Below are 71542 nucleotides of genomic sequence, written 5' to 3' on the forward strand. Positions count from 1 at the left end.
GGATGCTGCTAATAATGAAGAAGAGGGGTATAAGAGAGGAAGGCTCCTCTCCTCTCCTGCTTTGCTCCTTTAAAGAAGCAGGCTCTCTGTCCCTCTCTCCTCACCACTCAGCGGCTCTTCTCCTGCTTTCCTGTTTCAAAGCGAGCCACGGAGGAGGGAAGGAAGGGGAACCATGGATCCTCTGCTCACGACTGCAGCAGATCCCCCCCCCCGCCACCCGTAGGCATTTACTCCATAACATGCACAGACATTTCCCCTTACTTTCTAGGAGGAAAAAAGTGAGTGTTATGGTGCAAAAAATACGGTATTTTAAAAATAATAATCCTCACCATTCTTCTCATTAGCTCATCAAAGAAAGAAAGGAAGAAATAGACAGAAAGCAAGTTTGTTCATTTTTCAAATATATATATATATTTCCATGACATTAGCTGTAGTTTTAATACTCTTAGGGCAAATAGAACTCCATTTACTTCAGTTGGAGCTTCTTACAGATACACATATATGTGAAGAGGAGGAGGGTTCGTTAAAATACAAAACTCATTTTACAAACAATTCCCCCCAAACCACTACCATATGCAGAAATCATAAGGGTTACGTAACACTTAGTCATGCATCTGCCTTAAACTAACATCTTCTTTACTTGGTGGTACAGGAGAAAACTTTACAGACTGTTGTGACGAGGCCAAATGATCCTGTTTTGGATAATGGGAAGGTATAGAAAGCGAACAGGACACAGGCATATGAAATACTGTGCTAATTCTAAAACAGGTTATTGTCAAATACAAGTTTCAGGGTTATAACCAACCATCCTGGTATCTGTGAACGAGATAGCCAGTTGTGTGGAGAAACCCTTTGAACAAGAGGTACTCGTATTTTGCTAGAGTTTATAGTTCTTCACTTTCCAGTCCTGGAAACCACTTGAACGGCCTTGATCCATTCTGTACGTTCTGTGGAGGTGGCTGCTTGCAAGACGTAGTGGACCTCATTTGCAGTAATGATTTCAAACAGGTTGCCCCCGACATCATTTTTCTTGCCTAATTGTGAGAGAAAGAAGACTTGGAGCAAAGGAGTCTGGGAGCTGTTTCAGTTCTTCTGGCTCAATGGTCTCTTCCATTTTCACACAACTCTCGCAAACACAATTGAAATTCTTCCAATTTCCATGTAGAAAATCAACTCTACATAAATATATAAGCCTGTATTTCATTTGAAATTGGGAGTCATATCTGCCAGCATCATGGTTAGCCATGCCAGTGACCTAGTATTGTTGGGCCTGAGCCAGCACTAATGGTCAGAAATGGTGATCGTTGTTCCCACCCCTTTTTTAAACCTCTCTCATGCTCTGTTTAGGCAGTGTATGGATATTGAATACTGATACTGAAAAGACAGAATAAATCACAAGAAAATTCCAGCCAACGCTGGTTTTACCTGCAGACAGATTTAAGCATAAATGAACAGATCAAAATGCCTTCGTGACAAGGAAATAGGGATGGGGAAAGACATTCAATTCATCTCACATTCAAAGATAATTCTATCTAATTGACATATTAAGAGGGAGATGCTGATTTTTTTTTCATGTGACTGCCCCAGTTTGGGTATCAACAAAACTGAGTGTTTGAGCCATTTGCTTGCAGGCCTCGAATATGTTAAGAAGCAGGGATCACCAACCTTTTTAGAGCACCAGAGACATTTTGAATTTTGAAAGCATGCTGGGGCTGCCCATCACAAAATGGCTGCCATGGAGGGGATGTGGCATAACACAAAACTAGAGTGGCAACCAGCCCTTGACCAGGGCCATCTTAAGCATATGTGGTGCCGGGGTTAAAGGATCTGTGGGTGGGCTCTTCCCCGGACTCCAACTCTAGGGCCCCGGACTCTTGGCCTGGTGCCCCTGAGAGCCTGGGTGCCCCGCATCCCTGGTGCCTATGGTTAAGACGGCCCTGCCCTTGACAATCTTATGCATGGTGTTATGTACTGAAGTTCTCACCCTGGGCCAGCAGGTGGATACTGTAGATAGTTTTCACTCAGGTCTGCAAATAAGGCATTGAAAGCGACGTTGAGTGATTGGATAGTGACAGAAAGTTGCTACTGTTGTTTTGTAGTTGAGCTCTATATAAGCAGGTTGGCTGAACCCTTCAGTTCAGTTCTGTTCTGGCCTGAGAATAAACAAGAGCTGTCTGAAGAATCGCTGTGTCGTCTGATATGTTCACCCACAACTTAACACATATGATGAAAAGTCAGCTATACACTGCTATTCCTGTCTAAAACCAAGAGATAGCATTCCTCAGTACCAGGAGAAATCTACAAGGCAGCCATACCACTCTTGTTTCACAGAAATCTCTTAGAAGATATTGGCACATTTTGCTTCACAACTTTCTTTCTGAGAAGACTGGAGACTGGAGGACTGGAGACTTACTTCTTACTTGAAAGAAAGAAGGAAGGAAGGAAGGAAGGAAGGAAGGAAGGAAGGAAGGAAGGAAGGAAATGTCTGAGGCACCCGCCCAGGGGCACCATCAGAAGTGTTACAAAGACTTCTTAGAATGAGGCATGAACATGCATGGCACGAGGGACGGTCTCCATGTGCTCCTGCTTACCATCTGGTGCGTCTTCAACCGCTGTCACCACACAACCCCTCAAGTGAATGGCTCCAAGTGGCTCTTCCCCCTGAAATGATTCAAAATCAAACGATCGTTAGCTTGGCTAAAAACTCATTCTGGAAACCCTTTTCGCTTCCAGCTGAAACCAACATGACAGAAATTATTACAGCCATCAGTGTGTGGGTTTATGCAGGCTATGGTATAATCTAGGAGGAAATCATGAAGAACTTGAGTCTCTTATCTTGGTTAAAAACTCATTTTTGGAATGAGATGGACATGGCTATCGCTCTCTCTCTCTCTCTCTCTCTCTCTCTCTGTGTGTGTGTGTGTGTGTGTGTGTGTGTGTTGGCACAGGCTATAGGCAATCAAGGAGTTAAACCAGAAAATTGGGGTTCTTCAGTGTAGAAGAAAGGTGAAGGAAAGTAGGTTTCACAAGGAGTTATTGACATTATGAACCATGTGGAAATAATGAAAAGGTTTTTCCCCCTCTCTCTCAGACACATAACGTTAGAACTCAGTGTATTGGCAGGAGGGGCAGAACAGATGGAAGAAAAACTGTGCTAGAACAACAGAACAAGCCGCAAAAGTTGGGGAATGGGAGCCACTTTGCTGACTGAAGCTCATTTGACAAAGCCTTTCTGAAATAGGTGCATTTTGTACTCACTGCACACACCCCAAAAATTGGGATACTTCCCCTTTATTTAGGTATTTATTAAATGTGACTAAACTAGAGAGCTGTTTTAGAACATACAGCTTTTTTGGCTGCATAAATCTATTCGGTTATTTTATTCACTTATTTTAACTTCGGGCTGCCATATGTCCGGAATTTCTTGGACATGTCCAGGAATCAGCCAGCAGAATGGCGTCCAGGTGGATTTTTGCCGAATTTGCAAAATGTCTGGGAAACCCAGACATATGGTGGGGAGGGGTGTCATTTTTCAAAAAATAATCCCTTAAAAATTCCAAAAAAGCCCCCAAACATCTTCCTTTTTGTGTGGAGATGTGCCTAAAAAGAACTCAACAACTTTGACCTACCCCCCCCCCAAAAAAAAACCACCTCAACAACTTTGTCTGGATTTTAACTTTTGGAATATGGCAACCCTATTTTAACTAGCCCATGTTTTAAAAAACGATTGTACTGCTGCCATTTCACTTTGCATTGTATTGCGTTTTTATTACACATAAACATCCTTGCGTGGGGTTATGCCCTGAAAGGCGGCCTATAAATAAGTTGAGAAAATATATTAGAATATACAGCCCTGAAGATACAGCAGCAAGAATTCTAATAGCCAGAAATTGGAAAAGCGAAATTATCCCTTCAAAGATTGAGTGGCAAGCCAAACTGATAGAGTATTTACAATTAGCAAGGAGAACAGGAACGGTGAGAGGAAACTCAATACAAGAAGTTAATAAGGAATAGTAATTAAGGAATATCTCAAAGGGTATTGTGACAATGAAAACTTCCTGGCAGATATTGAATGAGCCATGTAATATAAAGTAATTGTTGGAAAACGTCAGATTTAAGATGAAGAGAAACAACTTTAGGAAACTGTGTAAATAATAGCTTAAAGGTAAAATAGTACAATGAGTTTAGTTGGAAGTTTCTTTTCCTTTGCTGATGTGTACTTCAGATAAAAGTATAGCCTTTTTCTACTTATACTTTTATTTCTTTTAATTCCTTTTTTCTTTTTCTTCTTTTCTCTCCCCCCCCCTTTCTATTTCAATTCTTTATAATCTTTATAATTTATGGAATGTATGTCGGTATGGAATGTATTTTAAGGTTTTTCTTGTTCAATAAAATAAATAAATATTTTTTTAAAAAGAAGATGCTTTTTTTTTCATCAAGAGGAGAGGTCCCAGCAACTGAACACAATTCACATAAACAATCCTGCCACTCAAACCCATGATTCTGAAGGCGGGTTTCATATCAAATGTCCAGCAAAACCACAGAAAATGGGCTTACCCCTGCAGGATCATAGTAATGCATGTAGGCAGGGTCTTCTCTCAGGACAAACTTTCGAACTTTCCAGTTTTTCCTCCGGTGCCCCTAAATAAATGTAATGAATGTATGACTTTCATTTTCTGCACTGCAAGAACAAATCCCCAAAACAGAACTGAAGAACACTGTGGTAGCTAAGCGAGAATGTTGTGATAGCTGCACCCAGTGCTTTTTTCTGGGGGGGGGGAAAGTTGGGAAAACTCACCAAGAAATAAGTTTGGGGTTTTTTGTTTATTGCAGATCCACTCACATTGCAACACCTGCCCCCCCCCCCCCGGGCAGTGGCTAAATGTAAGATATTATTAATAAACTCAAGCAGACAGGGATCTGGATTAGAAATGGCCACAACTTTATTGATTACAGATATAGGTGGATTTTTGGCTCAGGCATTGGGTGTATATCTGTTCCAGCTCCCCTCTCCCCTGGCCAAAAAAATAATTAAAAAGGTAAAGGTAAAGAGACCCCTGACCATTAGGTCCAGTCGTGGCCGACTCTGGGGTTGCGGTGCTCATCTCACTTTATTGGGCGAGGGAGCTGGCGTACAGCTTCCGGGTCATGTGGCCAGCAGGACTAAGCTGCTTCTGGCAAACCAGAGCAGCGCACGGAAACGCCGTTTACCTTCCCGCCGCAGCGGTACCTATTTATCTACTTGCACTTTGATGTACTTTCAAACTGCTAGGTTGGCAGGAGCAGGGACCGAAAAACGGGAGCTTACTTCGAACCGCCAAGGCTCTGTGGTTTAACACACAAATTTAATTTTAAAAAGGTACGTTTCTGCTCAAAAAATCCCCTTGCTGCATCCTGGGAATGTCAGAAGCAGAGTATCCATGGCTTTTGCTGGAGTTCTGCTGTTTTTGCTGCCTCAGCACAGTCAAGACCCTAAAAGTTATTTCATTTTATTTTATTTTAGGGATGTATATGTCACCCTTCTATAGAATTCCCAATGCAATTATAATTGACCTCTAAAACCAATTGCCACATACAGTATCTTCATTTTCAGAAGGCTGCTGGTTCTTTCTTGGGTGGGAAATAGCCATTACAGTTTGGCAACGACTGCTCTAAACTATTTTTCCTATGAACCATTTGAAAATTGCTAATCACCACTTAATGATTCTTTCTGCTTGTTTTAGCAATTGCAATGCGATGTGCTAGATGCTGTATGATTTCTTACTGTTTTCATTGCTTCCTTTATTTCTTACATTTTATTTGCCTTCCATAGAATTCAATTTGCAATCCAATAAAGTACAATATAAGAAATTAAAGAAGCAATAAAAAACCCAATATGTCAGTTTAATGTGAACATGCTGTGGACCACCTGAATAAAGCTCACAGACTACTGGTGGTCTATAGACCACAGATTGAGACCCCCTGGTCTAGAGCACAGACTATAATGAGAATTATTCCCAAGAAGGAATGAAGATCTGTGGCAACAGCTTTTACAGGTCAGTTGTAGACCTTAGGCAATATATTGTTCAGCCTCAAACTAGCTATAATGCAAGCTTTTCTTGCCCCAATGCTTACATCCAAAAAACCTCTTAAAAGTGTTCGCTTGGGTAACTCCAAATACACACCCTTTTAAAAAGTGGTACTTTTTCTTTCTTATAAAACTCAGTATCTCTTGAAATAATTCAGACTGAAGAATGTCTCTAAAGTACTAGAAAGAAAATACAACATTTAGAATTCATTTCCCCTTCACATTTTGGATACTGTGCCACTTATATTCCTGAAAGTGCCTCAAAATTGATGACCAACATTCTACCGTGGATTCAGTCTGTGATCATTTCCTCTCAGTGCTGCAATTTCTTCTTAGGATTGCATGGAGCAAGTGACAAGCTCAGTGAGTCACATGGTTATAAAATCTTCATATGCCCCGTGCGTGACGGCAGTGTTGCAATTCTGTTGGAATTGGGCAAAACCAGATTGATTGTGACATCCCCCCGAAGGATTTGAAGGATACCCTGTTTCACCAGCTGATTACCACTGAGCAACACAACACAGCACAGCTATGAGAATCAAGAGAGATTTCAGCACAGGCAGTTTTCCTGAGAAGGTTTATATTTCTGTACTATATTGACTACTTTTCTGAGCCATCACAGCAAACAAGGTCTATACCAACCTGTTTCAGTAAACATCCCTGTTTGACCACTGTGCCTCTGAATTCTTCCTTGAAGATACCATCATCATCACTGGAATTCCCTTCACTGAAGAATCCACTGTCTGCCTGTTTTAAGGAAAGAACAAGACCATGTTGCTAACGTCACCTGAAAGAGTTTTGATATGTACTGAGTGAATAGGATCCAAAATGCAGCAGTTTGATTGGTTCTAGAACAATAGGATCCAAAATGCAGCAGTCTGATTGGTCCTAGAACAATGCAGCAGTCTGATTGGTCCATAGGAGCCACCCAATCCAGCTCCAGGTGGAAGTGAATCCGCAACCTGATTGGCCTACAGGAGAATCCCAGAATTAGCCAATCACCTGTGACCCATTGTGTAAATAATGTACATAAAGCAGATATTGTGGGGGAAGTTTCATTCCTCGCTACTATGAGCTGAATAAAGAGCATGAAATCCACACTTGACTCCGAGTATATTTCAAGTTTCATGTGTTACTCTAGATTCATTGCTTTGCAATGAAGGTTAAAAATATTTCTAAATAAGACAGCAAATAATGTCAGCATCTGCTGAACTTTCCAAAGCTTCCAAACAAATAGGCTGTGAGCTCAATCTCTCCCCTATCCCAGCATTGGGATCCCACTTGTCATTCTTTAACCTGGACTACAGGCTAAGATTTATGCATCGTAGTGAATACATGCATGATGAACAAAGCATGTATATAGGAAGTGCCGTATTTTTCGCCCTATAGGACGCACTTTCCCCCCTCCAAAAATGAAGGGGAAATGTGTGTGCGTCCTATGGGGCGAATGCAGGCTTTCGCACCGACCCCTCTCGCTCTCCAAGCTTCAGGAAGCTCTCCGCAAGCCTTGGGAGCCCATGGGAGTTCCCATCGGGCTCCCTAGGCTTGCGGATAGCAGCCTGCATCTCGAAGTCTGGGGCGCACTGCTTCGGTTCCCTGACCTGGTTTGGAGGCTGGCGGTGGGGAGAAGCGCACTTCTCCCCACCGCCAGCCCCACAAGCTTAGGGGACAGCGGGGAGGCGGAGCGCCGCCATCCTGCTGTTCCCCGACCTGGTTTGGGCTTCAGGCAGATATCCGCAAGGCGTGGGAGTCCGGCGGGAAGTTGCGCTGGTTTCCCAAGGCTTGCGGAGAGTTGCCTGTTCTGGGGGCTGGGGTCGGGGGAAGCTCGGGCTTCCCCCGCCCCAGCCCCGCACCTGGGGGAAAAATATTTTTTCCCCCTTTATTCTCCCCCCCAAAAAAACTAGGTGCGTCCTATGGGCCGGTGCGCCCTATGGGGCGAAAAATACGGTATGCACCAAATTCCTTTTTCCTTCGTGGCAAACAGCATTTTAAGGTACTTCCTCTCCGATGTGATCAGTAGAGGCTCAGAGAAAGTTCTCGCCTTGCTTTCTTGTGCACACAAGTCAATATCCGAGGGAAATAGATTGAGCAACTGAAATGCAGAATATGGAGAGTACTCTTTGTTCCTCTCACTGGTCACACTGGAGCAGGGTGGGGTGGGGTCAAGGGAGGGTTAAATAACTCTTCTCTTCATCTGCATTCTATGAAAAAGAAATTTAGAGTACCTAATTTAAGGAAGCCCTTGTCATGGAGGAGTGAGTCAGATGGCACAACCAAAATTGTTCAGCAACAAAATATGGCGTGTGTTTGTTTTTCTTTCTTAAAAACATTGCCAACTAGAGTTGTAGAATCTCAGGACTGATTATATGGGACCTTGCCAACAGCTGTGCAACTAGCATTCCCTTAGACAGCATCAGTGAATGAAGTTGGCAATCTAGATAATCATGCATACAGAAGACTGAGAAGGCCAGTCTTAAGGCCAAACTAGTTGTGGAAGTGAGGGCTGGACCATAAAGAAGGCTGATCGCAAAGAAATTGATGCATTTGAATTATGGTGCTGGAGGAGACTCTTGAGAGTCCCATGGACTGCAAGAAGATCAAAGCTATCCATTCTGAAGGAAATCAGCCCTGTGTGCTCACTGGAAGGACAGATCCTGAAGCTGAGGCGCCAATACTTTGGCCACATCCTGAGAAGAGCAGACTCCCTGGAAAAGACCCTGATGTTGGGAAAGATGGAGGGCACAAGGAGAAGGGGACGACACAGGACGAGATGGCTGGACAGTGTTCTTGAAGCTACCAACATGAGTTTGGCCAAACTGTGGGAGGCAGTGGAAGACAGGAGTGCCTGGCGTGCTCTGGTCCATGGGGTCACGAAGAGTTGGACACGACTAAACGACTAAACAACAACAAACAGTTGTGCACTGGTTATAAAGCACTTTTGTCAGGAAGTGTAGCACACAGGGGATGGAGTACAATGTACCTACTCCTTACCTTCCCATGCTTCATTGCTTAAATCCACACCACAAACTCCAATTCCAAAAGTCTTCAAGCAGTGGAACAGGGGGAGGTAAGAGGGTGAAAGAGAAGGTTCATTCCCTCTTCCACCCCCGCAAGCTCCATTTAGTGATAAAAGTAGAACCTCAAACTCACAAGCATGGATGTACCAAATCTAAGGTCTGGTTTTATAGTGCTAAGTAGAGTATGCACATGGGGAATGAGGTCCACTCATGCCATGTGACTTCCCCCTCTATCCTGCTCCCATTCATGCACACACCCAACCTGTTCTGAGGGATCCCCATACTTTCCAGAGCAGATTAGAGGGTTGGGGTGAGGAGAGGATGGGTGTCAAGGAGCTGTCAAGGAGCCAGGTCATCCACAGGGTAGAAACATATACAGAAGGCACGGAATGAAATTAGCTTATTATTAGCAAAACAACAACTTACCAACAATACATCAATGTCCCTGTTTCATCTTAACTCAATGAAGGCATTGCTGAAACTAAACCCTAGTATGCCCCTCCCCTCTATCCTCTCACTCTGGGTTCCTCCCAAGCAGAGGAAGGCTGTGTTGAGGGGGTGAGCTCCTCCTCTGGGCCTCTCTGGCATAGGACCCTCCTGGAGCGAGGGGTCAGAGGGGAAAGAGAGTCTGTAGGACTGGGACTGTTTCTGCACCCTTGACCCCTCTGGTTTCCTGCTTCTATCAGTTCCCAGCTCATCCCTTCTGCTGACTGCTCCTCAGTCATTCCCCCCCAGGCTCTGGGCTCTAAGTTATGGTTACCAGACATCCCTGTTTCCCGGGGACAGTCCCTGGATTTGCAAATCTGTCCCCGGACAAAATCCGTCCCCGGAATGTCCCTGGATTTATATTTTAAGTGTTGTAGATTTATTAGTAGGGAATGAATGTTGCATGATTGCTTCAATACACATCATACATAAGGGGATTACCAGCGAGGCAAAATGGTGGGCGCCACGGCAGCGAGCAGCTCCTGAAGCCAGCAAGAGCCAACTGCGCTACCAGGCTGGCTCCGGGCTGCTGAGACTGCCACTGCCAAGGGGGAACCACAGATGCCCCCCCCCCCCCGTGACCCAAATTGAGTCGGGAGCGAGAGCACCCGGCTACCCGGCCGACTGCCCAGCGGCACTCCAGGGCCAGGAAAACCCCGGAGCCGATGCAGGGAGAAGGAGGAGAGGAGAAGGAGAAGGAAGAGAGAGAAAGAGGAAGGAGAAAAAAGAGGGGAGCCCTGACCTTGCCACGCCGCTGCCACCGCCGCCACCGCTTAGGAGGAGAAGTAGGAGAGCAATGCGAGGGTAGGACACATGGCCGAGCCCAAGCCCGACCCGAGCCTACTCCATGGCAGCTAGTGCTCCAAAGGAGCAGACCGGGGCCCAGAGGAAGGATATTACTTCTTTTTTTTTTTTTAAAAAAAAAACACAACAAAACTTTTTAAAAAAAAAACCCAAACTTTTTTTCTTTCTTTTTTAAAAAAACACACCAAAAAACTGTCCCTGGATTATATGAAAAAAAATCTGGTAACCTTACTCTAAGTTGTCATCCTCTTGGGCTGGCAGCCTCTACCACTCCTCCTGATCCAACCAGTCCCTGTATTTGGGGAGGCCCATAGCATGAGGCAGACCACATTCTATGCATGCAGCAACACTATTGATTCCCACTCATAATACCCAATATTAGTTATACTCAGCGTAGAACCTTTCAAATAAATGGACATGACTAACTTCAGCCCATTAACCTCAATGGGTCTACCCATGAGTAGAACTTCACTGAATTCAACCCTGTATTTCCAGAAAGCCTGTGGAAATGGTTGGAGTCATATATTTACAATTAACCCTTTTAGGATAGGAAAATACCCACAAAGATGTAAATAGAATACATTTACAGAAGAAGTCAAGGCAGCTTCCTCTGAAATGACAGCTAACTGAGGCCAGGTCTTGCACTTCAGTGATTCACAGTCACTAGCTTTCGGAGGAACGCTGGCTTGCTCTGTTGCTTCTGCTGAAGCAGAGGGATGCCAAGTCATTCTTCCTCCCAAGTGCTTTGCAATAAATTAAATAAATTAAAGGCTGGGAAGCAGAGATTTAAATATAAGTATCCAAGACATATTTAAAAAATTGTGGCAGCTAGGGGGAAAAACCAAACCAATGCTGCAATCCTGTAACAGTCAAAAGTCAATCCTTGTTACTGCATAACTAACACATCCACTTTAAAAACAGAAGGAAGGATTCTGGTTGAAGGTAAAATTAGATGAATCATGAAACTTTGGGGGCCAATCAGGTAGCATCAATATTTGAAGATGTTTGCACCAAATAGACCACCTTTCAGCTCTGATCTCACCAACTGCAGTAGTGAAAGGTGGTTAATTTGTATCAAGCAATATGGAGTATATGCCCTTAGAAAAAAGTCAATGTCCAAGTGTAGTACCAGGAAATATAAAGGTAAAGGTAAAGGGACCCCTGACCATTAGGTCCAGTCGTGACCGACTCTGGGGTTGCGGCGCTCATCTTGCTTTATTGGCCGAAGGAGCCGGCGTACAGCTTCCAGGTTATGTGGCCAGCATGACTAAGCCGCTTCTGGCGAACCAGAGCAGCACGCGGAAATACCATTTACCTTCCCGCCAGAACAGTACCTATTTATCTACTTGTACTTTGACATGCTTTCGAACTGCTAGGTTGGCAGGAGCAGGGACCGAGCAACGGGAGCTCACCCCATCGCGGGGATTCGAACCACCGACCTTCTGATCTGCAAGTCCTAGACTCTGTGGTTTAACCCACAGCGCCACCCACGTCCCACCAGGAAATATACATGGACATATATTTCAACACACATGCACATATATACAGTATACACCTACCCACAGAGACTGCATTAGATGAGACCCTCATATTGCAGCCAGTCTGAAAAGCTATATTTTCTAGGGTTCCCGTGTCCCCCCAACCTCCAGCGATCCCACAAAGAAGAGTTATGCATTGCTACTTACAAAATAATAATAGGCGTCTTCGTGGTCAAGGAAGGAAGTTTCTGACAGGCCCTCCAGTGCACTCTTGGATATATCTCCAGCAGGCTGAAAATAACCTTCATTCAGCAGGGCAGATGCCAACATTTGACCCTCTTGACGATTCCGGATAGAGTTGTTTGACAGGAGCCAATCAACCACACAACTGCCTAAAGGCAAGGAAATGAACCAAGGTGTGTGAGCAGAAAGGCACAAAATGAAGTAGTGCAGACTGCAAGTAGTTTAGCAAATCAAAGAGATATGTTCTCAATTAAATTCAAATTGCAATTACAGTTTGGAAATATGAAGCCAGCGGTGACTATATCTGGATTTGGTTTGAGCCAGGCTCTGCCAAATATTCCAATTGCCAGGGAATATGTAAATCATATGAAGTATTTAGGGCTGTGCCCAGTCCATATTAAAGACTAACAAATTTGCTGTGGTATTAGCTTTCAAAACTCAAGCCCACTTCATCGGAAAGCCTTGACCATGCGGTTTTCACATTCTGTCTACTAAAAACAATTTCCCCTTTCAATGCTGCCACATTCTGTCCAATATCTATAGGACATTTTCTCCAGGAACTGGCAGGTTCAACTATTTTGGAATGCCAACTGACATTTTCCTCCCATCAAACTATTTCCTGTCGCGACTCCATTTTCTAGCACCTGTTTTACTCAACGGAGCATTTTTTGAAAGGGCAAAATAAGAGCTCTTTACCCGTAAAGCAGTGGTTGAAAATTTTCTTGTCCTTTTCCAGCTTCATTTCTCGGATCCCTTTTTCGGGGTCTTTCATTGAGAGATACAGTTCACTGTGCAGTGAGAGAAGTGAGGCAGAATTAGGAAACAATGTTCGATTTGGCTCTTTGGGGTTTAAATTCCTTCTGCAAATGCATCAAAGGGACTCTGCAAACTCCAGTCCTTAATGACCCACTAATTATAGAATCAGATGTGTTCCGTGGGGAGCTTCTATACAGATGAACAAACCAAAAAAGAGCACATTGTGTAGGGGCATCCATGATGGCTGTTTTAAAAACACCATTTTCATGAGGCCACTCATTGCAGACAGAGGCAGAGCTAGCTGCTCTGGCACATGCTGTCCCAGATGTGATGGGGGGGAGATGTCACCCCCCCCAGGGATGACACCTGAGGCAGACCACACACCCCGCACCCCTCTTCCTCCGCCAGTGACTGCAGATAACTCAGAGTGGAGCACATATTTTCTGTGTAATAGGAAGACTCTGTCATCTAGGGCTGAGAAAGCAACACCTGATTGGGAGCTTTTGACAGTCAGGGTAGCTGGTATCGTGTTAATGGACCATTAGCCTGACCGGGGAGAAGGCATTTCCTTCTGCCTTATTTGGTCAAACCTGAATCACCACTTAAGCATATGGTTTGAGTCCAATGTGTGGTGTAGTGGTTAAGAGCGGTAGACTCGTAATCTGGGGGACCGGGTTCGCTTCCCCGCTCCACCACATGCAGCTGCTGGCTGACCTTGGGCCAGTCACACTTCTTTGAAGTCTCTCAGCCCCACTCACCTCACAGAGTGTTTGTTGTGGGGGAGGAAGGGAAAGGAGAATGTTAGCCACTTTGAGACTCCTTCGGGTAGTGATAAAGTAGGATATCAAATCCAAACTCTTCTTCTTCTTCTTGTTCTTCTTATGAAGTGGCGATGGGCTTGCTTCACCACTCACCCAGCTAGCAGTACAAAGCATATTTACAAGGCAATTACCAAACCCACTTGACAATGTAGCAGACAGGGGAAAAGATGCCTTAGGCCAGGGGTGGTCGGTAAGGTTTCCCTCACCTGGGCCAGTTCACTCCAGCGGAGATCTCTCCGTGGGCTGGACTGTGCACCCATGAGCGCGTGTCCGCGATTTCCAGCGTCTGCACAGACATTATTTCTGGCATTTGTACAGATGTGATTTTTGGCATCTGTGCATGCGTAGACGCGATTTCCAGCACCACGGAAGCGAGTCCCAGCGCCACACTGTGCCGGTTTAGCGCAGCACATGAGGACTCACTGAGCAGGCGGCTCGGTTCAGGGGCCGCTTGTGGCTCATGGGCCTTAGGTTGCCTACCCCTGTCTTAGGCAGGCATAGGAAATGTCTACACCCTTTAAGGAGGCTCATCTCATGCTTTTATAACCTAGACAACTAATAAGTGGCCTTTCTATGAAAGCTTTTGTCCATGCTTCTTGGGAGGAAAGCAATGACAAACCTAGACAGCATCTTAAAAAGCAGAAACATCACCTTGCCGACAAAGGTTCGTATATTTAAAGCTATGGTTTTCCCACTAGTGATGTATGGAAGTGAGAGCTGGACCATCAAGAAGGCTGATCACCGAAGAATTGATGCTTTTGAATTATGGTGCTGGAGGAGACTCTTGAGAGTCCCATGGACTGCAAGAAGATCAAACCTATCCATTCTGAAGGAAATCAGCCCTGAGTGCTCACTGGAAGGACAGATCGTGAAGCTGAGGCTCCAATACTTTGGCCACCTCATGAGAAGAGAAGACTCCCTGGAAAAGACCCTGATGTTGGGAAAGATGGAGGGCACAAGGAGAAGGGGATGATAGAGGACGAGATAGTGTTTTCGAAGCTACCAGCATGAGTTTGACCAAACTGCGGGAGGCAGTGGAAGACAGGAGTGCCTGGCGTGCTCTGGTCTATGGGGCCATGAAGAGTCGGACATGACTAAATGACTAAACAACAACAACACAGTTGAGATAATCATACAGGCATATGTCTAAACACAGGGTGCTTCCAGGCTGTCACTGTTTACAGGTGGGATTCAATCACATTCCAGCAAATTCAGGTTGCACAATAAGTTGATTGGGAGCTCTTGCACAATAAATCTGCTTCCCTCAAAGATTGGACTTTCTGCTTCTACAGAATGTTGTGATGGCCACCAACTTGGATGGCTTTACAAGGATGTTAGACCAATTCATAGCACATATTTCCCCTTTCAGAAGCAGGATGGCTCTAACTGCCAGCTGCTGAGAACCACAAGCGGGGAAGAGTGTTGGTCTACTCATGTCCTCCTTGTGGGTTTTCAACACATATCTACTCGGCCACTGTAAGAACAGGATGCTGGGCTATATTTAGGCTTTTGGACTGAGCTTGCAGGGCTCTTTATGTTCCTACCCTAACTGAATCTAAGTGAAAGTCAAATTGCAAGTGGACTTGGGGAAAAAACAATAATATCAACTTCCTCTTCTGTCAATTAATATTTTAAACTTTTGTAATCTCACTGCTTTGTTCTAGCCAGGTTCTGAGTTTCTTGTGCATTTTGGAAATAGGGGAAACAAACCTTCGCTTTATGACAATGCCTGGTGCCTACATATTTGCCCAACAGCTACTATTACAGGAAAGCAAAGAAATGATGACTCAATAAAACCAGATTACTACAACCCAAGCGTGAATGCCATTAAAATAGCTCCACACACATATATCCTTTAAATAAATAAAAAGCAGCTTTGAGAGATGGGAATTTGGAGAAGAGGGTGTATGTGTATGTATGTCTGTGTTTAATCCTTTCTCTACTCACAATTTTAATATGTATTTTTTTCAGGCTCCGTTGGAGGATAAACAACTGGGATATGCAATGGGGGGGGGAGCTGGGGAAAGGATGAAGCACTCCTCTACCTCCCTATCACTTCTCCAGCCCAAATTTCCATCTCTCAAGGCTGCTTTTCTTTTCTTTTTTGAAATCATAGCATCACATTTATGTGTAATTAAAGGTAAAAGGACCCCTGACCATTAGGTCCAGTCGTGACCGACTCTGGGGTTGCGGCGCTCATCTCGCTTTACAGGCCGAGGGAGCCGGCGTACAGCTTCCGGGTCATGTGGCCAGCATGACTAAGCTGCTTCTGGCGAACCAGAGCAGCACACGGAAACGCCATCTACCTTCCCGCCAGAAGGTATTTATCGACTTGCACTTTGATGTGCTTTGGAACTGCTAGGTTGGCAGGAGCAGGGACTGAGCAATGGGAGCTCACCCCGTCACGGGGATTCAAGCTGCCGACCTTCTGATTGGCAAGTCCTAGGCTCTGTGGTTTAACCCACAGTGCCACCCGCATCCCATATGTGTAATTAGCCCCAAGTAAACAAGAGGATATGTTCCTGCCTTTTAAATTAACATTTGAAGAAGTCTATTTTAACAAACCCCAGGTTGATGGTGGTTGGAAGCTTAATAGACTTCCTGGTGGATTTCCTAGAAAACCGTTGACCTCCTGCGATGCACTTAATGGCCTTCTTGATGTCTTTCACCCAGACATCTCTGTCCTCGAGATGAGAGGCTTGGAAGAAGTGGTCCTGTTGCTTGGCGGTAGTGAGCTTCATGACAAACTAGAAGAGAACCATTTCATAATCATTTACACTTGTCCATTGCATAAGGGCTGCATGTACCCTTGACCTTTAAAGTACATTTTCCCCTTCAAAGAATTCTGGGCACTGTGGTTTGCTAAGTGTTGCTTGGAATTATAACTCTTTGAAAGGCAAATTACAATGCTCAGAATTCTTTGAGAGAAATCATATGTTTCAAATGTGCTCTAAAGGTACAGTGTGTGCAGGTTACATATATTTGTCAGCACAGCTTATATGAACAAGCAACTAACAGAACAAGCATGCACTTGCCTACTCAGAAGTAATTCCCACCAAGTTCAATGGCGCATATACCCAGGTAAGTATGTATGTAAATGGGTAAAGGGAACCCCTGACTATTAGGTCCAGTCGTGGTCGACTCTGGGATTGTGGCGCTCATCTCGTTTTATTGGCCGAGGGAGCCGGTGTACAGCTTCCGGGTCATGTGGCCAGCATGACTAAGCCGCTTCTGGCAAACCAGAGCAGCGCACGGAAACGCCGTTTACCTTCCCACCAGGGCGGTACCTATTTATCTACTTGCGCTTTGACGTGCTTTCGAACTGCTAGGTTGGCAGGAGCAGGGACTGAACAACGGGAGCTCACCCCGTGGCAGGGATTCGAACCGTCAACTTTCTGATCAGCAAGTCCTAGGCTCTGTGGTTTAACCCGCTGCGCCACCCGTATCCCTTAGTATGTATAGAATTGCAGCCTAAATACAGCAGTATAAACTGCTTAAACTGGGCAAGCTGGGAAGGAACTGTAAAGTAGTATGGAACAGAATAGAATTTTTACACCATTATCCTGCTCTTAGAATCATAGAATTATAGAGTTGGAAAGGACTCTGTGGATCATTTCTACCCTCCTACATTGCAGAAATATGCAGCTGTCCCATCAAACCTGCAACCTTGGTTGGATCATGCAATACAGAAATAACCAGGAAACATTCATGTTTATACACAAAGACACAACATAGGAAAAGCTGAGTATCTACTTTATCTTAGGCTAGGGAATTAGCACAATCCACACAATATTGAAGAAAATAGGGTTGTATCCAAGAAGTGCTCAGAGTAGTTAATGGGAGTGACTTGCTTAGGTTCATTCATTTTAATGGGTTTGTTCAGAGTTGGATACAACAGTTTGAACTGAAAGGGACTTGGGATCACATGCATGCTTTCCAAAGTAGGACTATTTTAAACTATTGCTCTCATGTTGCCCTTTCTGGAAAACTGCAGTGGTCTAATCATCTTTCTGACTTCTCTGCCCAGACGGATATCTGAGAAAGGCACTGAGCACTCAGACTACTACAGAGTTCCAGGGGTGGAAACATTGAATCAATTTGCCCCAATCTTGGAAGACTAGCACAGTCTGATCTTGTACATATTGATTTGGAAAGAAATGGTCCCATCCAGTTCAGCAACAGTTACATGCTCAGACTGCTGTTCCTCCTAACTGAAGAGCATTAGTTCCAGCCAACAATTCCTACCGCCCCTTACTCAGATATGTGAGTTTTTTGGAGACAGAGAAGCTGTCTCACCACAATATCAATAGCCCCAGTTCTTTATCTGTGTGAAGAACTGTCAAAGTACAGTCGAGATGCATGTTGGTCCTTAACAACTCTGTTTCATTAAATTCCCATAATAACAAAAATCTGTCAAGCGAGGGCTTGTCCAACCTTCCGCTCATCCCATGCTTGGTCTTCTGCTTTCCCCATCTTTCAAGGCACAGGTCCAAGTGATTTTGCCATTGTCCCACCACAAAACTGGAACAGCAGTCCATGAAAAACCCAAAGGCTACTTGTTCTGACTGGGCTACCCCAGGGGAAAGAGGCAGGGCAAAGGGAGTTGTGAATAAGCCCTGAGTCTATCCTTAGAAAGAAAACGACCAGCATTGTTTTCTTAGAACAGGGCTGGGGAACCCAACAGCTTTCCAGGTGTTGGTGGACTACAGCTCCCATCCTCCCTGACCATTGGCCATGCTGGCTGAAGCTGATAGGTGTTTGAGTCCAACATTGTCAGGTCCCCCCCCCCCGCCGCCCATCTTAGCATTTTGCTGGGCTGAATTTGCATGGCATCCTCTCTAAACACTAGGAAGGTTATGCAGCCAGCAAGATCTGACAATATCTTAACTACAATAGCTTAAACCCCTCACCTTCCTGCCTGCTTTCTTCAGTGTACTTCAGAAGACATGCATACTCACCATTCTTTTACCAAAATCCTGGCAGGGACTTGTGAAGGTGCTTCCCTTCAGAGGAATCATTCCTTTAGGGCTGTTGTCTGTCTTCTTCTTAAAGTATTCAATTCCGTCTTCTAACAAGACTACCCACATGGGTTTCCAGGTGTTAAACATGCTACCCTGTATGCAAACAAGACAAAATTATCTATGCATCCTGTGACAATGCCAATGAAAGCATTTTTAATCAAGTTGCGTCTAAATAAATCCTTATTTACCCAAAACATGTCAAGCACCTATCAATCCCCAAAGACACAAGGAGATTCTAAAAACAATGTAACATACAGTATTAGGGTTATTTATTCATTTCCCCACCCATACATTTAGATCCTTCCTTTCTTCTATCGTGGAACCCAATGGTTCCCAAGCTTCTTCTTCTTTGGCAATCACTCATATCCGAGTAAGATGGTCTTCCATGAACATGGTTTTAACAGTGAGTCCGTAAGTGACTGTGGAGGCCAATTCTGGATCCACACATCCTTACACAACATGTCTTCCTCCCTTTCATCCTGAGTTTGAGCACGACACCTTTGGTAAAGGCTGTTCTCCAATTGGCTCGCATGCCAGTGTTTTCCAATTGTTGGTGCTTATACTACATTTTTTAAAGATTTGCCTTGAGAGTGTCTTTAACCCACTTTTGTTGACCACCAGCATTACGCTTTCCATTTTTAAGTTTGGAATAGAGTAGTTGCTTTGGAAGACGATAATCAGGCATCTGAACAACATGACCAGTCCAACAAAGTGGATGTTGAAAGAATTATTGCTTTGACACTGGTGATCTTTGCATTTTCCAGTACACTGGCATTAGTTTGTCTGTCTTCCTAAGTGATGTGTGAAAATTTTTGGAGACACCACTGATGGATACTTTCAAGGAGTCGGAGATGGCGTTTATAAGCGGTTCATGTTTCACAAGCATGCAGTAAGGTTGGTAGTACAATAGCTTTGTAAACAAGCCTTTTGGTTTCCCTGCGAATGTCCCAGACCTCAAACACTGTGCATTTCAATCAGGAGAAAGCTGCACCCGCAGAGCTCAGGCGATGCTGAATTTCAGCATCAATGTCAGCCCGTGTGAAAAGATAACTGCTTGGGAACCATTGGGCAGTTATCTTTTCACAAGGGTTGACATTGATGCCAAAATCCAAATCAAAACGCTGACCTTTAACGTTGATGCTTTAAAGGTGCATCAAATGTGCTTTGTATATATGGGGTTGATCTGTCCTTATGTGTGTATTCTACCTTTTAATGAAATGAAAGGAGTATACAACAGGCACAGACCCATTCTGGAAGAATGCCTTACTCTTAAAAAATTTGATGTTTGCTGCACTGGGCTCCTCTGGGAAAAAGAGCAAGATGCAAATTAAATAACTAAGTAAATTGTGCCTATTCCTAGAGCTGGGAGAGAAATTTGACTGACCCGATATTCAAACACTTTAGACAATATAATTTTTGTATCAAATGCCATGTGATCTCTGCAGTAGTCTGAAAAATAATAGGGGAGCAGGGGGTTAAGGGAAAAGGAGTGCTCAGCATTATGGAACAGTGGTTAGGTTAGAACAGCATTTAGCGGTGACTTGCAATTTCGCAGTTCTGTATAAAGTGTGAAGCAACTAGCTTGGTTACTTAATTCTCACACTATACTGGCTGTTTTGAGGTTTCTCCAAGAAGCAAAAACTAACATACCAATATATTAAGAAAGCAGGCATGTTCAGCTGTATGGCTTTAGGACAGGGTTTTAAAAACAAGATGTCCTGATTATTAGACAGAGGCTGGTAATTTGTGATTAGGAAAATAACATATATGTGATCTATTGTGTACCTGTAAGTAGTGGCCAGCAGGACTGCACTACAACATAAAGCAGTTGAAAAGAAGAGGTCTCTAAAACCAGACCCATAAAGCTTTAATTAATTGCTGCCCATATTGGGGTTTCTGAATTATTTGATTCAGTCATGGTTTGAAGGCATAATGTTGGCTCAGTTCAGAAGCTCTTGTACACATCACAGAAGGATGTCATTGCTTGCTCATGTCAAGGTTGCTCCAGGGGATGGGATGGGAGGCAGAAAGGAGAGAGAAGTGGAAGGGCCAGAGAGGGCGTTATAAGGCTCGGGGACTGTCTTTGAATGATGACTGCTCTGCTACAACAGCAGCAAGAATACTGATTGCAAAACATTGGAAGACACAAGATCTACCCACTCTGGAAGAATGGCAGATGAAGATGATCGATTATATGGGACTGGCAGAAATGACCGGCAGAATCCGAGACCAGGGAAAAGAGTCGGCAGAAGAAGATTGGAAGAAGTTTAAAGACTATTTGCAGAAATATTGTAAAATTAATGAATGTTAGAATGATGTTGGAAAGAAAGTAAATGGTTTCCAGCTGTAATGCTAAGAGATATGGAAAATAAGGTTTCGAAATAAGTAAAAGAACTAATGGTGAGGATTTGCTGAACAAATAATCTGAATTGGAAAGGGAGGTGTGAGGAGATCGGGAAAATAAGTTAAAAGAAAATAAGTGAATGGAAATTGTACGTGTTTTTAAATTGTTTTTATTTCTGTATATTTATATTTTTGTTGTTTCCTTTTTTGTATTATTTTTGAAAACTTTAATAAATATCTTATAAAAAAGAAAGAAAAAAGAATGATGACTGCTCATTGACGTTGGACAGTGATGCCACACTGAATGTAACTGACCCGCATGAAGGACTCTGTGATTGGATACAGAGACACGATATGCACTTTTAATAAAAAAACATTAGAAAGAAAAAGGAAAGGAAAGTCACTTTGGATAGAAGGAGTTATGTTAACATAAAGGGCTAACAGCTTGTTGCTGTGCTCACTGTAAAAGTTCAGCCCAGAATCCCTTTTCAGTGCGAGGGCAACGCCCTGAAACATGAGACATAACCATTCAGGAAAGTGCCTCAGAGCAGCACAGAGTGCTTTGCCCTCACCGCAGTACAGTTAGGGTCACATAATTGTACTCACATGAGATCAAGAAGCAAAACTTAACAGGCAAATCGTGTAACTTCCCCAGCACCTCTCAACTGAAGAAGCTGAGAAAACCACAAGGTGCTGTCCCGTGTGAAAGCGAGAAGCGTTCTCTTTCGTTACAATATGTATGCTGTTTGTGACATGTAGCGCAATTCTGAGGACTAGTAGAGAGGTTGCATTCAACCCTGGGGTTGAGATTCTGTCCCCTGGTCACACACGTCTACTCAGATTTACAGCCCATAGACTTACACTGAGCTTTCTTGAGTCCCAAGTAACTCAGTACAGTCGTACCTCGGGTTACATACGCTTTAGGTTACAGACTCCGCTAACCCAGAAATAGTACCTCGGGTTAAGAACTTTGCTTCAGGATAAGAACAGAAATCATGCTCTGGCATCGCAGCGGCAGCAGGAGGCCCCATTAGCTAAAGTGGTGCTTCAGGTTAAGAACAGTTTCAGGTTAAGAATGGACCTCCGGAACGAATTAAGTACTTAACCTGAGGTACCACTGTATAGGGTTATAGCTTTAGAGGTCCATTGTATACCGTTAATTGCTTTCTCCCAACTTGCTGTTGTTACCTATTCATATTGTATTTTTTTTAAATAATTTTTATTCATTTTTCAAACACATAATAAAAACAAAGCACACAACAGAAAGTCAAAACACAAAACAAAAACATACAAAACATTTAAACAAATATAACTTCAAAATTGTATTTTCATACCCTTCTTTCCTTCGACTTCCCCATACCTCCCCATCCCTGCATCCTTGTTTTATGATTCTTTAGCAACCCTTTGGTCAATTTATCCTGATTCCCTTTCATTAAATTTCCTTTAGTTTTTTAGTTACAGCTGTAATTCTCTGTTTCTTACCCCTTGACATCTTAGCATTCCTCAATTTTGCAACAGTTTTTAAGGTATATTTTAAATTTCTTCCAGTCCTCTTCCACTGTCTCCTTCCCCTGGTCACGGATTCTGCCCGTCATCTCAGCCAGTCCCATAAAGTCCATCACCTTTGTTTGCCATTCTTCCAGAGTAGGTAGTTCTTGCATCTTCCAATACTTCGCCAGTAGAATTCTTGCTGCTGTGGTAGCATACATAAAGAAAATCCTATCCTTCTTTAACACCAATTGGCCAACCATGTCCAAGAGAAAAGCCTCTGGTTTCTTAGGAAAAGTCCACTTAAGGACTTTCTTAATTTCATTGTAGATCATTTCCCAGAAAGCTTTAATCTTCGGGCAGGTCCACCAAAGGTGATAAAAAGTACCTTCAGTCTCATTACATTTCCAACATTTATTATTTGGCAAATGATAGATTTTTGCAAGCTTGACTGGGGTCATGTACCACCGATAGATCATTTTCATTATGTTTTCTTTTAAAGCATTACATGCAGTAAATTTAATACCGGTAGTCCATAACTGTTCCCAGTCAGCAAACATAATATCATGACCGATGTCCTGTCCCCATTTAATCATAGCTGATTTCACCGTCTCATCCTGTGTGTTCCATTTCAACAGCAAATTATACATTCTTGATAAGTTCTTCGTATTGGGTTCTAACAATTCTGTTTCTAGTTTTGACCTCTCTTTCTGAAATCCTGTTACCTATTCATATTGTAAGGCTTCGCAATACAAACCACTAGGCCGGCCCTGGTTAGGCTCAGGGACAACTGGAGATGTGAGGGCACATCTTGGCAAAGCGGTCTATATTAGCTGACAGGCAGATTTTTGCTTCAGCGGCAGCACCATGACCAAGGCAAGGGAGCTGCCATTTCAGATCTCCCACAGTGACTCAAACGATGCTGCGTCTGATCAGCTCCTGCTGCCTGAGGGTGTTGCAAGCTGGCGCTGGGCCTGGGTAGGGATTCCTTGAAAGGGGAAGGGTTGCCGTTCAGAGCATACTGTATGCTTTGCACACAAGAGGTTTCCAGTTTGATCCCTGGGGTGTCCAGGTAGGACTGGAAAGGACTGAAGTCGTGGAGAGCTGCTGATCGGTGTCAACCATACTGAACTAGATCAATCAGTACAGTGGTACCTCGGGTTAAGTACTTAATTCGTTCCAGAGGCCCGTTCTTTTTTCTTTTCTTTTTTTTAAAAGATAATATTTATTAAGATTTTGGAAATTACAAAAAGAAAAAAAAAGATTAAACATAACAATATAACAAAATACAAAAACACAAACAAAAACACTACATAAAACATTGAATCAACAAAGCAGAACAAAAACAATTAAAAACACTTCCAATCTTTCCAATCTTAACTTTCGTATGCTTGCTTCATTGACTTCCTCACGCCTCCCTTTTTGTATTCCACTTCAATTAAGTATTTCAGCAAGTCCTTTCCAACTTCATCTATTTTCTGTCTTATAATTAAATTTTAACATTTTTATAAATGATGAAGTTGATGGACTATATGGAACTGGCGGAAATGACTGGCAGAATCCAAGACCAGGGAGAAGAGTTGGTGGAAGAAGATTGGAAAAAATTTAAAGATTATTTACAGAAATACTGTAAAGTTAAGGAGTTTTAGAAAAAAGGTGGAATGAAGCTAGATGGCTTTGGCAGAAATGTTAGAAGGAACTAGGTATAGACAGATTGTTAATGTACTAAAGGGGAAAAATTAGAATATGTTAAAATTTAATTATAATCCAGAGGTCCATTCTTAACCTGAAATTGTTCTTAACCTGAAGCACCACTTTAGCTAATGGGGCCTCCTGCTGCCACCGCGCCGCCGGAGCACGATTTCTGTTCTCATCCTGAAGCAAAGTTCTTAACCCGAGGTATTATTTCTGGGTTAGCGGAGTCTGTAACCTGAAGCATATGTAACCTGAAGCGTATGTAACCCGAGGTACCACTGTACTAAGATTGTAGGACTTCTTACATGTATGGGATGTCCGTTCTTTGCGCACGAAGGCCAGAGAATCTTTGCTGCCTTCTGTGATACCTTACGGCTTATAACGGCAATTTTGTCCTATTTCATGTAGAGTCTGACCTACATTGGCTCCCAGTACGTTTCCGAGCACAATTCAAAGTGTTGGTGCTGACCTTTAAAGCCCTAAACGGCCTTGGTCCAGTATACCTGAAGGAGCGTCTCCACCCCCATCATTCTGCCCGGACGCTGAGGTCTAGCGCCGAGGGCCTTCTGGCGGTTCCCTCACTGCGAGAAGTAAAGCTACAGGGAACCAGGCAGAGGGCCTTCTCGGTAGTGGCGCCCGCCCTGTGGAACGCCCTTCCAGCAGATGTCAAAGCGATTAACAACTACCTGACATTCAGAAGACATCTTAAGGCAGCCCTGTTCAGGGAAGTTTTTAACGTGTGATATTTTATTGTATTTTTGCTTTCTATGGAAGCCGCCCAGAGTGGCTGGGGAGGCCCAGCCAGATGGGCGGGGTATAAATAATAAATTATTATTATTATTATTATTATTATTATTACATTGAAATCGTGGCCACAAAATCTCTTCTTCGGAATTGCTCCCAAAGTTCTATCCTCATACGCATTGTGCACCATCCCAAAAGAGACTTGTAGGCTCTGGCTTGGAAATAATTAATGGGAATTTCATTTCTGAAGAGCTTGTAGGGCTTCACAGGTTGTGACGTACATGAGAGACAAACTGTGTTCTCTAGAACTGATAATCAAATGACTAGGGCTTTCTCTTCCTGGCACGCATGCCTGGAGCTTGCAGTAATATTTCTAAGGCAAGCTGGAAGAAGTTTGGCTTTGGAAACCCCAACCCCTGGAACCCAAACTGAGTTCATGTAGGGGAGGGAGGGATTGATTTCATTTCCTATGGTGTAGTAGGTTAGTCAGATGGAAAAAAAGGACAGAGCTCCTGTAACTTAAATAATTACCGTATTTTTTGATCTATAAGACTCACTTTTTCCCTCCTAAAAAGTAAGGGGAAATGTGTGTGCGTCTTATGGAGCGAATGCAGGCTGCACAGCTATCCCAGAAGCCAGAACAGCAAGAGGGATTGCTGCTTTCACTGCGCAGCGATCCCTCTTGCTGTTCTGGCATCTGAGATTCAGAATATTTTTTTTTCTTGTTTTCTTCCTCCAAAAACTAGGTGCGTCTTGTGGTCTGGTGCGTCTTATAGAGCGAAAAATACGGTATATAGACGCAGAGCTACACTTGCTGAAATTCCTATGCAATTAGTAAAGAAGCAGGGGACCTGGCCTCTTTTGCATCTACAACCCCCCCCCCCATGTGCTTTTGTTTTAACCCATTGTTGTCTACTCTTTCAATCAATCAAAGAACAGAGCCAAGACAGAAGTTCCCTGAATATTATTCTCAAATGAATAATACCGGTACTTCTTTTCTTTTTTTAGGAGGGGAACAGATAGAAAACTAGAAGTGTGGCCTCTGGGCAACTTCCCCAAAATACCACTTCTCCTTTCCTTTGAGTCTGTTACACCACATGCCTAAACACAACGGCTGCTCCCAGCTGCCCCACCTGTTGAACACTGAGAGTTGTACCACATATATTCTGCTGGTAAGTCAAGCCCATGGCCAGCACGCCCTAGATGAGAAAGCCTCCTCACATCTGTTGTCATAACCCAGCCCCAGATGGATCTAGGAGTGGGTAGATCTATCAATTTGGGTTCATTTGCATCTCATTTTTCCAGCTTAGGTTCAGGTCATTTCTGCAGGAATGTGCAAATATTTATCTTTCTAAATTCTCATGAAGACTTGATCACATTTTAGCGCTAATTTCTCCCAGTAAACAATTTTTTTGTGTGTGTATGTGGAATTACTAACACATATATTTTTTGCAAAACACTCTCCCTGAATATAATGCATTTCTGTATGTTAATATTATTGATATATGTATTTTTATCCACATTTAACCCTCATATATTTCTTGGCTAGGGAAGTGGCAAAATTCAGGGAAGTGCGAATCTGGAAGAATGGCTGTGTTTTGCTTTGTGTATTTCCTAAATGATGGGACGCAGGTGGCGCTGTGGGTTAAAGCCTCAGCGCCTAGGACTTGCCGATCGAAAGGTCGGCGGTTCGAATCCCTGCGGCGGGGTGCGCTCCCGCTGCTCGGTCCCAGCGCCTGCCAACCTAGCAGTTCGAAAGCACCTCCGGGTGCAAGTAGATAAATAGGGACCGCTTACCAGTGGGAAGGTAAACGGCGTTTCCGTGTGCGGCTCTGGCTCGCCAGAGCAGTGATGTCATGCTGGCCACGTGACCCGGAAGTGTCTCCGGACAGCGCTGGCCCCTGGCCTCTTGAGTGAGATGGGCGCACAACCCCAGAGTCTGTCAAGACTGGCCCGTATGGGCAAGGGTACCTTTACCTTTACCTTTTTATTTCCTAAATGCATCTGTTACCATTGTATAGCTGACTACATTCTAGCCGTGTAAAAGTCAGAAGTACAAACACACACACACACACACACACACAGAGAGAGAGAGAGAGAGAGAGAGAGAGAGAGAGAGAGAGAACTTCATTCAGGCAAGCAAGAGGCATTATTGCAGGGAAAGAGCACATTCCAGCCAGGCGAAAGCACGTGGAGCATGGCTGCTGAGGGCAGTGGCCTGGAGAGAGTCCCAAGGGCCAGGTAGAGATGCTTGGAGGGCCACATTCTACCCCTAGACCTGGGGCCTCAGACCAGCACATCTCATGAATCACTTCCTTCAATATGAATCTGCTTTATTCTGAGGCCCTACTGGTTTTCCCTTCATCAGCTAAAGAGAGAAGGTCTTTTCAGTTGTGGCACCTAAACTATGGAATAGCCTGTGAAAAGAGGCTGATCAGGGCCCCACGCCTTCCCTTGCTTTTAAGACTAATTCAATCCAGTGGGCATTTTTTTATCTGAGCCTTTGATATGTCTTTTGTCTGCTGTTGATAACGGTGTTTATAACACTGTGTTATGACACTGCTGTTTTCTTGTTAAGTTTGTTTTGAAGAAGAAGAAGAAGAAGAAGAAGAAGAAGAAGAAGAAGAAGAAGAAGAAGAAGAAGAAGAAGAAGAATTTATTATTTATACCCTGCCCATCTGTCTGAGTTTCCCCAGCCACTCTGGGCGGCTTCCAACAAAACACTAAAATACAATAACCTATTAAACATTAAAAGCTTCCCTAAACAGGGCTGCCTTCCAATGTCTTCTAAAAGTTTGGTAGTTATTTTTCTCTTTGACATCTGGTGGGAGGGCGTTCCACAGGGCGGGTGCCACTACAGAGAAGGCCCTCTGCCTGGTTCCCTGTAACTTGGCTTCTCACAGCGAGGGAACCGCCAGAAGGCCCTCGGTGTTAATTCATATGAATTGCCCCAGAAAAGTAGGGTATAAATGTCCAAAATAAACTTTAGGCAAAGATGAAGCGCCAACTCTTTTGTTCTTGTTTGTGGCACTTAGAATTCCCCAACAGAAAAGCTTCTGCTTTGGCAAGTTCCTTATCAGCACACAAGAAGCCTCTTTTGGTTCCTCCCTTGCCATCTTAGTTGGTCTTGTGGTTTGGGCATTTCCTTGTAGGGTTTTCCTACTCATCAAACATTCCATCAATCCTGTGTTGTGGGATGTGGGTGTCAATTACCCCGGAGGAATCTCATTGGTTTAGAGAGAAAGATCACTTGCTTTAAGTTCAGTCTTCTGTGGTCTCATCCAGCATCATCAAATAAATATTTGTTATTTGTACTTATAGCCTGCCCTTTACCAGCTGATGCCAGCTTTTTTGGCTAGCCCATCTTCTTGGATTATGATGTCTCTCTATCCAATTTCTCCACAACAGGCATAATTTCATGCGTAGAATCATAGAATTGTAGCGTTGGAAGGGACCATGAGGGTCACCAATCCAAACCCCTGAAACATGGGGCTTGAACCCAGGACCTTGAGATGAAGTGTCTCATGCTCTACCAACCGAGCTATCGTGGAAGAGGCATGTCTGCCCTGTCCCTCTTCCCTGCTTGCCATTGCATGCTCACAGAAAACAAAAGGCACTCTGTATTTCAAGCATAAATATTACAGAGATTAGCAAAGGCTTTTGCGTTCTACGTAAATCTCCTGTCCCTCTGCCTGAGAGTTATAGCTCTGAGGTTCACAAGCTCAAGCATAGTGAGCCCGGCATTCCAGTTTGCTCAGATCAAGCATTGCCCTCCCACAGCTTTTGTCCAAAATGGTTCGCACGTACCTTCTTGACGAGGTATCCTTCCCTGATACGCCTGGGTTCTCGCTCGGGTTCCATCTCTGCGCTGCTCCTTCTGCTCCAGTAGAATTCAAACACATCTGACAATGCAAAGGTTTCGCGAGCTGCATTTATACAGCTGTCACTTTCGCAAATCCCTCTGCTTGTTAATCACATGAAAGCAGGCTCATTTCCTCTTCCGGAAGAAGGAAATGCAGAATCATGTGTACATGGTAAGTTAAGAACTTTTAAAAATACAGTATAAACTAATAATAACATTGTTTACACTGAGCTCTTAGCACAAACTGGGTGGGGGAAATAACCACCAATGTATTTTCTTTTTCCATAAGTCTCAGAGAACAGAGCTTCTCTTGTTAAATTAAGTGAGTACACATTTTAAGAGGCGCTCTTGTGGAGTAGCAGCCTGGGATATTTGACCCAGACAAAAACAATGAAGTTCTCTTAATGACAATGACCTAGCAGCAATGGTATCACAACACATCTTTTCAGCTTTGTTTAGGATAAAGAACATTGAGGTAGGATTCTCCCCAGATAACTCTGGTCACCAGCTGAGGTTTAGTCAGCAAGCTCCGTTGCCTGTTCCATCCATCATCTTTGGATAGCAATGGCTATGAGCCATGCTTCCCCCCGGCCCATATGCTGATATCTGAGTTCAAAGTTGAAAGTCCTTAACAACTTGGGTCCAGGTTATTTTATTATTATTATTAAAGATTTTCTTGTTTTACAGAAGTATGTGTAAAGTCTCTCGTATTTTTCCCATGTAACATTTTTACAAATCAGTTTCATTTGTTGAGACATTAGAGGAGAAAAAGGGGTGGGGGGGGAAGATGGGTGGGGGTGGGGTCGGGTGGCGATGTTTCTATTATGCTTAATGTATGTAGAGTTTGGTGTCAGCGTGCTTGTGTTGTTCACTTGTGTTCCTTTGGTGGTGAGAGAGGTTGGGGTTGGCCTAGGGTGTGGTTGTTTGTTTGTGATTGGCTGTGGTGATCTTTGCTTTCATGTGTGAGTGGGGTGGGTGGGTGTTTTGGGTCCAGGTTATGTCAAGGTCTGCCTGGTGTCCCTGCTTGATCACCAAAGTCTCTGAGGGCATCACTGTTAGCAGTCTCCTATGGTGTGGACAGGGACGCAGGTGGCGCTGTGGGTTAAAGCCTCAGCGCCTAGGACTTGCCGATCGAAAGGTCGGCGGTTCGAATCCCTGCGGCGGGGTGCGCTCCAAAGATGAAGCATTACTACAGAAGGAGAGCTCTGCTAGAATTCACTGCTTTTAAAAAGAAGCATATATAACATACAGGTCAGAATAGTGTGCAATGGGAGAAGGATTTGTTGCCACAGACACAATCCAGTGGTAGAATTCCAGTCATATTCACAACTGAAATGAATGTGTTAGCCATAGGACATATTTTCCCAGGGACAAAGCGCAAGACAATCAGTCCTAGAACAACTCAATAACCTCGCAAGGGCTACGCTGAGGAAAGATGTCAGGGTGCCCCGCAATAACTGCATAAGAACGGTATAGTTACTCTTGAACATGATTAGAGGGGACCGGTTGGTGGAAGGAATTCAGGTCGGAGCGAAACAATACAAGCTTAAAGCTTTTGCAGATGACCTAGTTTTGACTCTGCAGGAGCCAGAATCTAGTACGAAAAGAGTGTTACAATTGATTCAAGACTTTGGTCGGGTGGCGGGATTTAAATTAAACAAACAGAAAACTAAGGTGCTGGGGAAAAATTTGACAGATACAGAGTCAGAACGGTTTCAGAGAGAGACAGAACTAACTGTGGTTAAAAAAGTAAAGTACCTAGGGGTAAACATAACAGCAAAAAATCTGAGTCTTTTCAAGGACAATTATGAAAAATGTTGGTCAGAAATTAAGAGAGACTTAGATAGTTGGACAAAATTGAAACTTTCTTTGTTAGGCCGAATTGCTGTTATCAAGATGAATGTATTGCCAAGAATGTTGTTTTTGTTTCAAACATTACAGATTGTGGACAAGACGGAGTGCTTCCGGAAGTGGCAGAGAGATATTTCTAAGTTTGTCTGGCAGGGCAAAAAGCCAAGAATCAAGTATAAGATATTAACTGATGCGAAAGAAAGAGGGGGCTTTGCCCTGCCAGACCTAAGGTTGTACTATGAGGCCGCAGCTTTCTGCTGGCTAAAAGATTGGCTACTTCTCGAAGACACTGATGTATTGGATCTGGAAGGTTTTAACAATGCTTTTGGTTGGCATGCATATTTATGGTATGACAAGGTTAAGATCAATAAGGCCTTTAAGAACCATATTGTCAAAAAAGCAGTTAATGTCTGGACAAAATACAAAGACTTACTGGAAAATAAAACTCCAAGGTGGCTTTCACCGCTGGAAGCTAAGGCCCGAAAAAGACCCAATATGGAGGCCAAATGGCCAAAATATTGGGAAAGATGGAGAGAATTGGAAATTGCAGAGTTTGGAGAAAATTAAGGACAAAGTGCGAGACTGGTTACATTACGCTCAGATTAACGAAGTTTTCAAAAATGACAAAAAGTTAGGGTTCCGGGTGGAGAAATCGAAATTGGAAACAGAACTGTTAGAACCTAAGACTAAGATACTTTCAAGAATGTACAACCTGCTGTTAAAATGGAATACACAAGATGAAATGGTTAAATCGGCTATGATAAAGTGGGCACAGGATATTGGGCACAACATTATGTTTGAGGACTGGGAAAGGTTGTGGACCATTGGGTTGAACTTCACTGCATGTAATGCTTTGAAGGAAAATGTAATGAAAATGATATATAGATGGTACATGACCCCAGTTAAACTTGCCAAAATATACCATTTGTCTGACAATAAATGTTGGAAATGTAAAGAAAATGAAGGAACATTCTTTCACCTCTGGTGGACTTGCCCTAGAGTGAAGGCTTTCTGGGAAATGATATATAATGAGCTGAAAAAGGTATTTAAGTATACCTTCACTAAGAAACCAGAGGCCTTCCTTTTGGGTATTGTCGGCCAGAAGGTGTTAAGGAAGGACCGAACATTTTTTATGTATGCAACAACAGCAGCAAGGATACTTATCGCTAAGCACTGGAAAACCCAAGATCTACCCACACTGGAAGAGTGGCAGATGCAGCTGATAGACTATATGGAACTAGCCGAGATGACTGGCAGAATCCGAGACCTGGGAGAAGAGAAGGTTGAAGAAGACTGGAAGAAATTTAAGACTTATTTTAAAAAGTATTGTAATTTGGTTGAATGTTAAGAAGGATGCTAGATCATAAATAATTGACCACCACTAAATTAGATGGAATTAGGATGATAAGTAGATCGAGGAAAATATAAACCATTGGGAGAATGATTTGATTATGTTTAAAAGAATGGGATTTAAGAATTTAAATAAGACGATAATTTGCTGGTTAAAACTTAAGACGATGTAAGTGGGAGCGGGAGATGTGAGGGAGTCCAAAGAGGTTTTGAAAATATGTTATGATATATGCTATATTGGTGATTATTTTTGAATTTGTATTTAAAAAATCTTAATAAACATTTATAAAAAAAATAAAAATAAAGAACTTCTTAATGAGGGTGAAAGAGGAGAGTGCAAAATATGGTCTGAAGCTCAACATCAAAAAAATGAAGATCATGGCCTCTGGTCCCATCACCTCCTGGCAAATAGAAGGGGAAGAAATGGAGGCAGTGAGAGATTTTACCTTCTTGGGCTCCATGATTACTGCAGATGGTGGTAGCAGTCACGAAATTAAAAGACGCCTGCATCTTGGGAGAAAGGCAATGACAAACCTAGACAGCATCTTAAAAAGCAGAGACATCATCACCTTGCCATCAAAAATCCATATAGTTAAAGCTATGGTTTTCCCAGTAGTGCTGTATGGAAGTGAGAGCTGGACCATAAAGAAGGCTGATCACCAAAGAATTGATGCTTTTGAATTATGGTGCTGGAGGAGACTCTTGAGAATCCCATGGACTCTCGGTTTGAATGAATCAAACCTCTCCATTCTGAAGGAAATCAGCCCTGAATGCTCACTGGAAGGACAGATCCTGAAGCTGAGGCTCCAATACTTTGGCCACCTCATGAGAAGAAAAGACTCCCTGGAAAAGACCCTGATGCTAGGAAAGATGGAGGGTACAAGGAGAAGGGGACGACAAAGGATGAGATGGTTTGGACAGTGTTCTCGAAGCTACCAGCATGAGTTTAACCAAACTGTGGGAGGCAGTGGAAGACAGGAGTGCCTGGCGTGCTCTGGTCCATGGAGTGACGAAGAGTTGGACATGACTAAATGACCGAAGAACAAAATTTATTATTATTATCATTACTTTGCGCCCCCTCAGCTTGGAACCCTGTGTGCTGGTGGAACTCCCTGCACCACCCTAAATCTGGTGCTGATTTGACTCCACCTGTCAGTAGACTATTAAGCAAGGAGAGAAGAGCAGAGTCAAAAGCTGTTTGCCAGAATTATAATAAGAGGGTAACAAATCTACATAGCCATTGATTCTGTTAAGGCTATAAAAAAACACCCAGTTGTTTTTCTAAGCAGGAGAAAAATCCCAAAAGGTATGAAATGAGCTAATAAAAAAACACACCCCACAATGCCACAACTGAGCTCACAGCCTGCAACATAAATTTCACAGGATGTTATTTTTAGAGAAGAGTAGACTTTCAGCTTCATTCCACTAATTAAAGCGCTGAAGCCTTCCCAAACCAAATGAGTCTAAGCAAATGCACACAACAGAAAGATTTCCCAGTTTTCCCTCACTGTTCCATATACTCTGGCAGCCACATCTGGACGGCCACAAGCTGAGAAAGGCAGAAAACAGAAAAACGTAATATGCCCCAGAGCCAAGCTAAAGGGTTGCGTTGAATGTATTGCTTGCCTTGCTGCGCATGAGGACGCATACTCAGGGAGGTGGCACGTAAGCCCAGCTCTTTGGTTGTGGCTCCACAGCAGATGTAGTTTTGCTGCCTCAAAAGACAGTGCACTAGTTAAGAAACTAACATTTCTCACATTCCCCGCCATGCGCACACATGAATACAGTGGTACCTCATACCTCAGGTTACATACGCTTCAGGTTACACACTCCGCTAACCCAGAAATAGTACCTCGGGTTAAGAACTTGGCTTCAGGATGAGAACAGAAATCGTGCTCCGGCGATGCAGCGGCAGCAGGAGGCCCCATTAGCTAAAGTGGTGCTTCAGGTTAAGAACGGTTTCAGGTTAAGTACGGACCTCCAGAACGAATTAAGTACTTAACCTGAGGTACCACTGTATGGAGAAGTCAGAATGCAGTAGGGACATAAACCAATGCAATAGGGTGCAACAGAGCCAGATTCTGGTGGCAATCATAGGAGCATAGAAAGTTCTCTTGTATACAGAACACATTGGTCCAGCTAGCTCCATATTGTTGACACTGGCTGGCAGCAGCTGTCCAGGCTTTCAGGCAGGGGTCTTTCCCTGTCTGACCTGTGGATTTAAACTCAGACTTTTGGCATGCAAAACATGTGCTCTACCACTGAGCTAAGGTCCTTCCTGTTGCATTGTAAAAATTGACTTGCTCATTCTTATGGTTCGAGGCAAGGTGCAGGTGAGAGGATTTTCCCTAGAAAAAGGTTGTGATCAGGCATTGCATTAGCTGCTAGTGTTAATGGAGAAAACTGAGGGCTCCCTTGGACAAAAAACAAGGACACCAGCCAGGAATACCAGAGCAAAACAGCAGCCAGTAGGCTTGGTCTTTATTGAAGACTGTCACGACAGGACTCCCACCCGCCACAAGGTGGAACAAGATGGAAGCCCCACACAAAAGTAGACCCCAAGTTTTATTAGCTACTAATTGCCCAAGCTACATCCCTAGAACTACATCACAACTACATCATGACTACATCACTGACACATCACGAAAAGGAGGGGTTGAGGGAGGAGTTGTGGTGGTAACCTGAGTGTCTTGTCACCTGGCCGGTTCTGCCTTTCCCCCTCCCCATGAGTACTTTCCAGAGGACAAAGGGGAGTTTGCAGTATCCTGCCCCCAGAGGGAAGAGCTGATCATTGTCCTTTGTCAGTTAACAGTTAACAGGATCTATATTTATCACAAATGGATTAGTTTATATATTTATCCTAAATGGATTAGTCTCAATAGACAGTTAACAGGATCTATATTTATCACATGACCATAGCAGAATAATAAGCACAATAATTATCAAATGTTTAATTTGGACATGAGGAAATACTCGTCACTTACTTGTGGAGGACTTGTGTACAGTGGTACCTCGGGTTACATATGCTTCAGGTTACAGACTCTGCTAACCCAGAAATATTACCTCAGGTTAAGAACTTTGCTTCAGGATGAGAACAGAAGTCGTGCTCTGGCGGCAGCAGGAGGCCCCATTAGCTAAAGTGGTGCTTCAGGTTAAGAACAGTTTCAGGTTAAGAACAGACCTCCAGAACAAATTAAGTTCTTAACCCGAGCTACCACTGTATATGCAAATGTGTGTGTGCCCACCCATGCTTACGACAACTGAGAGCAAAAAGGCCCTGAAAGCAGCTGGGCTCCCAAGTACTGAGTGCCAAATTTACTTCAATGAAGCATTATGACAAAGCCACAGCATTGATAGAACTTGGCCCACATTTAATTAATGAGATGAAAAAGAAAGCGCTTTATTCTAGGTCTATTTATTTACATCATTTATTATTCCTATCACTCTTATTTATCAAACCCAATAAAAAGTTATTTAGATAGGTAAGGAGGTAGGTAGGTAGGTAGGTAAATGATAGATGATAAATAGATGATATAGATGATAGATAGATGATAAATAGATGATATAGATGATAGATTAGATACTGTAGATAGATATAGATAGATGATAGACAGATAATATAGATGATAGATTAGATACTGTAGATAGAATAGATAGATAGATAGATAGATAGATAGATAGATAGATAGATGATAGATAGATGATAGATAGATAGATAGATAGATGATAGATAGATGATAGATAGATGATAGATGATAGATAGATAGATAGATAGATAGATAGATAGATAGATAGATGATAGATAGATAGCACTCTTAGTAGCTCTACCACTCTCAGAAGCTTGAGGAGATATTGGCCCAGGACATTCTCTGAAGGACCACCTCATTTGTGGAACTCCCCCTCCACTGTAGTGCATCTGTCACCTTCACGACACAGATTTCCTTGAAAGCACTTCTGAACCCTGGTCTTCGACACTTGAGACATATATTTTCAGGACCCACCCCATTTTTGTAATGGTAAGTTATCTTAAACTGTTCTCATCTTCTGCAGCTGCAGCAAAACATCTCTCTCCCATATCGGTCTCTACAGCCACAGCAGGCTCTATAAACTTCCAACAGTTTGACTTCACCCCCAAAAGTGCACTCTTCCGCTGTCTCCCAAAACATATGGATGCCAACAACCTACCCAGGGATTTTTGAGTGAAGGGTAGGTCAACAACAACAACAACAAATTATGCTGCAAAACTCCCAGGACAATAAAATAAAAATGCCACTCTCCCTTTGTCTACATAAAGCTGTTTGTTCAAATGGAATAAATATAAAAGGCTGGCAATGGATTTAAACTCATTATAGATCCAGCCTATTGTTTAGGAGAAAAGCAAATTCAAATCAATATTTTCAGCTCCACACAATTTACCCAGGCATGATATGCCCCACTCAAGCAAGAGTTCTAATTGATTGCTCATTCTAGCCAGTGTGCTAGCCAATGTTCTGGCATTCTGCCTTCTGCTATTAGTTCTGCTAATGGTTTGACTATTTCTTTCTATGCATCTACCTTCCTGTGTTATCATTTGTTACTCCTCAATTGGATAATGAAATGTGTTTTTTTTCAAATAATATTTATTCAAGTTTTAAAAGGTTACAAAAGGGAACACAGAATAGAAAAACAAAACAGATCCAAGAAAAAAATAAAGATAAAAGAAATAAAAAAGCAAAAACAGCTAAAAAGAAAAAACAAGAAAATACAATCAAAAAACGACAAAAGAACAAGTTAAACCTTAATATAACTCCCTTTCTTAACTTATCTCCTTGACTTCCTCACACCTCCCCTCTTTGTATTCTAATTCAAATAGATATTTCAGCAAATCCTTCATCTTTATTTTTATCTTTATAACTTATCTTAATATACTGTAATTTTCCATTCTCTCATTCGCCTATTGACCATCCACTTTTACTTTATTTAATCTTATTTCTCCTTAAAACTTATATATCTGAAATTATTCTCTTAAGACGTTTCCCCTAGGGTCACAAAGATTCCATTCCACGGTTTTCCCATCTCTCATTAAAAGAAAAAAAAATTTTTTTTTTTAATATCACAATATATACACTTTAAATTCCCAATTTTTCTTTCACCATCTCCCCTCCCCGGTCTCGGCCCCTGGATAATGAAATGTTAAATTAGCTGGAACTCAGAAGGTTTGGGCTCTGTAGGAATTAAAATAGCTAGGGGGAGGAAGTTTACATTGAGTAACTGTCTTTTAAAAGGTAAAGGTAAAGGTACCCCTGCCCGTACGGGCCAGTCTTGACAGACTCTGGGGTTGTGCGCCCATCTCACTTAAGAGGCCAGGGGCCAGCGCTGTCCGGAGACACTTCCGGGTCACGTGGCCAGCATGACATCGCTGCTCTGGCGAGCCAGAGCCGCACACGGAAACGCCGTTTACCTTCCTGCTGGTAAGCGGTCCCTATTTATCTACTTGCACCCGGGGATGCTTTCGAACTGCTAGGTTGGCAGGCGCTGGGACCAAGCAACGGGAGCGCACCCCGCCGCAGGGATTCGAACCGCCGACCTTTCGATCGGCAAGCCCTAGGCGCTGAGGCTTTTACCCACAGCGCCACCTGTGTCCCCCAACTGTCTTTTAGCAGTGTGTAAATCAGTTTCTTGGTTGGTAACTGTCCACATCTATGGTGCTGAAAGAACCCTGGGTATCTAGACAGGAGCAACTTTCAACCCCATGTCAATAATTTACATTGCTAAGACATACTTAGAGCTAAGTTTAACATTTTTATAATGGGAATGATCCCATCATTGCTGGTTTTTTTTTTAAAAAAACTCTAGTCCTCTTCTCACATGCCAGCACCAGCATTGTACTTGTTGTTTGCCAGGCATTTTCACCCCCTGCCCCATGTGCTTTCGATTCTCCAAATCTGTTTTGCAAAGTATTATGGTAACTTTCCTTGTTGGCCAATTTATCATTTTGGTATGACACAGCCAGATGCCGTTCTCACCTACGATTATGCAAGTGTTCTAAGGGTGTGTCCTCAGGATGACTCTGCACAAATGACCTACTTTTAAAGTACAGCCTTAATTGCCTATTTGCCTGTATAGTCAGGATGATCAATGAGTGGTAAACGAGCAATTTGCCCTGTTTTCCCAGTGCAAGTGGCTGTGCATCTATATCATCTATCTATCTATCTATCTATCTATCTATCTCTCTCTCTCTCTCTCTCTCTCTCTCTATCTATCTATCTATCTATCATCTATCTATCTATCAATCATCTATCTATCATCTATCTATCTATCTATCTATCTATCTATCTATCTATCTATCTATCTATCTATCATCTATCTATCATCTATCATCTATCATCTATCTCTATCTATCTATCTATCATCTATCTATCTATCTATCTATCTATCTATCTATCTAAATCTATCATCTATCTAATCTATCTATCTATCTATCTATCTATCTATCTATCATCTATCATCTATCTAATCTACTATCTATTAATATCTATCTATCTATATCTATCTATCTATCTATCTATCTATCTATCTATCTATTATCTATCTATCATCTATCTATCTATCTATCATCTATCATCTATCTATCTATCTATCTATCTATCTATCTATCATCTATCTATCTATATCTATCTATCATCTATCTATCTATCTATCATCTATCTATCTATCTATCTATCTATCTATCTATCTATCTAATCTATCATCTATCAATCTATCATCTATCAATCTATCATCTATCCATCTGTCTATCATCTATCATCTATCTATCTATCTATCTATCTATCTATCTATCTATCTATCTATCTACTAACTTTGCATTTAAAATATAAGTTCAAATAATAATAGCTGTAGCAGTAAGTAGGTGCTACAATATGAACCCTGACCTTAAAAATTTAATACTTGCAAGCATTTAGAATGAGCCCCAAATACAAGATGATATCCTGACCACGCATTCACCCTCATTGTGTGATATCAAGTGGTATATCTCAGTTCATTATAACTGTACTGTTTATGATCAACACAGTACAATGGATTTTCCAAACATCCCAAAACTGAATTTAGGTAAATTTGGGGGGAAATAATTCAGTACAAATGTAAACTCCACTCTTGAAAATAGCTGATACTCCCCTTTCTCATGCACACTTTTCATGTACAATTCACATTAGATTGCTTTTTAGTTCAATGTCCCATCTCTCAAAACTAACAATACTGAAACAAAATTTAAAAATTCCTTCCAGTAGCACCTTTGTTGTTGTTATTTAGTTGTTTAGTCATGTCTGACTCTTCGTGACCCCATGGACCAGAGCACGCCAGGCACTCCTGTCTTCTACGGCCTCCTGCAGTTTGGTCAAACTCATGCTGGTAGCTTCGAGAACACTGTCCAACCATCTCGTCCTCTGTCGTCCCCTTCTCCTTGTGCCCTCCATCTTTCCCAACATCAGGGTCTTTTCCAGGGAGTCTTCTCTTCTCATGAGGTGGCCAAAGTATTGGAGCCTCAGCTTCAGGATCTGTCCTTCCAGTGAGCACTCAGGGCTGATTTCCTTTAGAATGGATAGGTTTGATCTTCTTGCAGTCCATGGGACTCTCAAGAGTCTCCTCCAGCACCATAATTCAAAAGCATCAATTCTTCGGTGATCAGCCTTCTTTATGGTCCAGCTCTCACTTCCATACATCACTAAGTAGCACCTTAGAGACCAACTAAGTTTGTTGGATTTTTTTTTATTTTGTTTCGACTACGGCAGACCAACATGGCTACTACCTGTAACTAGAACCGTAGAAGGCCCCACATTGAGCCACATGAAATGGAAGTCCAGTATCTGAAGAAATGTGCATACACACAAAAGCTCGTACCAATAACAACCTTAGTTGGTCTCTAAGGTGCTACTGGAATGGATTTTTTTATTTTGTTTTGACTACGGCAGACCAACAGTGCTACCTACCTGTAGCTACCAATGCTGGAAGAAGCATTAATATAGATGCATATTATTAACATTTTGAGCTTCAAAAAACAGGAAAAGTAAAGGATGGATTTACTAGTCGCCCAAATGACCTTCATTCCCTCTGAGCTGATTGCAGAAAATGAAGGGTACTGTGAAAGTATCCTTCTAATGTATGTGAAATTAAAAGACCAGATTCAGGAAAAAGGACTCCAACAAAGCAGAGCATGAAAAGAACCAGTTGGCCATTGGCTCTGTATGCAAAACATTGTGGTAGATCAGGGGTATGCAACATGGTGCTCTCCAGATGTGGGTGGACTCCCATCATCCCTGGTTGTCGGTTGTCAACCGTTCTGGCTGAGGCTAATGGAAATTGAGTCCAACAACATCTGAAGGGCACTACATTGGATTCCCTGGCAGTAGATTCTGGTCTAGCATTTTTCTGGAAACTCCCAAAAGAAGAATAAACACAACTTCCCCAGGCACCAGGTTAAGAGTCAAATCTGTAGATAAAAATCTGCTTGATTCTTAGAAAGAGACACGCTGGATTGAAATCCCAAATCCAGCACATTAAAAAAAAAGAGAAACAAATAATGCAAGAATAAAGGCCTACATTTTAGGCATGGGCCTGTTATATAAAGATGCTAGCAGTATCATCCAAATATACATAACACCCACCCTTAGCTGCCTGTCAGCCAGCATGACTTGACACCATAGAAGCTGGTAAATATGTGAATGTTCAACTAATCCTGCCAGAGCTAAATGTATTTAACTCAAACCATCAAAATCCTATATACTAATTAGGTAAAAGGACCCCTGACCATTAGGTCCAGTCGCGGCCGACTCTGGGGTTGCGGCGCTCATCTTGCTTTATTGGCCGAGGGAGCCGGCGTACAGCTTCTGGGTCATGTGGCCAGCATGACTAAGCCGCTTCTGGCGAACCAGAGCAGCGCATGGAAACGCCGTTTACCTTCCCACCGGAGCGGTACCTATTTATCTACTTGCACTTTGACGTGCTTTCAAACTGCTGGGTTGGCAGGAGCAGGAACTGAGAAACAGGAGGTCACCCCATTGCAGGGATTCAAACCGCCGACCTTCTGATTTGCAAGTCCTAGGCTCTGTGGTTTAACCCACAGCGCCACCTGCGTCCCATATACTAATTACCACTGTCTAAATTAATAAAAAAATGTCCAGTAGCACCTTAGAGACCAACCAAGTTTGTTCTGGTCTCTAAGGTGCTACTGGGCAATTTTTTTATTTATTTCGATGGCGTCAGACCAACACGGCTACCTACCTGAATCTAGTACCACTGTCTACTTAGCCATTATACAGAGCCTGCAGGCACACATAATGGCTTAAACTATAGAATACAGCAGCCCAGTAATGTGAGACTGCAGTAGTGTTAGCAGTATGGATTTAAGTGACATCAGTAAAAGAATTTGAGATGACAAAGGAAGATCTGTCAGGATCCATCATCTGGACTAGATGATTTGAAACACTTGAGACAAAACAGTGCATTGTATTGTGATTTTGGCAAATGTAGTGTGATTCAGTGGGTGAGTTTCATAATCAGGTTGAATATCTGAGGAGTGGCGGGGGGGGGGGACACACACCTCTGGACTACTCTCTCCTATCTTCCCTGACCATCACCCTTGCAGGCTAGGGCTGATGAGAACTGAAGGAAGTCAAACAACATCTGGTGGGCCACCAGTTGTTTAGTCCTGGGGTAAGGAATCAGTAGAGGACTAGATGAGACCAATTATAATCCAGACCATTTCATATTAACCTTTCTATTTTTTCTTTCAAACTTTAATTAAAAACTAATAGAAGAACTCTGTCTACTCAAAAGCAAGACCCATTGAATTTAGTGGGGCTTACTTGCAAGTAAACAGGATTCGGATTGCAGTACTACTCTGACCAGTTATCAGACGTGGATTCCTCAGAGGATGAAGCAGACATTGCAGAGGTTGAGGACTTGCTAAATCCAAGCCAGAGGAGCCCCTTCCAGGCTGCTACCTGATGAACAACCCCTGGAACTGGGAGAGGAGGAGTGTGCCCCTCTTCCTCAAGAGGGCCTGCACCAAAAGCTTCAGGTCTAGGCATGGTAAAGGTAAAGGTAAAGGGACCCCTGACCATTAGGTCCAGTCGTGGCCAACTCTGGGGTTGCGGCGCTCATCTCGCTTTACTGGCCGAGGGAGCCAGCTTACAGCTTCCGGGTCATGTGGCCAGCATGACTAAGCCGCTTCTGGCGAACCAGAGCAGCACACGGAAACGCCGTTTACCTTCCCACCAGAGCGGTACCTATTTATCTACTTGCACTTTGACGTGCTTCCGAACTGCTAGGTTGGCAGGAGCAGGGACTGAGCAACGGGAGCTCACCCCGTCGCGTGGATTCGAACCGCCAACCTTCTGATCGCCAAGTCCTAGGCTCTGTGGTTTAACCCACAGTGCCACCCGTGTCCCTCTGGGCATGATATCTGTCTACAAACCCAGAGCCGGTCTGCTTTTGAGCAACTGCAACTATTCATGAGTAAGGGCGTCCCTAATACTCCTTCACTGCCAGCGGATGTGGTTAGGGTGTGATTTAGGAGCCCAAAGTACATAAGGCTTCCCCTCCTGAGTCTTCCAGTTTGTGGAAACAAAGAAGTCTTTGGTGGCTAGTTCCTGGTGCTGGTTTCCCTGCCTTGCAGTGTTGTATCTGGCCTAACCTCCCTGTGATGTTAACCTTAGACTGTCGCCCTGGCCTTGTCTCTGGATCATGTTTGGACTTAGACTTGGACTTGGCTTGACGTTGGTTTGCTTGGACTGGGCTGCATCTGCAACCCTCCCCACACTGATGAGTACTTTGGTGAAGGCTTAGATCAGGGATCAGCAAACTTTTTCAGCAGGGGGCTGGTCCACTGCCCCTCAGACCTTGTGGAGGGCTGTACTATATTTTTTTTTTGGGGGGGGGGGATGAACGAATACCTATGCCCCACAAATAACCCAGAGATGCATTTTAAATAAAAGCACATATTCTACTCATGTAAAAACACCAGTCAGCCCTCCCAAATAACCCAGAGATGCATTTTAAATAAAAGGACACATTCTACTCAGAAACTCCCAGAAACTCCAGCGGGTGCAGAATGCTGCAGCGAGGCTCCTCACGGGGTCTCTGCCATGGGAGCATATTCACCCAGTGCTTTTCCAGCTGCACTGGCTCCCGGTGGAGTACAGGGTCAGATTTAAGGTGCTGCTTTTGACCTTTAAAGCCCTTCACGGCCTAGGACCCTTGTACCTACGGGACCGCCTCTCCCGGTATGCCCCACGGAGAGCCTCAAGGTCCATAAATAGCAACACCCTAGTGGTACCGGGCCCTAAGGAAGTTAGATTAGCTTCAACCAGAGCCAGGGCATTTTCAACACTGGCTCCGGCCTGGTGGAACGCTCTGTCTCATGAGACCAGGGCCCTGCAGGATCTGATTTCTTTCCGCAGGGCCTTTGGCTTGGAATCAATTTGATTCCCTCCCCCTCTTTCTTTTTCCTTTCTCCTCCTGTGATGAGGCTGCATTTAACATTTTACTGTTTCAGTATTTTAATGTTGTATTTTAATCTTGTTTTTAAGTTGTATTCATTCAACTTGTTTTTATTATTACTTGTTAGCCACCTGAGCCCAGCCTTGGCTGGGGAGGGCAAGGTATAAATAATTTTTTTTATTATTATTACTCATGTAAAAACATGCTGATTCCAGGACTGTCCGCGGGCCAAATTTAGAAGGCGGTTGGGCCGAATCTGGCCCCCGGGCCTTAGTTTGCCTACCCATGGCTTAGATCTTCTATAACTGGGACGCTTGTCCCTGAGCGTGACATGTATATCCTGCATGCTTAGTACATGGTTCTTGCAGCAGCTGGCAAATTATACACAAAGAAAACAACAATCAGAGCTGACAAGTAACATATCATTCACTAGTATCAAACAAGATAAAGCAAGACGAAAGGAAGAAGAAGAGTTTGGGTTTGATATCCCGCTTTATCACTACCCTAAGGAGTCTCAAAGCGGCTAACGTTCTCCTTTCCCTTCCTCCCCCACAACAAACACTCTGTGAGGTGAGTGAGGCTGAGAGAATTCAAAGAAGTGTGACTAGCCCAAGGTCACCCAGCAGCTGCATGTGGAGGAGCGGGGAAGCGAACCCGGTTCACCAGATTACGAGACTACCGCTCTTAGCCACTACACCACACTGGCTCTTCTTATCCAGCAGTATGAAAGCTTTCCTAAATGTGAAAGCTTTGGCTGCCCTCAAAAATTCACAAGGATCAGCCAGAGGCCTCCTCCTACAAAAGGAATCCCACAGAGAAAGCCCGTAATGTGGCTCTCACTGTCCATGTGTCAGCAAAGTAAGTAACCCAAGATGGTGTAAGTAGGGGAACATGTAAGAAGACACCCTTTCCCCCAATAGCTTAGTTCCAGACCATTTCAGGCTCTGAAAGTCAAAACAGCACTTTCAATAAGGCCCGGACACAAGCCGGTAAGCGATTCAGATGTGTGAGATACAAACTAGAAGCCCATCAAGAACCTTGTTGTCATATTTTGGACGAGTTGCGCATCCTGACCACTCTTCCAAGGCAGCCCCATGTGGAATGCATTGCAGTAGTCTAATGAGGGTGGAAGAGGAGAGCGCAAAATATGTTCTGAAGCTCAACATCAAAAAAACGAAGATCATGGCCACTGGGCCCATCATCTCCTGGCAAATAGAAGGGAAAGAAATGGAGGCAGTGAGAGATTTTACTTTCTTGGGCTCCATGATCACTGCAGATGGTGACAGCAGTCACGAAATTAAAAGACGCCTGCTCCTTGGGAGAAAGGCGATGGCAAACCTAGACAGCGTCTTAAAAAGCAGAGACATCACCTTGCCAACAAAGGTCCGTATAGTTAAAGCTATGGTTTTCCCAGTAGTGATGTACGGAAGTGAGAGCTGGACCATCAAGAAGGCTGATCGCCGAAGAATTGATGCTTTTGAATTATGGTGCTGGAGGAGACTGCAAGAAGATCAAACCTATCCATTCTGAAGGAAATCAGCCCTGAGTGCTCACTGGAAGGACAGATCATGAAGCTGAGGCTCCAATACTTTGGCCACCTCATGAGAAGAGAAGACTCCCTGGAAAAGACCCTGATGTTGGGAAAGATGGAGGGCACAAGGAGAAGGGGACGACAGAGGACGAGATGGTTGGACAGTGTTCTCGAAGCTACAAACATGAGTCTGACCAAACTGTGGGAGGCAGTGGAAGACAGGGGTGCCTGGCGTGCTCTGGTCCAGGGGGTCACGAAGAGTTGGACATGACTAAACGACTAAACAACAACAACAAATTTTGAGGTTCCTGTGGCCTGCATCTCTGTGGCTAAAAGTTCGTTCAACTGGTGTAGTAGGCAAAACTACTGGCCGCTGCTACCTTTGGTTCATCCTGTAATAGCCAAACTCACAAGCACCTTCAAGGTGCAAATCTTCTCTTTCAAGGATGGGTGCAGGGAACCCCATCCAGAATAGGCTCAGCACTTGATCCTAGATCAACCAGATTGCTTCCCACCAACCAATCTGAATTAACTTTCAGTTTGTTAGGCCTCATCCAGTCTATCACCACCAACTTCAGACACCTTGACCTCACTACCTTGCTGGGACCTAAGGAGAGAGGTAACATTGATGACACCCAGCATCAAAACCCATCCAGCAAGTATGGAAGATCATAATAAAACCTATACAGTGGTACCTCGGGTTAAGAACTTAATTCATTCCGGAGGTCCGTTCTTAAGCTGAAACTGTTCTTAACCTGAAGCACCACTTTAGCTAATGGGGCCTCCCGCTGCTGCCACGCCGCCGGAGAACGATTTCTGTTCTCATCCTGAAGCAAAGTTCTTAACCCGAGGTACTATTTCTGGGTTAGCGGAGTCTGTAACCTGAAGCGTATGTAACCCAAGGTACCACTGTATTTATTTGGGCACCTACTGAGAAGATCTAAGAAAGCAACTGTACAGAAGTGAATTGTTGAAAATCAGAAATATTTAGGGAGGGGGCGCCATCCTTGCTCACGGCACCATATTCCCAAAGTCCACCTCTGGATGTATGATCGAGTTGAGATTCCTGCCTTGCCGGGGGTTGGACTAGATGACCCTCGGGGTCCCTTCCAACTATCAATCTGCGGTACCCAAAGTCCAGCTCCTTCGTGGTGCCACCCCGAGAGAAGATGCTCGGCAGACAGCTGATTCCACCCGGAGCGATTAAATCCGAGCCAGAGCCCCCCTTCGCAGTGATTTTCGTAAAAAAGAATAGCCAGCAGCCCCACCCGCGAGGCGCTCGGGGGGGTTTCCCTTCTCCGCTGGCCGCGTCTGACCGAGTCCTCGGGGAGGGGCCCGGCTTGGCTCGGGGGCGGCCCAGAATCAGGCCAGCGGGGATTAACTTCCGCGCCTCGCCTTGCGCACAGACCCAGCGGCGCGCGCGCGCGCGCTCCGCCCGCCCCGCCGCTCTTTCCGTCCGCCCCCGAGCGCGCCCCCGCGCGGGAGGGGGGTGGGGTGGGGGTGTAGCGGGCCTCCGTCGTCATTCGTGGCGAGGGGGATCCGGGGGGGAAGATCCTGCCCTCCTTCTCCCTCTCCTCTTCCCTTGGCGCCTCCATCCTCGCCGAAGGAGCGGAGCGCAAAGACGCAGCCATGGCCGAGGTGCCCACCGTGGTGCGCATCAAGATCTCGCTCAAGATCCAGCCCAACGACGGGCCCGTCTACTTCAAGGTGGACGGCCAGAGGTTCGGGCAGAACCGGACCATCAAGCTGCTCACGGGGGCCAAGTACAAAGTCGAGGTGGCCATTAAGCCCGGAGCCATCCAGGCCACGTAAGTGGGACCCACCTGCCTTGCTCACCTTTCCCTCCCCAGAGCAGCTTCTGCTTCTTGCAGCGCGCCTGCCCGCCCAGATTTGTTCCCTGGCAAAGGGACAGGCTTCCATCTTTATCCCCATTCTTAGGATTTCCTTTCGGCATCTCTGCGCTTATCTCTGACCCCGCACAGCGGCCAGCTGGACCCGCAGCGCCAAGGGGACCTTGGCAAAAAAAGGAACCGAGCTCCCTTGGTGCGTTGCGCCCGAGGAATAAAGCGCCCAGCAGCCTGCTAGCGAAGGCCAGCCTTGCAGGCAAACGGCCCGCTCCCTGCCAGCAGAAAAGCGCCGGTGCGGGTGCAGGGAAGGGGCTGGAGAGGCTCGGCTCGAAGGCCCGGCGAGGTGCGGCGCTGGAGACCGGAGGAGGGCGACGCATAGGGGATGCGGGGGACAATGGAGCGGATCTGCCCGGCGTCCTTGCTCCGGCTTTGCTTATGTAACCGGCCTCCCCTCCTGCGCGCATCCTCTAGGGGTGTCTTGGAAGCAGGGCGGATCCAGGGCTTCTGGAATCAGGGGACACCGCCTGTCCCCCGCCCGGTGACCTCGTGCAGAGCTGCAGGTGGTGAGGAGGGGCAGCAGCAAATGGGCCTAGGGTTGACTCCTGGACCTCCAGGGGACTGATCCTGGTCTCTGCAGCATCCTTTACTTCGGAATTTGTAAGGGGGGCGCGTTTGCCAGCGAGACATTTATTTAAAACATTCATTTTCTGCCTTCCATTCAAACGGGTTTTTGGGGGGTGGGGTGGGGGTATTAGGGTAATGTCAAAGACGAATTCATTAAAATCAGGACCGTAAAGCAATAAGTGCCACAGCATCCAAAGAAGTCTCTCTCCAACCCAGACCCTGCTATCATCATCATCATCTGAGACCCTTCTTCTTTGCCCCCTCCTTGAGAGGCTGGGAGGGTGACCCCGTTTGTGGAATGTGAAAATGTTTGTCTATAACCAGGCCTTTGACTAGCATTCTATGCCCTTTTAAATGGAGGGGAGGTTGGGGTTAGTGGGTTGTTTTTGTTTCATTTTGCATTCTCATTTTGTTGTGAACTGCAATCTTTGGATGAAGGGCAGTGTACAAATTTAATAACTAACTAACTGAATCAGCAAGCTAAAATGCAGCAAGCTAATGGGCCCCAAAGTCTGAGGTTCCCCCCCTTTCCTTTCCTTTTTACTTTAAGAAGGTATTACCTTCTATACAGTGAAATGGAGCTTAGGAGCTCCATAAGTGAAGTTGCAAACCTTTCCCCACTTACCTGGCAGAGGTGGATCTAGGGGAGTGCTACTGGTTCACCTGCACTAGGTGCTGAGCCAAGAGGGTGCTGCAGGGGGCGGCACAACAATGACTTGGAATGGAAGGCAAGGGCCACCGAATTTTGGTGCTGTTGAAATTTGAAAGCCCAAAGTCCGCCACTGTAGCTGGAAGCAGAACCCATTGAATTAAATAAGAATTGCTTCTGAGTAGCATCAGGCAGCAGAAGGTCCATTTTATTCCATGGTGGTGCTATGCTCCTAAGTGAGTTTAAATGTGCATATACATGATCACATGTTTTATCTAAGGACTGACAAACTCCTTGCTTGTTTTCCTCCCTTTCAAAGCAAGGAATGGTGTTTGCACCAGACACACGCCTTGCACTGTGCTCTCTTTGAACCAAGGCCATAAACCTCACTTGACACATTATTGCTGCACTTCTGCAAAAAAGAGTCTCCAGCATATTTTTAGGGCATCCCTTGGGGTGGAGAGAATATGATTATTTATCTCAGGGCAGTTCACAGCATAAAATACAAAATAAAAATGCAAAAAACAAAACAAACCCATAACCCTCTCTCCCGCAAGGACATTTAAAAGGACATAGAATGTGAATCATTCAAAGGCCTGGGAGCCTAAAGATGTATAATGAAGGTACCAGGCAAGCATTCCACCAGGTAGAGCATTCCACAAACGGAGCCACTGCAGAAAAGGCCTGTTCTTGTGTTGCCACCCTCTGGTCCTCATGTGGAAGAGACACATCTTCTTTGATGGCCTCCTGAACAGAAAGTGGTGGAACTAAATACTTCTTTGTTTCTTGAGAGTATCTGTCCATTGTATGTCTCTCCCCCCCCCCCCCCCCCGCGCACTGTAATGAATGGCAATAGCATGGCATTTGTTCTGCCTTCCCTTCTCTGTTACATTCTGATATATGGACAGAAAACTAAAGGGAGCTGGTTATAATCATGGCAGATGTTTGCTTGTAAACCTTACTTTCTCTCTCCACATTAGGAAGAGAGGCTTGCTAAGAATATTAACTACTCTTTCAGGACTATGGGTATAGGGGGAGTAACGTTCCCCCTGGAAGAGAAGTCGAGAGACCCCCAAGCTGTTACCTACACTGGAATCTACGATACAGAAGGTGTAACTCACACTAAAAGTGGCGAGAGGCAGCCCATACAAATCAACATACAGGTAGTGTGTGTTTTTGGGTGTGGGGTAGCATAAGTGATGTTGTCTGGGCACGGGCAGTGCATTCTGGTCTGTTTAAAAGGTATTGCACTTAAGAACATAGCACTGTCTGTTGTAATTCCCCTTTACCTTGGACTTCTGTCTTTTTAAGCATCTGTGACAGCGTAAAGCTCCAAAGGCTGACTGGCCATTACTCTGCAGAGCCCATGACCTCAGCTGACCCATTCATCGCTCCAGTTCACCTGAGGTTTAAGGAGCGACACATGGTCATTCGTGACTAGACATATTCTTGCAGCAAAACTGGGCCATTCAGAGGCAAGCACAATGCAGGCCGGTACTGACAGGAGTCCAACATTTTCTAGAGGGAACCAGGTTGGCTTCTTCTGGCTTGGGCATTAGTTTAAAGATATGCGTCCTTGGCTAAAACACTCAGAATTAGCTGTGGCTGACCATTAACATGCTAGCATTTCCCATGTTTTCCACCATCTCTTTATCTTTACTGGGAGATTCCATTTAGGGTTCTTGAATCCAGAGCAAAGGATTACAACTTTTGCTTTCCCCTGCCATCCTTGGTGGTGAGGTGCAAGGAATCTTTTACTGCTGTATTGTGCTATTGCAGCAATGTAAGTTGTGTGGCACTGTGGGTTAAACCACAGAGCCTAGGACTTGCTGATCAGAAGGTCGGCGGTTCGAATCCCCGCGACAGGGTGAGCTCCCATTGCTGGTCCCTGCTCCTGCCAACCTAGCAGTTCGAAAGCATGTCATGTGCAAGTAGATAAATAGGTACCGCTCCAGCGGGAAGGTAAATGGCATTTCCATGCGCTGCTCTGGTTCGCCAGAAGTGGCTTAGTCCTGCTGGCCACATGACCCGGAAGCTGTACGCCGGCTCCCTCAGCCAATAAAGCGAGGTAGGCGCTGCAACTCCAGAGTCAGTCACGACTGGACCTAACAGTCAGGGTTCCCTTTACCTTTACCTTTAACCTGTGTAGGATTTATGTTCACCCATCTCGCCCCACTGAAAGAGCAATCTCTGCCATACAGACACATAGCGAAAGCTACCAAATCTGGCCAAACTGTGCCCCTTTAAGTTATTTAATCCCTCTGAGTTGCATTTTTCAGCTTATTGCACCCTCTGTCAACACATCAGCTCCAAGGTGTTGTTTGTTATTTATATCATCTATCATATTTAGCTGTAATACCCACACACTCCAGAGTAAAGCCCTTTCCATTTTGCAAGCCATCTGCATCTCTGTTAGCTGTGAACACCTTTATAAGATCACTTATTTTCCTTCTCTGTTAAGAGCTTCTGCATCTCATAAGCCTTGCATTCTTATAACTGTGAAACGGAGACCACCTTTCAGAACTGGGCCACAAACTGCAAGGTGTATGCATATAAACCATGACGATTGCTGAGCAGCCTGTGTAGTAAGACCAGGAGAATGGAACAGCTACCATGTGTGGTAACAACTCACACAGGCAGGAGACGTGTAAAAACCAGTACCTTGCAAGTCTAGGTTTTCCTTCCTGGCATCATTGCTTTGTGCAGTTTTGTGGTAAAGGCACAGGGCGCACCTCTGCAGGAAGAACCCTGACCTGGCAAGCCTGAGAGCAGATGACACAGCAGAGTTCCAGCCTTGGACCGATGTTAACATATCTGTAGTGGCAGAAACATCATGGTTTGGGAGTTGGGCTCAAATAAGCATTGCATTGCTGCCTTGCACAGGAGCTGAAAGCCTAGCTGTTACGTAAGATCCCTGAAAATCTCCTATGAACAGATGTTCTGATTGCAAACATCTCTGGCATGCCTAAGCAATTATTCCTTCACTCATCTTCAGCCTGGGTTCCCCAACGTGGCACCCGTGGGCACCACCACAGCATCTTCAGACATCTTCGACTGCCCCCACCAAGGCCCTGTGCTCCTTCCATTTTTTAAAGCTGTGGGCTTTGGGAGAGGTTTGGTTGCCTGTTTTATCTATGTTCTTATTTGGGGGGAGCATAGGTGCTTTGCCTGCCTGGAGATGAGCATCCTCTGTGAAATGGGTGTTCTGTGTGCCTGTGACAGTTCTTAAATTTCCAAATGTGCCTCCGGGTCCAAAAAGGTCAGAGGTCCCTGGTTTATGCTGTCAGTGGGAGGCTTATCGTGCAAATCAGACATTCGGTGCGGCAGCATTTGCACTTTGGAACTCCCTGCCTATTGAGAACCTTCACAGCAGTCATTTGGGCACCTGCTAAAAACATTCCTGTTTAGACAATCCTACCCAGATGCTTTAAAAGTTTTGTTAATTTTAATCTCTATTACTATACTGACCGGAATATAAGCCTCACTTTCCCCCCAAATTCTGACGGTGAAAAGTTGAAGTGCGGCTTATATTTGTGACCTTATGGTATGCGGCCAGGAGCACAGGGCAAACAGCAGCAGGGGCGCAGCAAAGCGGGGGCCCTCCCCACATGTAGCCCCCCATCCTCTCCCCCAAGGCCGGGAAGGGAGAGAGCGAGGAAGGGGAAAGGCCGACGGAAACGCAGCACGCCCCCCCCCTCCCCAGTATGCAGCCAGAAGCAGCAACGAATGGAGTGGCTTATATTTGGGTATTTTTCCTTTTTTTCTCCCCACCTCCAATTTTAAACGTGCGGCTTATATTCATGTGCAGCTTATATTCGGGTCAATACGGTAGTTGCAATTGTTTCTCGATTCTGCTGTTTTATCTTTTGTAAACTGCTTTGAGTTGTTTTTTTTACCATCAAGTTCAGCTCATAGGGTTTACAGTTGGAAATGTGGGCAGAGCCATGTGCATCCTGGTTAACCCTTGCCTCCCCTTTTCTACCATTCTCTTCTTGTGAGGCTAACAGTTGCTAATTTCATTTGTAAGTTCCTTGGGACAGAGACCTCTCTCTCCTGTTATTCTGTCAGAAGCGTACCCTGGGGCCACTATATAATCTAATAACAAGCAAGCCCCCCCCCCTTTCATGTCTGTTAGGTGAGACTCCGAAGCTTCTGATTTTGACTAGGCTGAAAAGTCATCCTGGAATTTTCTCACAATAATCACTGGTCTGGAAAATCTTAGATGCATTTAGATGAGCAAAGCTCTTGATCATTGGAATGAAGGCACTTGACAAAGATTAGCTGTCAGTAATAACATGACCAACTGCTTTCAGTTCTCTCTCTGTCCTCCCCATCTTTCAAAACCTTTTGATTTAAGCAAGTCGAATGTAGCTGCAACAAGTCTTTGTCAGTTGTGATTTACAGTTTCCGTTTTCCAGTGCTCCTGGCCTAATCATAATCATAATAACAACAATAATAATGGTTTATTACTTATACCCCACCCATCTGCCTGGGTTGCTCCAGCCATTCTGGACAGCTTCCAACAGAATATAAAAAACATAACGAAACATCATCCATTAAACACTTTCCCAAACAGGGCTGCCATCAGATGTCTTCTAATAGCTGTATACTTTATCTCCTTGACATCTGATGAGAGGGCATTCCAAAGGGTCAGCGCCACTACCAAGAAGGTCCTTTGCCTGATGCCCTGAAACTTCACTTCTCAAAGTGGGGGAACCACCAGAAGACCCTCGGAGCTGGACCTCAGTGTCCAGGCTAGACGATAGAGTTGGAGATGCTCCTTCAGGTATACTGGGCCAAGGCCGTTTATGGCTTTAAAGGTTAGCACCAACACTTTGAATTGTGCTCGGAAACGTACAGGAAGGCAGTGTAGATCCTTTAAGACTACTGTTACATGGTCCTAGTGGCTGCTCCCAGTCACCAGCCTAGCAGCCAAATTCTGAATTAGTTGTATTTTGTGAGTCACTTTCAAAGGTAGCCCCACACAGAGTGCATTGCAGTAGTTCAAGTCATAACAGGTCATCATTTTCAGTGGGCATAAATGAAGTTATTTCAAAACTATATTGGTGGTCACTGCCTCGGTGTATTTTTGAAGGAAGCTAATTTCTTGCGGATGTTTCCCCTGCTGTGCATTTTATTTGTGCAACCAGTTGTACCAGGTTCTACTTTATATGCTAATGCAAGAGACATAATTGTAGGTGAAAAAACTAAGAGGTGAAGGGGTGGAAATTCATTGGGGTTGCAGTAGGGTTGTGGTTTTGCCACAGTTCTGTAGAAGCATGGAGCGTAGTGTTATGAAAGGGAAGTGAATAGTTTAGTTTATTATTATATTTATACTTCTGGAAGGAAAGGAAAGAGTTTTCTCATGAGTTTTTCTGTCTATGGTGCAGGCCAGTCTTGTCTACTGTGCATCTTGACTGGGGAAATGCAGGGGCAATTTGCAGCAAAATGTATTAGGCTGGTCCTGTACTAGAAAACACATGGGCAATTGCAGCTGAAATATAGAACAAGATTTATGGTAGTTAGGGTGGGGCTTTACTGAGAGTAAGGTAAAGGTAAAGGTACCCCTGACCAGTTGTGGCCGACTCTGGGGTTGCGGCGCTCATCTCACTTTATTGGCCAAGGGAGCCGGTGTACAGCTTCCAGGTCATGTGGCCAGCATGACTAAGCCGCTTCTGGCGAACCAGAGCAGCGCATGGAAACGCCGTTTACCTTCCCACCGGAGTAGTACCTATTTATCTACTTGCACTTTGATGTGCTTTCGAACTGCTAGGTTGGCAGGAGCAGGGACCGAGCAACGGGAGCTCCCCCCGTCGCGGGGATTCGAACTGCCAACCTTCTGATCGGCAAGTCCTAGGCTCTGTGGTTTAACCCACAGTGCCACCCGCGTCCCTTTTACTGAGAGTAGTCCCATTGAAATTAATGGACTTAACATAGCCCTGTTCATTAATTTTGATGCATCTACTTTGAATAAAACTTAGTCACAGTCCAAAATATATTTTATTACATTTATATCCCACCTTTCCTCTGCTCAAGATTGTGGACATGGACTTTCCTGCTCCCATTCAGGGCTGTAGCCAATGGGGGGGGGCAGTCAGTATCTCTACCCCTGACCCTTTCCCAAGGGCACCAGGCTTCCCACCTGTCAGCAAGGGGGGGTGTGGAGTGGACCTGTGGCTCCTAGAGACAACAGATAACCATTTCATCTTAATCCTTCATTTACAGAGCATTCAATGAGTCAAAAGCCAGGTAAACCACTAATGTATCAACAAATGAAACTGATTTGTAAAAATGTTACATGAAAAAATACGAGAGACATTACACATACTTCTGTAAAACAAGAAAATCTTTAATAAAAAAAAGAGAATATTAAAAAAAAGCCAGGTAAACAGGGAATAATTGCTTGACAATCAAGCTAACAGGGAGTCCCAGCCCCATAACCCCCCCAACAGGATCTTAGGAAAACAGGATAAGTTAGACAAACACACCCAGGTATTTTAAAGTCATGTTCTTCTGTGCAAACCCTTTCCATTTACTCTTACTTTTTCATTTTCCCTTTGGTCATACAGTCTTAGAATTCCTCAAATGATCTATTACACTCTGAGGAGATCTACTTAAGGTTGAATGAAAGCCACAGACAGTTCTACTATTTGCAGAGACTTCTCCAGCCTTTAACTACTTTTTATGCCCTTTATGAACAAATGTGTTGAGTTGTGTGTGTGTGTGTGTGTGTGTGTGCAAGCACACGTGGGGGGAGGTGCTGAACTGGGTCTTTGCCCTGGGTGACAGAAAGTCTAGTTTCAGCCCTGCCACATTTTATGCTTGCAACAACTCTGTCAGGCAGGTTAGACTGAGAGCCTATGACTGGCCTAAGGTCACCCAGTTAGCATCATGGCTGAGGGGGGAATTTGAACCCTGGTCTTCCAAGTGCTAGCCTGAGACCCATGTGCAAGTTTCCTTAATTTGTAACTTATTCAGCTGGGAGAATTCAGTTTTCTTTCGTAAGAGAATTTAGATGTACTATTACTTTATTATTTAGCAAAATTTATATACAGTACAGCTTGATTGTAACATACCCTGCAAGTGGTTTATAAGAAATATCTGAATTATCAAAAAAATCAGTTTAAAAATTAACCAAAATGCTTTAAAAGCAGTTGCAGTCAGCAGATTAAGCACATCCACGTATCTGGATACGCTTGTCTTCCCTTACAATAGTCTGGTAATTGGCCCACCTGCAGGTCCATATGGTAAGTGGTGTCTGATCCTAGAGGGGTGACTTTGTGTGTGGTTTTTCAGCTATCACAATTTTTAAAGCGTCTTCATGCCCAATATAAGTTGTTGTGGAATCAAGCCAGATTTGACTTTGTTTTGGCATAAATATCTGTCACAGAATTGACCGACTCTGGGGTTGCGGCGCTCATCTTGCTTTATTGGCCGAGGGAGCCGGCGTACAGCTTCCGGGTCATGTGGCCAGCATGACTAAGCTGCTACTGGCGAACTAGAGCAGCGCATGGAAGTGCCATTTACCTTCCCACCAGAGTGGTACCTATTTATCTACTTGCACTTTTGACGTGCTTTCGAACTAGGTAGGTTGGCAGGAGCTGGAACTGAGCAACGGGAGCTCACCCCATCGTGGGGATTCGAACCGCCGACCTTCTGATCAGCAAGTCCTAGGCTCTGTGGTTTAACCCACAGCGCCACCTGCGTCCCTTAAGTTTGGTAATAAGTTTCAATTCAGCAACTTCTCTTTCCAATCTATTTTGTTTCTGATTAGACATGCATAGGGATGTGTTGCTATTCATGCCACAGAGTTAAGCGAGCACTGTCCTGCGAAAGCTTTATTTCAAAGAACTTATTTTATTTAATGTGCAGCAACTCTGTTAATTCTGATACAGTTGTTTAGGTTAGTGTTTGTCAGGCTACAGGGTACAGTGGTGCCCCGCAAGACGAATGCCTCGCAAGACGGAAAACCCGCTAGACGAAAGGGTTTTCCGTTTTGGAGGCGCTTTGCAAAACGAATTTCCCTATGGGCTTGCTTCGCAAGACTAAATGTCTTGCGAGTTTTTCCGACTTTTTTTCCCTCCCCCCCCCCTTTTTCTAAGCCGCTAAACCGCTTATCTGCTTATCCGCTAAGCTGATAAGCTGCTAAAAGCCGCTAATAGCGCTAATCCGCTAAGCCGTCAATGGGCTTGCTTCGCAAGATGAAAAAACCGCTAGATGAAGAGAATCGCGAAACGGATTCTTTTCGTCTTGCGAGGCACCACTGTATTCACAGAACCTCTGAATCTGCAGTCGTGCCGATTTTGCAGCTCTTTAAGAAAAAGAAAAAATACTGTATTTTCCATTTTTTCATTCAGTCTCACTTTTTCTTTATTTTTCTCACTCTGTCCTTCTATAAATAGTAGTTTGGATTTGATATCCCGCTTTATCACTACCCGAAGAAGTCTCAAAGCGGCTAACATTCTCCTTTCCCTTCCTCCCCCACAACAAACACTCTGTGATGTGAGTGGGGCTGAGAGACTTCAAAGAAGTGTGACTAGCCCATGGTCACCCATCAGGAGACGCGAACCCGGTTCCCCAGATTATGAGTCTACCGCTCTTAACCACTACGCCACACTGGCTCTCTAAAGTTCTTATAATAAAATAACAGTAATAATGATGATGATGATGATGGTTTTTCTAGCTCTTAACAAGAAGTGAATTGGGTTTGCTCTCTCCAGGTCACTGACATCGGCGCTTTTGAAACAGTCTGGCAAGTCAAATTCTACAACTACCACAAGCGAGACCACTGTCAGTGGGGAAACAGCTTTGCCTGCATTGAGTATGAGTGCAAGCCGAACGAGACCCGCAGTCTCATGTGGATCAACAAAGAAACCTTCTTCTGAAGCAAAGTGAGGCAGAGGCGAAAGAACAATCTCTTGGCTGAAAGAACCTATCTTCAGACCAGTGCAAAGCCTTAACAGAGGCGCTCTGTATAGATGCTTTTGTTTGACAAATGAGACTTCAAAGCACACACTCACTTGGGGATAAGCTTATTTTGAAATCGATGGGACTTGTTTCCAAGTGAATGTGTTCCAGATCATGGGCGTAACATCAGCGTTACTGGGATTTTGACATTTATCCTCTTCCCCAATCTGACTGTTCCCACACCTTCGCTATAATGAACACTGGAGGTGTGTCCATCGAGGTCTGAATTTAGGGTTGCCATATTTTGAAGAGCAAAAAAGGAGGACACATTTGCCAACTTCTGCTTTTAAGTATGGATCGCTATGATGAACTCTCATTTTACATACCCATGAAAGAGAGGCCATTGTCCTAGAAAAAGAGGACGTATGGCAACCCTATCTGAAGGCTCCTAGCTATGTTTATCCCATGCTGCAATATGTTGGTGACAGCTTCTTGTGCTTTTTGTTTAAATCACTGTGCTCCTTCTCCCTAGTTAGTAGGTGCTTCAATGTGGCCTGCCTGCCACGTGCCATAAACTTCAATACACCTACCCACCTACCTCTTCCTAGTAATCTCTTTCTACCATGGCACACAGGAAGAATGCAAATTCCCAATGATGGTACATCTGGTACCACAATAGTCACACAGCCCTAATCAAGCTGGTTGTTCCAGGGGAGGGGGTAAGGAGAGTGTGATTGCTGGATCTTGTAAAACCTTTCCTATCCTGTGAGATGTTGTTTTCCTGTTTCCCAGTCTCTGAAACGACTCTTACAGTCAACAGCAGTGGTGGAGTTCTTGAGAAGTGTGTAAGAGAGTGGTGAAATGATACATCCATGGTTTAAGTTTTTTTTGTGTGTGTGTATAATGCTAATACCTGAATATGCAGTAATTCAGTATAATGGTCATGTATCAAGCCCATTGAGTTTTCAGGTTACCAGTGATATTTTTGTATGTGAAATGTAATGAAACTGGGCTGCTAGTCACTTTTGAGCTGCAAAAGCTCTGTTGCACTGAATGACAGCCTTTCGGGTTAAGCATAATCACAACAGAGCTCTTTCCAAAGTCAAAGGAAAGTTGCATAAGCTTGCGCAGGGGACTGAACTCCGGTGCTATGTCCTATGTAAACCTGTTTACAAATGAGCTATGTCCTATGTAAACCTGTGACAAATGAGAAGCACATTCTTATCTCTAATAAAATAGGTGGAAAGTTGCTTCACTCATGGAATAAAGATGGTCCTGTGTCTGTGTAACCGTGCATACCAGCTGCGTTCATGTGAATAATTGAAATTGTTATAACTTTTGACCTTTGTAATAAAGGAGCTGGAAACCTGTGTTTTCTCCCTAGGTTTTGTCACATTTTACCTAACTGACATTCATGTCAATATGTGAACTTTCTAAGGATAGGTATCCTTGGGCAAATTGTACTTCAAATATACCAAATCAGCAATGCTACATCTTTAAAACAAGCTCTTTTGCCATCACATTTTTATAATTTATTTATTTTTATCATTAATTTTCTTTAAAAGGCCACTTTTTTTTTTTTTAACTCTAGGACACTTTTCTGGGAAATGCCCACCCAAAGCAGCTTATGATTAAACCATTTGGGACCCTTCTAACTCATACATTTAAATGATTCTATGATATCCAATGCCATACTCAGCGTCATACTCAGAGTAGACCCATTAACCTTTGGGTTATTGCTTTTAGTGGGGCTGGCATGACAAACAAAATCAGGTAAACCGCCCCCGCCCCCCATTGTTTTATGATAAAAATAAGGTGAGGTCTTCATGTATGTCTTTGCAGGATTGAAGTCTTGGTTTCTGCATAGCACATGAAAATAGGATCGCCTCAACTTGGAAAAGTGGGTGTGGTGTTTAGTTGTGAAGTGTCTTGTTATTTATCTTAGATCAAAGAATAACCCTCATGAGCTTGAATACTGCCAGGAGTAACATTGATCATGTCAAGTTTTTTAAAAAAAACCAGTTTTAGAATTCCCTACATGAACCTTTGATGAATTATGCTCGTCCTTCAAACACCAAAAGATTCAACACTATGGCATTAAAAAACAATTTTATGAGCAGACTAGATTGCCACTATAAAAATGGTCTGCTACAAGCTACCAGCATGAGTTTGACCAAACTGCGGGAGGCAGTGGAAGACAGGAGTGCCTGGCGTGCTCTGGTCCAGGGGGTCACGAAGAGTCAGACACGACTAAATGACTAAACAACAACAAACCAAGCCATTGTCTTGCACCATTCAAAGGGACTGATGATAATTAATAATGATGACCACTTACGTATAGGTGTCACATATACAGTTAAGAGCTGCTTTGTTTCTGCCTGCAGGAAAAGGTAGTTTTCAGTGCTGTTGATAAAAAAACAAAACCTGTAACAGCAGAGTAGTGTAGGATGAATCATTAATATATCTAAATAAATAATTTCGTTAGCCGTCAACACAGTCTGAGCTGTGTAATCAAAGCATATTACCAGAAGAAACCCCTCTCAATGAGGCCTCATAATGCGAACAATCTGACAGCCCTTATCCAACGTTTCTGTATGCCTTTTGACAGTGTTTCTCCCTGTCAGAAGGTTGACCCATTAGCAGCAGTTGCGGGAGTGTTAAAAGGAGAGCTTGCCTTTGCAGCAGTGGCAGAATTGTGCTCAGTTCTTGTTCAGGCACCCACCACTGACTTTTCCCTACCAGGGACTTCTAAGTCTTTAATTATTTAGTTGCCCTTTTTTCCAGTCACTTGCCAAATGTGCTTTTATTCAGTTATTACGGGGAGAATCCGACGTTTCACGAATGGACTCTTGCTTGCACAATGGGATTTCATCTTTCTTTTCTCCACCCTGCAGATCCCTGCCCAGACCCCCCAACTCCCCAGAGCAGTTTTTCAGGGTACATGGGGGGAGAGGTAGGTAAAATACCTTTGCAAGAGCAGAGGTCCATACCGCTCATGCAAGGACAACATCAAATACAACCCTTGGGCATTTAAATCCCATCCCCTGCCTGTGATAAAATCAAACACAGGACAATTTACAATAAAAGAGCTTAAACAGCCAAAATGAGCAAGATAACCTTAGAATAAAGGTTATAACATTTGGGGCTTTTCGTTTAGAGAAAAGTGTTAAGTTGTGGGCGAACATATCAGACGACACAGCGATTCTTCAAACAGCTCTTGTTTATTCATAGGCCAGAACAGAACTGAACTGAAAGGTTCAGTCAACCTGCTTATATAGAGCTCCAGTACAACGTAACTGTAACAATTTTCTTAAACTATCCAATCACTGAACGTCACTTTCGATCCCTTATTTGCATAATTATCTACAGTGTCCCCCTGCTGGCCCAGGGTGAGAACTTCAGTACATAACAAAAAGGGGAGCGAGAAGGGACATGACACAGATGTTTACAATTATGCATGGTCTGGGAAAAGAGGAAAGGGAGATGTATCTGTCCCTCTCATAATGCTAGAACTCAAGGCCATCCAATGAAGATGAATGTTGGAAGCCGCATGGCAGTCAAAAGAAAGGACATCTTCACACAGCACATAGTTAAAACTATGCAATTCCCTTCCACAAGAAGTGCTGTATTTTTTGCTCCATAAAACACACTTTTTTCTCCCTCAAAAGTAAGGGGAAATGTCTGTGCATCTTATGGAGCAAATGCGTGGTCCCTGGAGCCTAACTGCCCAGGGGCAAAAGGCAGATCATGCTTTTTTCTTTTTTCTTTTTTTTTTGAAAGAGGGAAGTGGGTGTTGACACAAAGCTGCTGATCGTTTGCCGATCGGGGAGAGAGATAAGGGAAGCTAGAGATAAAGGAGGCTGCCTGGGAGGGGGGAGGTAAAGACATCAAACTTGCAAAGGGGGGAAACAGGAAGACTAAAGCAATAAGGAGAGAAATTAGAAGAAAAAGAGGAGCAAAAAACTGCTCCAGCTAAGGAAAAGACACTAAGGCAAACATGAGGGAAGGGAGTGCTGAAAGGAAGCAGCTGATCGGTGGGATCGGGAGAGAGATAAGAGGCTAGCGGAGGCTGCCTGGGAGGGGGGATGTAAAAGCCCATGGATCCTCAGGATTTTTACATTGGGTCACCCCAAATTCACCATCAGATCACATGTCTGTGGCCACAGCATGAACCACAAAAATCATACATCCACTGTATGTTTCGATCAGAATATTTTTTTTCTTGTTTTCCTCGTCTAAAAACTAGCTGCGTCTTATGGAGCGAAAAATACGGTAGTTATGGCCACCAATTGGGATGGCTTTAAAAGAAGGTTAGTCAAATTCATGGAGAAGGCTAGCAATAGCTACTGGACATTACAGCTGTGTTCTACTACCACTGTAGGAAGCAGGAAGCCTTGAATACCACTTCTTTCCTGCATCCCTCTACCTATTGCAGCCTTTCCATACTTTTCCTGAGGACCCCTTAGTCCTCAGAAACAACCTCTTGGGGCAGCGGGAGATGGAACTGGAATTTTTTTTGGCTACTCCAGCTTGTGCTAGCACAAAGTCAACTTTGTGTGCAGCCGCATATCAACAGCGACACACTAGAAACGTATATCATTTCATTCCATTTTAACTTAGTATACAGCCTTCCTATGTTACCATACACAAAGTAGTTTACAAGCTGAAGAAACAACAAAATATACAACAAAGATCACACATCTTATAAAGGTAAAAAAGAAAGAAAGGCAAAGGACCCCTGGACAGTTAAGTCCAATCAAAGGTGACTATGGGGTTGTGGCACACATCTTGCTTTCAGGCCGAGAGAGCCGGCATTTGTCCACAGACAGCTTTCCAGGTCATGTAGCCAGCAGGACTAAACAGCTTTTGGCACAACGGAACACCGTGACAGAAGCTAAAGTGCATGGAAACACTGTTTACCTTCCCACCACAGTGGTACCTATTTATCTACTTGCACTGGCATGCTTTCAAACTGCTAGGCTGGCAGGAGCAGGGACAGAGCAACGGGGATTAAAGTACCTCCGTGTTACAGCTAATATGATGTTTCCAGCAGTGCACCAGGTGTCTGTGCCCAGTTGGCCAGAGGTGTTTCTATGTATCATAAACCTTTTCCAGATGTGGACATAACAGCAATCTACTCAGGATTACTACACAAATATTTAGTGTATGAAACTGATGGGCAGTAAATTTAGGTCTGAACTCCTTGTACTTTCATCTACATACCTCGCTCCATCAATGGGGGCACAAGTGCAGCAGACCTATCATGCACCCCATGGACTAGCCTGCTCCCCTCAGGAGAAGCAAAGGGTTCTGGCCTGTCTCTAGTGAACTCGTGGCAGAGGTGTGTGTGACCTGGACCGTCCTTCTGGACCGTCTTGAGGGGCTGGGAGCTGGGGGCACTGTCATACAGTAGTTCCGCTCCTTCCTCCTGGGCCGTGTTCAGAAAGTGGTGGTGGGGGATGAGTGTTCAGACCCCTGGGCTCTCACTTGTGGGGTGCCTCAGGGTTCTGTCCTCTCCCCCATGCTTTTCAACATCTACATGCAGCCGCTGGGAGAGATCATCAGGGGGTTTGGACTGGGTGTCCATCAGTATGCGGATGATACCCAGCTCTACCTCTCTTTTAAATCAGAACCAGTGAAGGTGGTGAAGGTCCTGTGTGAGTGTCTGGAGGCGGTTGGAGGATGGATGGCGGCTAACAGATTGAGGTTGAATCCTGACAAGACAGAAGTACTGTTTTTGGGGGACAGGAGGCGGGCAGGTGTGGAGGATTCCCTGGTCCAGAATGGGGTAACTGTGCCCCTGAAGGACCAGGTGCGCAGCCTGGGAGTCATTTTGGACTCACAGCTGTCCATGGAGGCACAGGTCAAATCTGTGTCCAGGGCAGCTGTTTACCAGCTCCATCTGGTACGTAGGCTGAGACCCTATCTGCCTGCGGACTGTCTCGCCAGAGTGGTGCATGCTCTGGTTATCTCCCGCTTGGACTACTGCAATGCACTCTACGTGGGGCTACCTTTGAAGGTGACTCGGAAACTACAACTAATCCAGAATGCGGCAGCTAGACTGGTGACTGGGAGCGGCCGCCGAGACCATATAACACCGGTCTTGAAAGACCTACATTGGTTCCCAGTATGTTTCCGAGCACAATTCAAAGTGTTGGTGCTGACCTTTAAAGCCCTAAACGGCCTCGGTCCAGTATACCTGAAGGAGCGTCTCCACCCCCATCATTCTGCCCGGACGCTGAGGTCCAGCGCCGAGGGCCTTCTGGCGGTTCCCTCATTGCGAGAAGCAAAGCTACAGGGAACCAGGCAGAGGACCTTCTCGGTAGTGGCGCCCGCCCTGTGGAACGCCCTTCCAGCAGATGTCAAAGTGATAAACAACTACCTGACATTCAGAAGACATCTTAAGGCAGCCCTGTTCAGGGAAGTTTTTAACGTGTGATATTTTACTGTATTTTTGGTTTTTATGTAAGCCGCCCAGAGTGGCTGGGGAGGCCCAGCCAGATGGGCGGGGTATAAATAATACATTATTATTATTATTATTATGACCTGACAAGTATGGATGTTTGAGGCTCATCTACAAATCAGAAAGTCCCCTGTTTGACTCTCCTGCCATGAACTTGCTACATGGCCTTAGGGAAACCACACACTAATGCACACTCTCAGCACACTCTCGCCAGAGTGGTACATGCTCTAGTTATCTCCCGCTTGGACTACTGCAATGTGCTCTATGTGGGGCTACCTTTGAAGATGACTCGGAAACTGCAATTAATCCAGAATGCAGCAGCTAGGCTGGTGACTGGGAACGGCTGCCAAGGCCACATAACACTGGTCCTGAGATTGGGTCCCAGCACGTTTCCAAGCACAATTCAAAGTGTTTTTAAAGTGTTTAAAGCCCTAAACGGCCTCGGTCCTGTATACCTGAAGGAGCGTCTCCAGCCCCATCGTTCAGCCCGCACACTGAAATCCAGCACCGAGGGCCTTCTGGCAGTTCCCTCACTGCGAGAAGTGAGGTTACAGGGAACCAGGCAGAGGGCCTTCTCGGTAGTGGCGCCTGCCCTGTGGAACGCCCTCCCATCAGATGTCAAGGAAATAGGCAACTATCCTATTGTTAAAAGACATCTGAAGGCAGCCCTGTTTAGGGAAGTTTTTAATGTTTAATCCTGTACAGTGGTACCTCGGGTTAAGTACTTAATTTGTTCCGGAGGTCCGTTCTTAACCAGAAACTGTTCTTAACCTGAAGCACCACTTTAGCTAATGGGGCCTCCTGCTGCTGCCGCGCCGCCGGAGCACAATTTCTGTTCTCATCCTGAAGCAAAGTTCTTAACCTGAAGCACGATTTCTGGGTTAGCAGAGTCTGTAACCTGAAGCGTATGTAACCTGAAGCGTATGTAACCTGAGGTACCACTGTATTTTGTTTTTAATATTTGATTGGGAGCCACCCAGAGTGGCTGGGGAAACCCAGCCAGATGGGCGAGGTATAAATAAATTATTATTATTATTATTATTATTAGCTTCCCTCCCTGACATCTACAACATGGGCAGTCGTAACACTGATTTGCCTCCCAGGTTTGCTGTGAGGATTACAACAGGAAAATAATGCATATGAAGTGCTTTGAGCCCTTGAAAGCACAACAAAAATCTTAGATATTATTATTCTTTATTTGATACCACTCTCTTCCATTTCCTCATTTCCATTTCCTCTTCCTCGCACCCATAACCCATCTCTGTTTCTGCTTATTTCTCTCCTATCCAAAAGGTTCCCTTAAGCAGCAGCATGAGCCCATGGCTTTGTATCCCCCCCCCCATCATCCATTACACAACCACAGAATAATCCCTTCTTCTGTCCTTGCTATTTCCAAAGACTCAGTTTTCTTTGCATCAAGTTAACAAGCAGTTTATATAAAAGGAGAGCAGGACTGCTGGAAATACTTATGTATCAAAGCCCTTATGGTTGTCACAGAAGTACATTTCTTTGGTCAGATTTGGATACATGACTCAGGTTATTTTCTTCTCCCTCCCTGCAGTATACTGTAGAAGAACATGTTCTACTTCCCCACTAGATGGTGGTAAGAGGAGAGAAATAACTTACAGCACTAGCTTCATCAAGAACTCCCAGGTTTCCTTATATACACAGAGATTTTTCTGTTCCTGATCATAGGCACGTTTATTTGCATTTAATACATTTATAGCTTGCTTTCTGTGCAATATACTCAAAGCTCACAACTTCATTTTAAACAATCAAAAACATATTGCAGTATCAGTAAATCACTGACAATTAAAGATGCAGCAACTGCCAGAGGTTATGTTCAACGGAACTTGCTTCCTGGTAAGTGAACACAGGACTGCAGCCTTAGAGCATTTTCACAAATGAGTGGTTCATTCCGATTTTTAAAGAGGTAAAATTTGCTTTAGCTGGAGGGCCAGAGGTTCCCCGTTCCTGCCTGTTGGTATTATGGTAAAGAGCCACTGATAGATCTCATCTCCGCGAAAATATTTCCTTCCTTTCCATTCTGAGGCTGTAAACCTAGGTTTATTTCCGTGAAACAAAATTTAACTTAAATCACTGGATCTAACTACCAAGTAATGAACCTGGTTGGAACTGCACTGTAAAGGTGAAAAAGGTTCCAGCTTCAGTGCCCAGGACCTCCAGGTAGAACTTGGAATGTCCTCTGCCTCAGACCCTGGAGAGATACTGCCAATCAGTGTAGACAATTCTGGGCTAAATGGACTAGCTTTCTGAAGCAGCTTTCTATGTATTCTGTGTATCCTGCCTTTCCTTCCATCTTTGATCAGGAAACAGTAAACCACCACCCGCTAAATTTATGTCACTTTCTGCAGCAGCAACATAAAAATTGCATAATATCTTGATGTTACAAGGAGTTGAACAATGTAGCTGTTCAACTATTTCTCATAAGGTTATCAAATGGCAATGTAGAGCTTTTGTTTATTCTAGAACTCCAGAGGTATGTCCAACTGTGTGCGTCCGTTCTTCCACAGTTCTAGAGATGCCATCATTTGAATTCCTTCCTCCTGGGAACAATGAAAAGGTAAAGGGACCCCTGACCATTAGGTCCAGTCATGGCCGACTCTGGAGTTGCGGCACTCATCTTGCTTTATTGGCCGAGGGAGCCGGTGTACAGCTTCCAGGTCATGTGGCCAGCATGACTAAGCCGCTTCTGGCGAACCAGAGCAGCTCACGGAAACGCCGTTTACCTTCCCGCCGGAGCGGTACCTATTTATCTACTTGCACTTTGATGTGTTTTCAAACTGCTAGGTTGGCAGGTGCTGGGACCGAGCAACGGGAGCTCACCCCGTCGCGGGGATTCAAACCGCCAATCTTCTGATCAGCAAGTCCTAGGCTCTGTGGTTTAACCCACAGCGCCACCTGCGTCCCCCAACAGCAATTAGCAGGAGATAAACTTTAGTTTCATGTGAAGAAAAAAACCACCTGCTGATGTATGCATATCAAACCTATGTTAAAGGCACAAGAAAATGAAAGGCCTGTTCTTTCCCTGGCCAGTTGGCAACCCTTTGCAGCTCAGAACATCAGAGTACATCTCATTATTGTTTCTGAAAGGTACAAAATTTCATCACCCAGAAAACATGGCTATTTCTGGATGGAAATACCTGATCATAATATAAATATTTCATTGTTAGCTGCAATAACTGTAGGAAACACTATGAAATATCAAACGGAAGCTATTGTAAGAGACTCAAAACTTGCTATTGTGTGAATTTGACCACTAAATTTAAGCTGGCGGGGGGGGGGCAAGCTAAGTGATGATTATGCAGATGGCCAAGAATCAGGAATGATGGGACTTGGAGTCTAGGTACAGGTCCAGGACTGCAGGTCAACCCCCACCCACCTTATTTACACTAAGCAGCCAAATATTTGGTGGCAAGTCCCCCACTTTCCAGCATATTTGAATTAGATGATAAAGCATCTTTTCATTAAGCTCTGTAATTGCCAGTATCACCACAAACGGAGCTCAGCTTTAACTAGCAAACTGTTGAATATGCAAGCTCAGCTTGCAGCATAGTTGCCAGTCCTCCCATTTGCTTAATTAGAAAGCCTCAACTTCTGTAGTAGGAAGGTTTATAGTAACTGCTCTGAATCTTGTCCCTGGAGGCGACGCTCTCTCTGTATGTCACAACGCAGTGATGTACATAGCCAAGGGACAATCAAGCTTAAAGCTCCACTGTTCTAATCATCTATTAACTAGCCGGTCACATTCCCTTTGGTCTAGTTTCTATTATGTACTCCTCTTGATACTTGCTGTTAAGTCTCAGCAATGCTAATGGGAATTGTACAACTGGGAAGACTAAACAACTGAGATTTCAAGCAGTAGTAATGACCTAATACCCAAGTAAACATATTTTGTACGAGATACTCATTATACCAAAGAATGGGGGTGGGGTGGGGGGGAGACTTCTAATACCTTTGCTGCCACAGCACCCTCTGCATCGTCCAAGAGGGTCAGAATCTTATGGGAAAGTCCTGGCCTGTAAGGGAGAAGCAAAGGCAGAGCATGAAGGCAGCCACTCACGTTTTCATGTCAAGAACACCCCATGCCTCTCAAATGACCGGGGTCTTAATGGGCTTAACAACCATGGGCAAAATGCCCATGCCAGTTTGTATGCACTGCAATGCTTCAACAGTAAAATTTGGACCCGTGTTACTGTTGGGATCTCCGCTTGGCCAAGCTGATAAAGCTCATTTTCTTCCCCCAAGTCCTTCAGAATCGCCTCCCGACGTGTTTAACGACCTGAGCCTTTGATAAGGCCTCAGGCACATTCTTCAGCAGAGTTTCCAGCACAGGAAAGAGACGAGAGGTTTGGGCTACATTGCAAAGAGTTTTATTTCTAAGCTACGCAGACAGAAAAGACATCCTCTCTCCTAAAAAGCAGAGATCAACTGAACAAAGGAACAAAGGAAACAGGAAACCACTAACGTCACATCCCATCTCCCGTCTCCCGTGAGACTTCCAACAGTCTGGAAGGACTCTGGAATGTAAAAAGAGTCCTGTGATTCCAAGCAGCTGCTTAGTGGCAAAACAGAAACTAACAGTTACTGCGTACTAGTGTGTAGTGTCAGATCAGATTAGGTGGTGCTGCCGCGGTGGCACATCTCGTGGACAAGACTCCCCCCACCTACAGGCCTCAGACAAGCTCTGAATGGGCCTGGACCAACACTGGGTTGTAGAGCGGTGACTGAAATACCTGTGGCTTTGAGGGAGGCTTCCATCACTGCCTGCCTCTGCCATCTGGACCAGGTACTCAGTGAGAAAGCACTGACTTGTCAGACTGAACATCCTGCTACTTGGACAGCCATTTCTGGACTGGGGGAAACATACATATTCTTGTTGCAATTATGGACACTGTCATGCTGTATATTGCTGGGGCGGGGGGAGTTCTCAGACCAAGGACTGCATGTCCTTTTGGGTGACTTTCTGGGCTTTCCATGCTGGTGGCAGACACAGACACAGGCAAAAGCGGGTGGAGCAACAACTGCGATATTTATCTTTCTATAGTAGGCTAGGTTCTACACACACTCACATGCCCCTCTGTATCCGTCACCCAGGCAAGCAATACACATTTTCAGAGTTCAAAGCTACATTCCAGCCAAGTCATGGAGGGATATGGCCTGGGGAGAGTTAAAGGCGCTGACAGAGATGCCTGAAGGCCCATATTTGGCCCCCTGGTTTCAGGTTCCCCACGAATGATTTTACTTACTTAATTTACTTATCTACCTACCATATTTTTCTGTGTATAGGACGGTGCTTTTTGCTTAAAAAAAACTAGGCAAAAATTGGGTGTCGCCTTATACACGGATAGTGAATGCAGAGGGGGGACGTGCGATTAATGGCAGCAGCAAGCGGGAGATTGGCAGCAGCGATTGGTGGTTGCAGCAAGGCCTGCTGGCGATTGACTGTGGCTGCGGCAATTGGGCAGGCGATTGACGGCTGTGGCGAGGTGTGCGATCGGCAGTGGCTGTGGCAAGTGATCAGCAGTGGCAGGCAGGCGGGTGAGCGATTGGCAGAAGTGACCTCCCCCCCCAAAAAAAAATCTAAGCAACTTAATTTTTTTATTTTGGATTTTTTTAAAAAAGGGGGGGTCGTCTTATACATGGAGATGTCTTATACACAGAAAAATACGTACATTGCATTTATATCCTACTTTTCCCCCTGCAAGGAACTCAAAGTGGCATACATGGTTCTCCCCCTTATTTAATCCCCACAACAAGCCCTACGAGGTAGGTTAGGCTGAGAGGCACTGAGCAGTCTCTCAGAAAGTTCCTTTAGTAGGCAGAGTATATATAATCTGAAGAAAACAATAAGCAACCCTCCCCCCAGTTTATGTGTTGAAAAATATGACATATGTATTCAGTTCTTCCCTGTATAATAGATGTCTTAATTTTAGCCTCGTGTTATGAGAAACCACAAGAGTTGGAGAAAGTTGAACTCAGTCATTGATTTTGCACTTTCTGCTTTGCGCTACCATTGTACTGTAATCACTTCCTCTTTTGGTAAAGTGAGTATGTGGCTTGTAGTCGCACGGGACACAAGAATCGGCTGGAGGAAGACAGTGTTAAGGAGGCCTCTGCAAATGGAGAGACCTCTGAAGTTTTCAGGAAAGGGTCTTAAAACACACCACCTTTACCCCCTCCCCCCAAAAGAAATCTCATTAGCAAATTAGCCGTTAATTCCATCTTTTTATTACAATAATTCTTCAGCTGAGCTTTCTTTCTTATATACTAGCCTTATCTTATTAGTATACAGAACTCATAACATTTCAACCAAAGAGGAACACCCTAGTCTAAGAGACGCTAAGGAAGAACTTCTTGGCCTGGAGGTAAACTAGGAGGAGACACTCAAATTTGAGATGGGTGTGTTGATGCGTGAAAAAAGCACTGTGTTGTGCCGTGACTATAAGGCAGAACACATGAGGCAGAAATCATTTACATTTGAGCACAGATATATTTACCATGAAGAACAATTTGCCCTTCCAGTACTGGAAAATGGATTCCGAAACACATTGTGCTTGAAAGGTAGATGTAGTCAGAATTAACAATTCAACAAGAACTGCAGTGTGCCCAATAATGGAGCAATTTGTCATGTACTAACTGCATTCTGGACCAGAATAGATGCTATGGAGCAAAGATGCTTGTTTGGTCATGAGTCTGTCATCTACATTTAAAGCAAAAGGGGGACATGATGTTAAGGGGAAACCGAACCCTTTCCCATTTTGCTTTCTCACTTCACACATGACCTGATTCACTTCAGATATGCGAAATGTGTGCCTGAAGCAACATAATGCAGAAAGTAAGGTGGGGAAGAGTTCAGTTAACGGCATCTGCATCCACCTTATGTTGTGAAAATAAGATCTCCAAACCAATCTGTGAAGAAGCATGGCTACCCAATAATGTCTACTTTGAACTCCATGGGAGCATTTAATCAACTGGGAAAGCATATTAAAATTTGGGGATACAGATGGTACATTGCAACTAATTGCAGCAGAACATATAAGGACTGCTGATACAGTCAGTATCTCTGCTGCGATGCAGAACACACACACACACTCCTACACATTATGCCCTTACTTTCATTACAGGTTCAGAAATATCAAAGACACTGTATAAATGCATTTGATACATAACATAAAACAGATTAACAAAACCACTGGTTTCCAGGAATCTTATTAGTATATTGCTCCCCAGTACACAGATCAATGCAGCAAATCAATTTCATACCAAGGTTAAAAGTAAATATACAATCCAAAGCTTGTTTACTCAGAAGTAAACCCTACAAAAATCAATGGGGCTTACTCCCATGTAAGGATAGAAGAAACTATCAATTTTAGTTCTCTCAATTTCTCACTGTTCCAATAGTAAATTCAATTCTCTGTGTTTCTGCATCAATTTGCAATTTTTAAAAAATCCTCATCAGTGGCGTAGCGTGGGTTGTCAGCACCCGGGGCAAAGGCAAGTAATTTGCGCCCCCTAACCCCTAACCTCCCGCTGCTGCCAGCTTCTTCTTGCTGCTGCCTGGGCTGGGGTATTTACAGTAAGTTAGCCACGGCGGCGGCGGGTCCGTGTCAGGTGATCTGAGGCAAGTTGCCGCTGGCACTGCCGCCCAAACGATGCCGCTTGCCCGGAGGAGGAGGGCAGAGAGGCAAGGAAAATGCAACATGGCCCAGCAGCTGCAGCGGCGGCGGCGGCGGGGCTGTGAGGAGGGGCTGCCTGGCGCGCCCTCCGCGGCCCTGACGCGCGGGGACTGCGGCGAGCGCTGAGCGCCGCTGCCTGCCAGACGCCTTCAGCCCGGACGTGCGCACAGCTCGTCGGTTCCGCGAGACAGGGGGCTCTGCTACAGCCTGCGCCCGAGGCTCTTCGGTGACTCCGGAGGCAGCGAGCGCAACCCCCCCCCAGATGTTGCACCCGGTGCGGCCGGCCCCCCCTGCACCCCTCACGCTACGCCACTGAT

The 71542-nt window shown here is 44.5% G+C and overlaps 2 protein-coding genes and 2 long non-coding RNA genes across 4 annotated transcripts in view; 2 read left to right on the top strand and 2 right to left on the bottom strand.

Annotated features, from left to right (window-relative positions):
• Positions 1-434: 434 nt before the first annotated feature.
• Positions 435-28935, bottom strand: PLEK (pleckstrin). The gene is made up of 9 exons (XM_079970046.1): positions 28771-28935; positions 18631-18786; positions 16238-16419; positions 12792-12883; positions 12060-12244; positions 6710-6814; positions 4558-4641; positions 2592-2661; positions 435-1034 (listed from the first exon to the last, which is right to left on the bottom strand). The coding sequence occupies exons 1-9, from the start codon at positions 28822-28824 to the stop codon at positions 895-897; spliced, it is 1068 nt and encodes a 355-aa protein (XP_079826172.1). The 5' UTR covers positions 28825-28935; the 3' UTR covers positions 435-894.
• Positions 28936-46550: 17615 nt separating this feature from the next.
• CNRIP1 (cannabinoid receptor interacting protein 1) lies at positions 46551-58432 on the top strand. Its single transcript, XM_079970192.1, has 3 exons — positions 46551-46843; positions 49174-49318; positions 56876-58432. Exons 1-3 carry the CDS (start codon positions 46665-46667, stop codon positions 57038-57040), a joined length of 489 nt encoding a protein of 162 aa, XP_079826318.1. The 5' UTR covers positions 46551-46664; the 3' UTR covers positions 57041-58432.
• On the bottom strand, positions 57843-59692 carry LOC307212782. Its single transcript, XR_013837211.1, has 2 exons — positions 59333-59692; positions 57843-59210 (listed from the first exon to the last, which is right to left on the bottom strand). It is a non-coding gene; the product is annotated as an uncharacterized lncRNA (long non-coding RNA).
• A 9806-nt stretch (positions 59693-69498) lies between these two features.
• LOC307212747 overlaps positions 69499-71542 on the top strand; it is a 21767-nt gene continuing 19723 nt past the window's right edge. Inside the window, exon 1 of the long non-coding RNA XR_013837168.1 lies at positions 69499-69914. This is a non-coding gene — a long non-coding RNA (uncharacterized lncRNA). The remainder of the gene's footprint in view (positions 69915-71542) is intronic.

The sequence above is a fragment of the Podarcis cretensis genome, assembly GCF_951804945.1.
Source record: "Podarcis cretensis genome assembly, chromosome: 3".
Taxonomy (NCBI): Eukaryota; Metazoa; Chordata; class Lepidosauria; order Squamata; family Lacertidae; genus Podarcis; species Podarcis cretensis.

What these genes read in the sequence shown, in the direction of transcription:
- PLEK (XM_079970046.1), bottom strand. Translation starts at nt 28,824, where the DNA reads ATGGAACCCGAGCGAGAACCCAGGCGTATCAGGGAAGGATACCTCGTC. An exon ending in AGGATTTTGGTAAAAGAATG is followed by an intron (nt 16,420 to 18,630) that starts GTGAGTATGCAT and finishes GTTCTCTTCTAG; the next exon opens with TTTGTCATGAAGCTCACTAC. An exon ending in ATTACTATGATCCTGCAGGG is followed by an intron (nt 2,662 to 4,557) that starts GTAAGCCCATTT and finishes GAATCATTTCAG; the next exon opens with GGGGAAGAGCCACTTGGAGC.
- CNRIP1 (XM_079970192.1), top strand. Translation starts at nt 46,665, where the DNA reads ATGGCCGAGGTGCCCACCGTGGTGCGCATCAAGATCTCGCTCAAGATC. An exon ending in CCCGGAGCCATCCAGGCCAC is followed by an intron (nt 46,844 to 49,173) that starts GTAAGTGGGACC and finishes CTACTCTTTCAG; the next exon opens with GACTATGGGTATAGGGGGAG. An exon ending in CCATACAAATCAACATACAG is followed by an intron (nt 49,319 to 56,875) that starts GTAGTGTGTGTT and finishes TGCTCTCTCCAG; the next exon opens with GTCACTGACATCGGCGCTTT.